Source organism: Pantherophis guttatus, chromosome 10, assembly GCF_059756535.1.
Source record: "Pantherophis guttatus breed Tessera chromosome 10, ASM5975653v1, whole genome shotgun sequence".
Lineage (NCBI taxonomy): Eukaryota > Metazoa > Chordata > Lepidosauria > Squamata > Colubridae > Pantherophis > Pantherophis guttatus.
This window is the reverse complement of record NC_142072.1, coordinates 12,462,419-12,534,153: the sequence shown is the minus strand read 5'-3', so window position 1 is coordinate 12,534,153 and position 71,735 is coordinate 12,462,419. Positions and strand designations below refer to the sequence as shown.

Sequence of the window (71,735 nt, the reverse complement as noted above, 5' to 3'; positions counted from 1 at the left end):
AGCCGAAGGAGACGTCAGAGGTACAAAGTGACCTTGCTGGGAAAGACACGTGTGCCCTAGAATCTCTGCTGTCACAAATAGCCCAGCGATGTTGCAGGAAACATTGAGAGAAATGTATTTGGAGGACACCACCTTGAGAAAGGTTTCTGTAATGGCTGGAGTGAGTTCGCAAGTCCAGTTTTTTTTAATTTCCTCCCCACCGGCTCCTTAACTACTTCGGCTTCTTCCAGCATAGTTACTTTTTAACACACAGCAACTGAACAAGCTGATTACACAATGTTGCTGCCCGAACATTAATTTGAGCAGCAGCTAACATGGTAATTGGAGAGGGGGGGGAAAAGACTCAAAAGGCCTTTGGGTCACAACACCTCATTTAAAAAGCCGGTTTGTGGTTTAATGTTCCTTGATGTCTGTTTAAATGTTAAGCCTCTGTAATGAGTTAATAAGCACACATGAGGCAATATCTTACATTCCACCTCACCTATTGCTCTTTAACAAACCGTATGCTGTTTCCCAGGCAGGCACATTTACTAGCAAAGAGATTGCAGCTGTTATCTCTGCAGATTCATAGACGGGGTTTCTAGACTTAAAGTCAAGCAAAAAAAAAAAAAGTAATTTTTAGAATAGAACAACAGAGTTGGAAGGGACCTTAGAGGTCTTCTAGTCCAACCCTCTGTTCAAGCAGGAAACCCTACACCATTTCAGACAAATGGTTATCCAACATCTTCTTAAAAACTTCCAGTGTTGGAGCATTCACAACTTCTGGTGGCAAGTTGTTCCACTGATTAATTGTTCTCACTGTCAGGAAATTTCTCCTTAATTCTAAGTTGCTTCTCTCCTTGATTAGTTTCCACCCATTGCTTCTTGTCCTGCCCTCAGGTGCTTTGGAGAATAGCTTGACTCCCTCTTCTTTGTGGCAGGCCCTGAGATATTGGAAGACTGCTATCATGTCTCCCCTAGTCCTTCTTTTCATTAAACTAGACATACCCAGTTCCTGCAACCGTTCTTCATATGTTTTAGCCTCCAGTCCCCTAATCTTCTTTGTTGATCTTCTCTGCACTCTTTCTAAAGTCTCAACATATTTTTTACATCATGGCGACCAAAACAAAAAAATTTGTGTGCAAGCAACCCTCAGCAATGCTGCGACTGTAAAGCCACCAAAGCTGTGTCACTCAAATTCCTCTTCCCCAAAATGGGATTATAGAAGCTTTGGTTACAATTGCTATCCACTGGCCACTTCAGTAACAATAGCCCAGAAAGCTTAAGGCCATCTTACCATTTGCACTTAACTAGAATGACAGCTTTTTCCTGCTACATCCTTGTGTCATGGCCTTCACCTTATGCCCAGCCTAGGAATTTGATACACTTAAATCACTCAAGGTATCAGTCGAAAAACCAGGAAATGGTGAGTTCTAGTCCTGTTTTAGGCATAAAAGTCAGATGGGTGACTTTGGGGTAGTCACTCTCAGCCAGGGGTGGGATGCTACAGGTTCGGCCAGGTTCGGGAGAACCCATAGTTAACATTATGGCCGGTTCAGAGAACCTCCAAATCCCATTCCTGGCTGGCCCCTCCCACCCACTCCGCCTTGCTCTTCCCACCCCTCCCAGGAGTCTCCATGCGGCCCATTTTGGATGCGAGGTAAGTGCAGGGCCCATGTGGAGGCTCAGGGAGGGGGAAAAATGGGCCTCCCAGAAGTTCTGGAAAAGCCTCCGGAGCCTGGGGGAGGCAGTTTTCGCCCTCCCAGAGGCTCGAGGAAAGCCTCCAGAGCCTGGGGAAGGGGAAAAGCACCACCACCACCCCGCCGTGGTGCAGGAGGCCGACTAGGCCACACCCACCATGGCCACGCCCACCCAGCAACTGGGCAGAGAACCCGTTGTTGAAATTTTTGAAGCCCACCCCTGCTCTCAGCCCAGACCTCCTCACAGGGTAGGTTGTCATGAGGGGAGGGAAATAAAAAGAGGAAGGAGTATTAGGTATATTTGCTGCCTTTTGCTATTCATAAAAATAATACAGGCAGGATATAAATAAATAAGTCACCCTTAGCTATATCGATGTCACAGTAGCTCCTCCCACATCCTAACGACCCTTATTCCAAGGACAGCCACAAATGTGGGTCAAAAACCAGAGCTCTGGTGGCACGGCAGACTAAAGCACTGTTATTAACATCAGCTGCCTACAATTACTGTAAGTTCAAATCTCACCAGGCTCAAGGTTGACTCAGCCTTCCATCCTTTCTAAGGTAGGTAAATTGGGGACCCGGATTGTGGGGGCAATAAACTGATTTTGTATAAAATATACAAAAGTATGAAGGCTATTGCTTAATGCATTGTAAGCCGCCCTGAGTTTCCGGAGAAGGGCGGCATATAAATCAAATCAAAAAAACAAAAAACAAAAACCAATTAGGCTTGGTTACCCTTTTACCTGAAAGGGAACTCAGGTGATTGTCTTTACTCAAAACAGTAGCCATGGAGACAGAATAAACAACAAGAAATGGTTATGCTGGTCTAATTTTCTGCTGGTTCAAGGATAAATAGAGAGCACTGAAGCTCAATGGAGGGGAAAAACCTCTAAGAGATTTGCTTAAAGAGGTTGGAGGGAGAGGAAAACGTGTGCTAGACATTTTGGCTTAATTTGTTGTGCAGTTACAGTCAGCAAATGAGCTCATACTTTGCACTAGGCCATATTGACCTGGTATTCACATAATATCCTTCATTATTAATTACAGTCTTGGCTTAGTATGTTGGGTAAACCTAGATTATGCTGCATACAAAACATAAGAATATAGTTTAGTGTGTGACCTGAACCCAGTCCCCTTTATCTAATGCAGGTGTGTCAAACTCAAGACCCGGGGGCCAGATCCGGCCCATGGGGTGCTTAGATCTGGCCCACAGGGCTACCCTGGAAAAAGCAAAGGACTGGCCCATGGTGCCTCTGCCACTGAAAATGGAGCTGGGGAGGGCCACACACAGTCCTCCCCAGCTCCATTTTCTCTGGCAGAGGGTTGCAGGAGGCAATTGCAGCCAAAAATGGAGCTCGGGAGCCCATTTAGCTGGCAGAGCGCTTCAGCCACCACAGGCGCCTCCAACATGAGTGACGTCAAACTGGCCACACACACCCTGGTCACCCCCCACCCACCCCGCCGAGGTCAAACACAACCCTGATACGGCCCTCAATGAAATCGAGTTTGACATCCCTGATCTAATGGAATGAAATTTTATTAAACAGGATACAAGCGTACGTTAACCAGAAATTAGGGGAATTGGCAGTTCACCCATATCTGAAAATTAACAGCATCCAAAATAGTAAAAATCTATAAACGTTTTCTTTTTCTGTCAAGAAAAGTAAAGCAAGATTGTTAACGTCAAAGTCATCGGAAAGTATTTGAGGAGCAGCACCATCTATTGGTTAGGTTGCGTTATCATATTTCTGTATTCAGCTGTTTGGAAGGAAAAAAAAAATTAAACTCTTAGATCAGGGATGGAGAATCTATGACATGCGTGTCAAAGGTGACATGCCACAATATTTTGAGTGCGTGTCAGCATTCACCAACAACTTACAGCAACTGTTCCTGAAAGCACACCCTGTTCTCGTGTGTTTCATTCATTCATTCATTCATTCATTCATTCATTCATTCATTCATTCATTCATTCTCCATGACTGCCCATCTCGGTCAATGACTCTTTTTCAGAGGCGCCACAAAAATTGGGTGTTCTTTCTTGTGGCCTCCAGAAATCATGCAGCCTGCAGCGCCTCCAAAAATCACGAGGAAATGGGGACGTACTTTGGGGTGATTTTCTGAGGCTGCAGTTGCCTGGAAGAGCATTCTTTGAAGCTCCTTCAAGAATGAAGGCCTTGTGCGACCCAGAGCCACCTCAGATAAGCTGCTGAGGCCCATTAACAGAAGCAGAAACTGCCTGAAGGGAAGTGGCACATGGCAAATCCTGGGGAGCGCTGGGGGCAATTGCCCCATTTCCCAAAGCTCACACACTTGGGAAATGGCATGGGGTGGCCTCTTTGAATGGCAGCTGTGGCGTTAGGACTGAAGTTGAGGCCTAGCTTTTACCTCAGGCCCAGGCTTGGCACTGCCACTAAGTGCCACTGTTCAAGGTGACCTATTTGGGTGGGGTGGGGGGAGAAGATAGAGAATTGTTTCTCTTTTTTCAGGGCCACTATTAATTTTATTATATTTATTTGTAAAAGGTAAAGGTAAAGGTTCTCCTCTCACATATGTGCCAGTCGTTCCCGACTCTAGGGGGCGGTGCTCATCTCCGTTTCAAAGCCAAAGAGCCAGCGGTGTCTAAAGACATCTCCGTGGTCATGTGGCCGACATGACTCAACGCCAAAGGCGCACGGAACACTGTTACCTTCCCACCAAAGGTGGTCCCTATTTTTCTATTTACACTTTGTACGTGCTTTCGAACTGCTAGGTTGGCAGAAGATATTTTTAATATTTATAAGATAAATATGTATTTGTATCCAGCCATTATTATTTTTACTATAACTCAAGGCAGTGAACCTATCCAACACAACTTCCTTCTCCTTTTTTTCTGACAACAACCTGTGAGGTGGGTTGATCTGAGAGAGAGAGAGAGAGAGAGAGAGAGAGAGAGAGAGAGAGAGAGAGTGAGAGAGTGAGAGAGTGAGAGTGAGTGAGTGACTGGCCCAAAGTTACCCATCTGGCTTTTGTGGCAAAGGCAGGACTTGAACTCATGGTCCCTCACTTTCTATTTTGGGGCCTTCACCACTGGACCAAATTGGATCTATGACACACCTGCAGAGTCCGGTAAGGCATTTTTCAAAGGTTTGGCATGCTCAGGCCAAAAGGTTAGCCATTTACTACACTAGGTTCTGCTTTTCCAACTTGACTTCCCCAGCTGGGGATTCCTGGAGGTTTTTTTAAAAATCCAATATATCTGAACAGGGGCAGATACATATTACATAGCATATTTTAAGACACCTCCCTCCAAGTTAAATATATAAGGAGCCTTGGTGGCGCAGCAGACTAAACTACTGCTGTTAAAGTAGCACTTAGCTGCCAGCTGCCTGCAATTACTGCGAGTTCAAATCTCACCAGGCTCAAGGTTGACTCAGCCTTCCATCCTTTCGAAGTAGGTAAAATGAGGACCCGGTTTGTGGGGGCAATAAGCTGACTTTGTATAAAATAGAACACCACTGGGGGGGGGGGGCAAAAAGCCCTACTAAGCAGGTATATACAAAAGTATGAAGGCTATTGCTTAATGCATTGTAAGCCGCCCTGAGTCTCCGGAGAAGGGCGGCATATAAATCAAACTAATAAATAAATGAATGAATGAATGAATAAATGAATGAATAAATAAATAAATAAATAAATAAATAAATAAATAAACAAACAAACAAACAAACAAATCCAAAAGAAAAAAAATTGCTGCAGAAAATCCCTCAGGAAACAGTTGCTGCAGAAAATTGCTCAGATTGAGCCAAGCAACACTTCACCCTGAGTTTGCAGTAAAGGTAACAGTAACAGAGTTGGATGGGACCTTGGAGGTCATCTAGTCCAACCCCCTGCTCATGCAGGAGACTAGGGATTCAAACTGCTGACCTTTCTGATCGACAAGCTCAGTGTCTTAGCCACTGAGCCACCTAGTCGGGCAACTTCAGGTACTTCCAACGATGAAAAGCTATGCAAAAACACGAGATCTTGCCTTATACGAAAGATCCATATTGGAACTGAGACAGGAAAAGCAAATGGTGTCTCAATGGTAGAAATTTAATGAGTTTTGCACAAACAGATCCTCACTAGACATAGTTTTTCACTCCAGAAAAATGGGCAAATATGCATTTCCCCTCCTCCCCAAAAAGTTACGTTGAATTTTTGAACACAGTTGACTTTTTCAGGATTTTTTTCCCTCCTGCGTTTATTTTCTGTTATGAATGGAACATATTAAATATATCCTGCCTTAATGTGATTATTATAAATGCCACTTTCTTTAGAGACAACAGCTATAAAATAAATTGGGACTATACAATCTCTGTGCTTCGTTTATCTTCAACTTCTGAAAACGTTTTGCACCCGCTCATCAGTTCAATTGTTTCTGAATGATTTTTTTAAAAACCTATGTTCACACATAAACGATCAATATGATTTGAGGTCCTTCTGGGATAATTGCTTGCTTGCTTGCTTGCTTATGCGCCATCAAGTTGGTGTCAACTTTTAGTAACCACAATTGGGACCAGAATTTCTGGTTGCTAAGCACCCAAATTTTGATCCTAGGACTGTGTGGATGCTGTGAGAGTTGTAAGTGCAAGGACTGGTTGTAACTTTAGGTAGATTTTCTCCTTTATGATCTGTCCCCAACTGGCTTCTTCAGATCTTTCAATAGTGCACCTCTAATTTTTTGGAGAAGGGGTATTAATTTGTTTGGGAGCATTACTGGATATTACAGACCATTTTTAATCCTACTTCTGCATATTGGAGAAGAAGCCATTCAGTCATTTGGGACTAGATTCCCCTCACACATATGTGCTAGTCGTTCCAGACTCTAGGGGGCAGTGATCATCTCCCTTTAAAAGCCAAAGAGCCAGCGCTGTCCAAAGACGTCTCCGTGGTCATGTGGCTGGCATGACTAAACGCCAAAGGCGCATGGAATGCTGTTACCTTCCCACCCAAGGTGGTCCCTATTTTTCTACTGGCATTTTTTACCTGCTTTCGAACTGCTAGGTTGGCAGAAGCTGGGACAAGTAATGGGAGCTCACCCCATTACGCAGCACTAGGGATTCGAACTGCTGAACTGCCGATCTTTCGATTGAAAAGCTCAGTGTCTTAGCCACTGAGCCACTGCATCCAATTGAAGCCTCAATAAATAAATATAAAGAATAAATAGCAAGGGTTGGGTTTCATTCTGTGTCTTTTTTGATTGATTGATTTTTGATTCCGAACGACCACATGGATAGCTTCCTTCCATGTTGATCTATCCCTAACGTGGTCTTTCAGGTCTTCCGATGGTGCTTGGTTTTTAGCAAAAGCTATTTTATCCACATGTGTCCTTCCTTACTGATTTTTTAAAAATAGAAACCCAGAACAGGGCCACAAAAAGCAAGACAGAAGATCTTTCTTCTCCATCTATTAACCGAAAACTTTGTTCTTCAAGAAGGACCATTTGGAATTCCACTTCAAGAGCACTTCATCCAAAGTATGAAAGTCAATCTTCTACTTCTAGTGAGAACTAAGGGATCTCTAAAACGACTATAAATGGTTTGTCCAATCGTTATGTACTGACCTGAAAATCTCATAGGTAAGGCCAACCACCTTTGGTAATAAACAGCCCAGGGGTGAAATCCAGCAGGTTCCGACAGGTTCTGGAGAATCGGTAGCGGAAATTTTGAGTAGTTCGGAAAACCGGCAAATACCACCTCTGGCTGGCCCCAGAGTAGGGTGGGAATGGAGATTTTGCAATATCCTTCCCCCAGGAGTGGGGAGGGAATGGGGATTTTGCAGTATCCTTCCCCTGGAGAAGGGTGGGAATGGAGATTTTGCAGTATCCTTCCCCTGCCATGCCCACCAAGCCACGCCCACAGAACCGGTAGTAAACAAATTTGGGTTTCACCACTGAAACAGCCGTATTGATTTCTTGTACGTGAGATGCTTTTCACCTTATTCCTCAAGCCAGGACACTTTCCAAAATAGGCAGATTACTTTGGAAAGAGCTTCCACCTTGAGAGGAATTCAACCAGGGCTGAAGAGAAGGAGCTGACCTCTCACCTGAAACGTTGCGTCTAAAATATTTTGTAGAGAGGACGGTAGACCTGTGGTGAAACCAACACACAATCTCCCCCAAAAAAGGGAAGGCTTTGCTTCCAAACATCACAGCAACAGATGCACACTGTGAAAAATACACATTGTTTAAAAAAAAATAACAACACCTCATGGATCTTTGAATAACATTTTGGACCCACAAATATATGGCAGATGCACAGTTAAGGATGACATTCAGTGGAACAGCTTTTGTTTTGCATGTAGCTGGTTCCCATGCCAAGTTCTGGGCATCTCCAGGTGAGCTTCAACAAGGCCCTTGGCTGAAGCTCTGGGAACCTGCAGCTTTCAACCAAGACAATCCTGAACTGGATGACTCCAAAGTAACTTGACGGGACTTTTCTGTTCATGGCTGCTCTCTGCACCAGAGCTGTGGAAACAAACTTAACTCTGTAACAACCCCTTCCATTCTGTCTTGCAGTTCTTCAAGTGCCCTCTGAAGAAGGAGTCCCTAAAGGTCCCACTCAGGTGTTTATAAAATGTGTGGTTGCTTGTTTTTCCCATCCTCCTGTGTCTCTCCTTCATGCCACGGATGAAGACAAGTTTCGCCAGGTAGCCCCAGCAAACTCCAGGCAAACGTCTTTGGATGTTAGGAAGCGTCTCCTTCTTCAGTTGACTTCCAGGAGGAAGGGTTAAGAGGTATCTTTCAACTCTGGACTTTGGGGTGCTGGTGGAGGCACCTCTGTGGCTGGTGACTGCATTTCTTGTGATCTGTCTGGGGAAAGGAAAGCAGAGAAATATAAAGAAAGTATTTGTCAGTGGTGACTAGAAAATGAGACAACCGATGAGATCCACACATTGTGCTAAGCCATGTCTTGTTTAATTGTGATTTATTGACAAATAAATTTGAAGTTCTCACAAAGCACTCTGCCATGGAGCCCTTGGCCATAAATCTCAGCTTTGTTAGTCCTAAATATGGGATGGCATAGGGCAAATCAACTACTGCTTTCTCCTTACAAAAGGGAATCCATACCCACAGAAGACCATATTCAGTCCTTCATAAAGTCTTTCATAATCATCTCTTTACCAAGTTTCACAGCCAGAAATAAGTTAAAGTGTCAACCCTGAAGCTGACCTGACCACTTCAGTGTTGTCACACTGGAGCTGAGGGATAGGGAGGGGGGATTTGAGATAGAGGTGATTTTGTAGCCAAAACAAAATATTTTCTCTTGGGAACCAAGGACATTCTCACAGTTGGTCGGAGGAAGGCGGAGAGATGCTATCCGGTCACCAGACCGCACCGTGATTGGACCATGTGACTGTTTGTTTTGAGAAGGTAGAAAAGCTTTTACTTTTAATTAGGTGAAAACCGTGGGAGTTTCCAGAGTCGTTTTTCACCAGATCTCTGCCAATATGATATTTCCAAAAAAGCTGTTCTTTGAGGAATCTGCTGGCCTTGGAGTTTTGCTTGTTATGGATGTATTACTTGGAACCCTGACAATGTCAGGGACCCTAACAATGGGTAAATGTCCAGCTGTCATTGCCAGCCATGGGAGGGAGAGAGTGGTTTTGCAGCAAGCCAGCTAAAGCCCAGCAAGCCATTGATGTCCAGAGATGACTCTTCCATGTGACCCACAACTCTAGTTGGGAAGTATTCTTTTCTCAAATAATTACTTTCAAGCCAGAACACTTTAGCCTGCTTTAGCCTGCCTCAGCAACATGCTGGTAATGAGCTGGAGACCCTTGTATGGGGATGTATCCCTGCACTGACAGCAACTAGAGTTCAATGCCGGTTTCGGAACCGGGGAGCACAGTGAGCAAACCTAGAGAAGCCAACACTGTATGGATCACTGCATTCTTCACTAGTTGTAGCTTCTGGGTGGTTAGAAGGGGGCATCCTAGGGGTGAAATGCTATCGGTTCGCTCTGGTTCAGGAGAACTGGTAGTGATAAAAACTACTGGTTTGGACGAACCGGTAGTAAAAAATAAAATCTACCGATTTGGTCAAACCGGTAGTTAGCTACCAGTTCAATCAAACCAGTAGTTAAAAAAAGCTACGATCCGACAATCACCTGTACCACGCGGTTTAGCTTTTCCTGCTTTCTAGTGAAGCTAAACCGCGCGCCACAGCTGATTCCCTATCTCACTGTTCTACTTATCTTCCCAAGCCTCCTTTTGGTGTGTGCTGTGCATGTTCATATATGCAGTATGCACCAAAAGGAGGCTTGGGAAGGTAAGTAGAACAGCGAGGGGGGGATCAGCTGCGGCATGCAGTTTACAGTAGCTTTGCTAGAATGCAGGAAATCCTGCTTTCTAGCAAAGCCAAACACGCGATACAGGTGATCGTCTGATCATAGCTTTTTTTAACTACTGGTTTGACTGAACTGGTAGCTAACTACCGGTTTGATCGAATCAGTAGCTTTTATTTTTTACTACCAGTTCACCCAAACCAGTAATTTTTATCACTACCAGTTCGTCTGAACTGGAGCGAGGTGATGGTCAGATTGTAGCTTTTTTAAACTACTGGTTTGATTGAACCGGTAGCTTTTTAAATGCACAGCGTGCATTTGGTATGCAACGTGTGTTTGGGGCACACTATACATGCGCTCTCAGAGCTCACGCGTGGCCAGCGAACCAGTAGCAAACCAGTTCAGATTTCACCACTGGGACATCCCCATGCAGAACGCATAGCAATTATCCAAACAGGAAGTGATCAAGGCATGAATGGCCATGAGCAAACCCTTCTGATCCAGGACAAAGGTACATGAAGAAAGAAGGAACTATTCCATTGGCAAAGAGCTCCAACCATACAAGAAATGAGGCAAATAAGGAGGATGTCTACCTGAGGTAATAGACATTTCTGCCAGTTTCAGGGGCAAGTCGGTGGGGCTGACACCAGCTGGTGAACCCAGGATATCCGGCAAGGCGTTTCTTCGGCCAGTGCGCCCTGATGATGCAAAATCCAGCACGGGCTCCACCTCAGTCATACTTCCCCTGAAATGACACCAGAAACACTAGATTGGCCAACCATCTCAACTAAAGTAGATAGAAATTTTTCCCCTTCAAACAAGCTTCCATTCAGCCAAATCATACACGTCTGGAATGTGCCCATTAGAGTTGGTCAGCTTTTGTGAAAGGTACAGCTTCTCCTAAATTAATTTGTAGTTTGTTCAGTTTTGGCTTAGCATGTTTTATTAAGTCAGCCGACGTTAATTTAGTTCAAAAGCCAGGACAGTGGAAAGCTTTTCTTCATTTATTGACATTTATTGGGAAAGGTATTTGATCAGATTGAATCAACATTCTGATATCGATTGATGATTTGGTTTATTTAATAATAAAAAAAAGACTTATGAAGAGGGTTGATATGAACTGAATTAATTTTATGAATGAAGCTGGCTATTTTATTTGGATTGGACCCGGCTTCGGCATCCCTGTAGTGAAACTTGATAAGCAAACTGTGACTTCTTATAATATATGCTTGCCTCCCCATATTTCTCCTTGCCCTTAGTTCTGGGCAACTCTGGATTTTAATGAAAACAAGATCTTTCTATTCTGGAACCTATCCATCCATGATCTAACTAACCTCTTTCTTTTCTTCTAATGGCAGCAACATCCCTGAATAAAATTGAAAAACACCCGGTCTTCTGAATCCACTTGATGTGGTGAAACGAGGAGTCAATAATATCTGGAGACCCAAGAGTTTCTCAACCTTTATGTAGATCAGGTTATCCAGCCTAGAAAACTTTGAGGTGTGACTTCAATTTCTAAAATTCTTGACAGTGGCCATGCTGGCTGGGGGGGATTCTAGGAGTTGAAATCCACACATCACAGAGTGGGCCAGGTTGGGGGAACTTTGATCTAGATCAGTGTTTCTCAACCTTGGAAGCTTGAAGATGGGTGGACTTCAACTCCCAGAATCCCCCAGCCAGCACTTCAAGCTTCCAAGGTTGAGAAACACTGATTTAGATGATGAAGGCATAGATAGACCCAGACAATGATACAGAATGGGAGCTTTTTGTGATACAGTCATATTAACTATGTCTCTTGGTGTGCGCACGCATCTGTGTGGATGCATACTGGCATCCTTATTGCTATTCCCAGACTAGATAATTGGGGTAGTCAGCTGAAGGGAAAACCTTGAAGGATCGCTCTTGCCAGCTGCTGCCACCCACCACTTCAAAGAAGATCCTGCTCAGCTGTTCTTTCCCCAGACAGTCTTACAGATGCTCGCCCCCCACCTCTCTTCTCTAGGCACTTCACCATCTGCTTTTGACATGCTGTTAAAGCCCTGTTAGCAGCTGTAGTCTCCAAACTCATGTTCTAAGGGAAGTTGCCTTTTTCCCTTGATGAAGGAAGTGTACCTGTAACATGTGCATGAAAAGTGACTGTGTCACAGGAGGGCAAAACCGATAGATTAATGGCTACTGGTGACTTTGACTTTTCTGAGATTTTCCAGCCCGGCGTCCATGTCAAATGTTAATATTCACTTCCTCAATATATAGTTATTTTTAATAAATCTTTTTTTTCCAATCAAAACTATTTGAGATCCCAGCCAAAGCTCACATCAGCATTTTGGTTTACCTAGGTAGCTCTTAAGTTCTCATATTTGAACATATTTGCTTCTGCTGGAGTTTCTTTCAGATCCTTGCATTTATAGAAGTTACCAGTTAAGAAAATACTCCTGACTTCATCCAACAATCTGAGCACTGAGGGAAATAGAAGTGAATGTTTGTAGCTCAGGATTGAATACATCTAGAGTAACGTTTTGGTCACCACACTGTAAAAAAGATGTTGAAACTCTAGAAAAAGTGCAGAGAAGAGCAACAAAAATGATTAATGGACTGGAGACTAAAACATATGAAGAACAGTTACATGAACTGGGCATGGCTAGTCTAGTGAAGAGAAGGACCAGGGGAGACATGATAGCAGTGTTCCAATATTTGAGGGGCTGCCACACAGAGGAAGGGGTCAAGCAATTTTCCAAAGCACCTGAAGGCCAGTCAAGGAATAATGGATGGAAACTGACCAAGGAGAGATTCAACCTAGAAATGAGGAGGAACTTTCTGACAGTGAGAGCAATCAACCAATAGAACAGAAGTTGCCTTCAGAAGTTGTGGGAACTTCATCACTGGAGGCTTTCAAGAAAAGATTGCACTGTGATATATCAGAAATGGTGTAGGGTCTCCTGCTTGTAGGTGGGTTGGACTAGATGACCTATAAGGTCCCTTCCAACTCTGCTAATCTGTTAAAGTAATAAAGGTGAGATGAAGTTCTTGGTGGTCTCTGAGCTTGCAGATGTTTCGTTGCCCAACCAGGTAACATCACCAGCGCAAGGTGACGATATTACCTAGTTGGGCAATGAAATGTCTGCAGAAATATAATCAAGCTCAGAAGGCATCAAGATTTCACTATAGGAAATATAAGATGGACTTGCTTATTCTCTTCATGAATGCAGTCTACATGTTCCTCTTCCCTTAATTGTGGCCCAGGAAGTAATTGTGGCAATAAAGAGAAATGGATACCATCACCCATTTGATTGCCAGTTGACTGGGGAAAGTGGAAAGAATAAATGACAATCAATACCTACTTCTAGGTGACATCTGGCGGAAGAATGTGGTCAGGTTTTTTCCTCTCTTCCAGGCCACAGGGTTTTCTCCCCATACTTCAGATTACCCTTATTGGCTTTTTCTGAACTTATTCTGATTTCTCTACATCCTTTACAGTGAGTGAAGAAGACAGCTGAGAAGAAGATGTATTGATAGACCTTTCACATGACATGGTGTCAATGGAAAGAACTCACACTTTTGGTGAAATGTTGTGAAATGTTGACTAATCACAAGCCCTATAGGTCTTCTTCACTTCAGAAGAGTCAAACAGGAAGAAACATGATATATAGACCAAACATAAGGGAAGGGACTCCCAGGACATAAGTAGGAGAATAAATGGCTGGCATCACATTTTATACTAAGCAATAATGTTTGCTTTTAACCTTGTTTTGCTGAAAAAGGAACTTGATTGGCATGTAATACTAAAGCATGAAAGCCTGTTTGGAGTAGCGGTTGAGACACCAGATTAGGAGACCATGAGTTCTAGCTCCACCTTAGATATGAAAGCCAGCTGGATGACCTTAAGCCAGTCACTTTCTCTCAGCCCTAAGAAGGAAGCAGCGGCAAATTATTTCTGAAAAATCTTGCCAAGAAAACTGCATGGACTAGTCCAGACAGTCACCGGGAATTAAAAACTGACTTGAAGGCACAACCTCCACCCCCTCCCTACCCCCTCCCTCAAACTCCTAAAACAAGGGTATCAAACTCAATTTCTTTGAGGGCCACATCAATGGGGGGGGAGGGTAGGTGTGGCCAAGGTGGGCGTGGCCAGCTCCATGTCACTCGTGTCAGGCGCACCTGTTGTACCCCTAGCGCTCTGCCAGTAAAAACGGGTTGCCAAAGTCTGTTTTTGTTGGCAAAGGTACCATGGACCAGTCCTTTGCTGTTTCCAGGGTGGCCCTGCAGGCCAGATTTAAGCAACCTGTGAGCCAAATCCAGCTCCCGGGCCCTGAGTTTGACACCCCTGCCCTAAAATATAATCTATGGTCCCAAGCCACTATAGCTGGCTTAACCCAACAAGCTAAGCCAAAGATAAAAGAAAACCCAGAGTCACATAAGGCTACATGCAATCTGTCAACTCAGTCACTGTTTTGTGTGTTTTCCTTCTTGAAAGCTTAAAGGCCAGGTGATCCCTTGTTATCCCAGATGCTGTAGCCACTCAATTTCTTATATCAGCAAGGAGCTGAGCCAAGTAGCTTTTGCATTTACAAGTTCTTTCAGAGCCCTATTCAACGTGCCAATTCTTCTTTATGAAACTGTACATCCTTTGTCAGCAAGAGGAGTGAGAAATCACTTCTTTCCATACAGGAAAAAGTGTCTTCAAATTGAGCTTAACTCTTGTTGATTTTTAACAGGGACATGGTGGCTCAGTGGTTAAGATGCTGAGCTTGTCGATCAAAAGGTCGGCAGTTCAGAGGTTCGAATCCCTAGTGCCGCGTAATGGGGTGAGCTCCCGTTACTTGTCCCAGCTTCTACCAACCTAGCAGTTTGAAAGCACGTAAAAAATGCAAGTAGAAAAATAGGGACCGCCTTTGGTGGGAAGGTAGCAGCGTTCCGTGCGCCTTCGGTGTTTAGTCATGCCAGCCACATGACCAGGGAGACATCTTCAGACAGTGCTGGCTCTTCAGCTTTGAATTGGAGATGAGCACCGCCCCCTCGAGTCTGGAACGACTAGCACATATGTGCGAAGGGAACCTTTACCTTTACCTTACGTTGTTGATTTACTTGGGTACATTGTGCAGCTTTCTTAGCAACGTTACGAAAGTGGTTTGTCAGTCTCTTCTTTCAGGATATTCTTCCCCCGCCCCCAACTATCCAATCTAATCTACACTTGAGGGATTTCCTAGTGGTCTCTTCTTCAAATATTTCCCCAGACAAATATTAACCAGGTCCAATCCATTTTGTTTTCTAAAAAAGCCAAAGACAATTAGGTATTGCTACCTTCCTATGCTGTATAGGCCCTTTTAGCCAAAGCTGGTAGAGGAACAGACAGATCACACCCCTTTCTATGTCAGTCAGCACCCTGGTTATGGACCTCAGTCCTGGAAGAAAATTACCTTGGAAGATGTCATTTTAGCTCCTTTTTGGTTTAAGGTTTAAGAGGGCTGCAAAAATTGCTGGCGTTTTCCTACTTTAGTGCCAGCAATCAAAATTGGGTTGGGATGCTGTTTCCATCTTTCTCTTTTTAATTTGACTTTTCTGACAAGGACAACAAAATAAAAAAAAAGGGAGGAGAAGTGATGGGAAATGCAAAAGGGCACAAAGGGAAAGGCGACATCATCTGGCACGCTTGTAAACTTCTGTGAACAAAGCAGGATATTTCATTTTTATTAGCTATTGTTTGAGTCTGCTGTCTGAACCAGCCCTCAACTGATTGATTTTAAAGTTGTATATTGATATAAGGTCCTTGGGGTGGGAGTGGGGGGCAGCAAAATGCTTACAGTTCATGCGAACAGACTTTAAAAAAAAAATCATACCTCGCCTGCATATTAAAAACTAATCTGCCAGAGATGAAACCTATTACCTATGACCCGGGCGGCACCTTCATATTTTGGGATTATGCAATTCAGTTGGCGGGCTTTAATACCAGGAAGCTTAGGAGCAGGAGAACGAGCAAATTCCTTTGCAGAAGGTGAGACTTGGATATGTCAGCACCATTCTAAGGATTGCAATTGAAGCTTCCCTCCAGATCCAGAGCAGAAAAGCTGGAAAAATGAGAGGAAGAAATTGGAAGTGCTTAAATAGGGCACGAGTGGGTGGAAGGTGGATTTCTGACATCCACATTTATAGTAAGAAAGGAGCTGGCTGTCGGATCATTTGAGCCCTCTAAGAGGCTGGTTGTTGGTAAAAGAACAAGAGACTATGGTTGAGATCACACAACACCCTTAGCCAAGAATTAATGAGCTTACTCCAATGTGTAAATCCACCCTGCATGGTGTATGCATGTGAAACAATTGGGATTTAAAGGAGAAGTTTATTGTGGGTTGGCTGCATTACCTTTTTTACATATTGTCACAAAGTATCCTGGACTTAATATAGTCAAATTCTGCTACCTGACTAATTTTTGGTGCTTGCACAATGGTCTTCTCTTTCTCCATATGCTCTGACTTCCCAACCTCTGGTTAACTTCAAGCACCCAAATGCATAAAAGCCCATTGAAGTGAAACCAAAGCATCTGCAGGCAGGGGCACATTTTCCACATCAACCCATCCAAGGTACCTGCAATGGTCAGCCAAGCAAATCTCAGCCTTGCTTAGGCTGATGCTCTTAATCCATCCTCATGGCGCTAGAAATGGTTAGCCTTTAAAGGGGAGGTGGGTGTCGCAAGAACCCTTCTGTAGCAGCAACAGATGAGCATTGCTAATCCAAACTCCCCACCGCGCCCAAACCCTCCAACCCCACCTTCTCATCCTTGAGAAGAGGTTTCAAGGCTTTCCCTGCTTCCCGTTGGGAATTGCAACATGCTTGCTTGGAATTTTTGCAGAATGCTCATTAAACCTCCTAATGCACCCAGAGAATGGGAACAGCTGGAGAGTCAAATGCTGCGTTGTGGAAAGTTTCATCACCTTGTGCTTACAACACACCCATGCTCTTCCAGAGGAGCCTTCCCTATTCTTCCCCACCTTGCCTCATCATCTCCTTTTGTTCTTCAAACCCTAAGGAAGCGAGCATCCTAACCAAGGGGCTCATCAACAGATTGGTTCCTCTGTGCATCCAGCCAACCAGAGGAATCATGTTGACCGGTTACCTGTAACCTACCCTGCTGCCCTAGTCCACCTTCCCTCCCTCCCTCCCTCCCTTTCTATCTGGAAAGTGCAACCCCTCCTCCTTTTACTCCAACGAAAGGAAGGCGCAAGCAAGCTGACATACTTACCAAGGGAGTTGTGGAAAAATAGAAGGGCTGATCTCCAAGGAGGACTGTCAGGCAAGGTCGGGGAGCAGAAGAAACAAAACCGTTCAGTCATGGAATCTGCCTCGAAGCATGTTGCACCCGCTGTTCCTAATCCGTCTCCATGGTCTCCTGGAGCATCCCTCTTCCTCAATTTGCAAGATGCTTTTGGGTATCAGCAGACCGTGAGTCGCTTGCCTGGAACGCCTGCCGGATCTACCAATTGCTTCGAAGGGGGTGCAGGAGGTAGACTCGCATGCATTGGGTGGCTCTCCTTGGCCAGGTAAGCTGGCGTAGCCCCCTCTGCTTTTTCCGTCTCTCCTAATTCAAAGGAAGAAAGCTTAAATTCCTTGTTTCCCATCAGCCTTGCATAAATCTCCCCCCCTCTTTTCTCCTCTCTTGGCTTCCTCCTGCCCTGCCTCTCAGTTGGCACAACTCTGGGAGTCTGCCTCTGCTACACATGGTTGTTTTCAGCTGCTGGGGAGGGGAGGGGGTTTGATAGATTCGCCTCCCTGCCGAGCAAGGCTGTGTTTAGTTCACTTCTCTCCCCAGCATTCCCACGCCCTGCTTTCCCCCCACTGTCATTTCTGAGCAACAGGTTATTGATTTAAAAAAATTTTTTTTTGCACATCCCTGTTCTTTTTACACAGGCACCCCACCGTAGCTGTAGGATGGCCCCATGGCCTCTCCAGAATTGCTCTAGGGTGGAGCAGAAACAAATATTTCTTAAGGGAGAAAGGCAATCAATTTCCTGGAAGGATACCACTGGGCTTTCCAGGTTCCAAGGTTTAATCTTTGCATTCCGGTTTCGAGAACTGTCCTTGCTAAGCTTTAAACAAAGGAAAACACATAACGAGAAGTGGGGAATGAAAAGGAACATGGATTGGCCTTGAAGTGAATGGATTCTAAGAGAGGCAGTCTGACGGCTCTTAAATTAGACGCTAAATCAAAAGGACAGATAGGCTGGCTACCAGTCTAACTTCATTCTTCAGAGTTAGAGGAATGGGTGACAATCCAATCCAAGAAAAAAGCCACCTGGATTTATTTATTTATTTTTACAAGGAGGTTTTGGCTGTAAAGTGAGGGAATCCCAAGCAGTATATATTCAATAAAATGGCATTCCTGATAGTTCTCTTTAAGGGAAGGATTTGCTTCTTACACCTTCTTGGTAATCTGGTCTTCAGGAGTGAAGCGAAAGTACATTTAGAGAGACAGGAAATGGAAAGCTGCTCTTGATACTGTATGGAATGCCTGGGTTTGCACAATATGTTAAGGCTAGGTTGTTTATTGCATTAAATGTAGTTTTTAAAAACCACTGGTTTCTGACCTAATCCACAACAGATGGATTTACAGAACATACTTGTTGTTGTTGTTGTTGTTGGTTGCAAAGTCATGTCTGACCCATCACAACCCCATGGACAATGTTCCTCCAGGCCTTCCTGTCCTCTACTATCCCCTGGAGACCATTTAAGCTCACGTCTACTGCAAAAATGGCCCCATTTTTGGCCTCCGAAAACCCCCACGCATTGCGTTTTTGCCCTCCTCAGCCCCCAGGAGCACTCTGCAGGCCTCCCAAGCCCTCTGCACATCCCATTTTTGCAAAAAATGGGCCTGTTTTTGGCAAAAAATGGGCGCGCGGAGCGGGGTTTCAGGAGGCAAAAAACGGCTGTATTCGGTGTATAAGTCGCACCAACATTTCCACCCTCTTTTAGGGGGCAAAAAAGTGTGTCTTATACTCCAAAAAGTACGGTATCTACATTGCGTGAAAGGGAAAAGGCCCTGGTGATACAATCACACTGACCATTTGGTAAAGCTAGCTATTGCTTTGATGGGACTGTCCAAGGTCCTGAAGGAAAACTTTAACCTTGAGAAGAAGGGCAGGCAGTCTCAAAATTTTCTGGACGACAGCTTCCCACAATTCTTTGCCTTTGGCCCTTCTAGCTGTGGCTGATGAGAGCTGAAATATCTGCATTTCTCAATTCACACATGATGCTATGTTGTCACATGGTTTGCTTGGTTTTGGCGTAGCAACTTGTGTGAATCCAGCTTTGTGATTTGTAAAGTGTGGTTTATAGATCACAATAGTTTATTCAACAAATGAAGACTAAACTCAGCTATAGCCAAGCAATATGTGCAAATCTAACAAAGTTTCCCAAGTGTGGTCTCTTCCTGATATTGGGGGGGGGGGAAGGGAGACTGTAATATGCAAAATTTGCAGCCAGCAGAAACATCTGGATGAATGTTTAGATAGATAGATAGATAGATAGATAGATAGATAGATAGATAGATAGATAGATAGAGGAAGAGAGAGGGAGGGGGAGAGAGGGGGAAAGAGGAGAGAGAGAATGAATTATTGGTAAAGTGTAATTGGACACACAAGGAATTTGTTTTCAGTGCCTAAGCTCTCAGTGTACATACTAGGAACAAGTGATAAATCATAATCATAAAAATACATTCGTCATAAATCATAAGATACAACACTTAGTGGTAGTCATAGGATACTAAATAAGCAATCAGCATAAATCATTCTAGGATATTAAATAAAACAATATATATCGTAAGATACAAGCAACAAAGTTATAGTCATAAGATAAGGAAATAGGTAATAGGAAAGATGAGAAGAATAATAGTAATACAGCTGTTCTAGGTAGTTTGACAGTGTTGTGGGAATTAGTTGTTCAGCAGAGTGATGGCATGCGGAAAAAATGTCCTTGTGTCTAGTTCTTTTAGTGTGCAATGCCCTATAGTGTTGTCTTGAGGGAAGAAGTTGAAACAGTTTATGTCCAGGATGTGAGGGGTCTGTAGCAGTGTTGGATTCCAATTTTTTTTACTACTGGTTCAGTGGGTGTGGCTTGGTGGGCGTGGCATGGCATGGTGGGTGTGGCATGGTGGGCGTGACAGGGGAAGGATACTGTAAAATCTCCATTCCGTCCCCAATCCAAGGGAAGGTTACTGCAAAATCCCCATTTCCTCCTGATCAGCTGGGACTTGGGAGGCAGAGAATAGATGGGGGTGGGGTCAGTCAGAATTTTTACTACTGGTTTTCTGAACTACTCAAAGATACCCAGATACCGCTGAAGAAGTCTGATGTATACCATATTCAAGACACAAAAGTATCAGTGCACAAGTATTGAGTAATATTGAAGGTTATCACACTTGTCAGCTATTGGCTTCTTAAAATCCTGGTAGTTTTTAGTAAAATGTAAAAGCTACTTTTTTGTTCTTGGCCTTTCTGGGTATTTTTACCCATGGATTCACACTATTTATAAATAGTTCTCCCAGTGAGAAAGGCTATCCTGTTATTATTTCCAAAAATGTGAGCATTAAATGTTTAAACCTGTTTAAAAATCTTTTTTAAAACCCTAACTTCAAAAGGAGCCTGATAGCATCTTTCCAGACATTTTATTAAGAGGGATAAGCTTTGGGGACTGTGACTTTTAATGGAATTTGTTAATCTGAAAAGAAGCTTCCAGACTCATGATTTTTTTTGGCTATTATAGTCTTACACAACTGTCCTCCAGCAATATTTTAAAAAACTCCTTGTAGGGTTTAAGAAAAAGTGACAGTTTAAAAAGTGGTTTTCTTAAAGTCAGCAGTTCTTCCCCCCTCACCAAATCTACATTGGTCCAAATCTGTTTTTCCCATTAGCCATGCATTCTGCAAGTAGTCTTCAACTTATCACCATGGATAGGAATCAGAGGTGGGTTTCAGCAGGTTCTGACCAGTTCTAAAGAACCGGTAGCAGAAATTTTGAGTAATTCGGAGAACTGGTAGTAAAAATTCTGACTGGCCCAGCTCCCATCTATTCTCTGCCTCCCGAGTCCCAGCTGATCAGGAGGAAATGGGGATTTTGCAGTAACCTTCCCCTGGAGTAGGGTGGGAATGGCGATTTTACACTATCCTTCCTCTGCCACGCCCACCAAGCCACACCCACCAAGCCACGCCCACAGAACCGGTAGTAAAAATTTTTGAAACCCACCACTGATAGGAATGGGTCTTTTGTCACTAAGCAATGCAGTTAAGTGAGTTGTGACCAATTTTATGACTTTTTTGGCCACGGTTATTAAGCAAATCACAGAATCATTAAGCAAATCTGGTCTCCCCCATTGACTTTGCTCGTGGGAAGTCCCTTGGGAAGGTCACAAATGGAAATCAGGTGACCCTGGGAAGCTGCAACCATTATAAATACATGCCAGTGGCCAAGCACCCGAATCACAATTATGACCTTGGGGACACTGATGGTTGTAAGTGTGAAGACCAGACTTAAGTTCTTTTTTCAGCTCTGTTATAACTCTGAATCAGGGGTGAAATGCTCCCGGTTCGGACCGGATCACCCAATCCGGTAGCAATGGCGGCAGGTGGTTCGGAGAACCGGTAGCAAAAATCCCTCCCCACCTCCACGCCCAGCTGAGCCGCGCAATCATCAGAGGCTTTTTATTTTATTTTTAAAAGCATTTTTTCTACAACCTCTTCGGCCGAAAAAATGTTTTTAAAAATAAAAACAAAGCCTCTGCCGATCAGGCAAGTCAGCTGGGATCGTCAGAGGCTTTTAAAAGCATTTTTTTTTACAACCTCTTCAGCCGAAGAGGTTGTAGAAAAAATGCTTTTAAAAGTTAAAAAAAAAAAAAGTTGGCCACGCCCACTCAGTCATATACCCCCCCAACAAGCCACGCCCACAGAACCGGTAGTAACAAATTTTACATTTCACCACTGCTCTGAATGGTTGTTAAATGAATGACCATAAATCGAGGACTACCTCATCTTCTCCATGACCCATCCACCCTCATTTCGGAGAAGTCAACCCCACTGCCCAGTCTTCTAATCCCGGTTGCAGTTTTGCTGGGCACAACGTCCTCCTTCACAAACCCAGCTCATTCCGAAGGATTTATTTAAAGCTCTCGGTTATTTTTCATCCCCGACTGCTGTTATACTGACATCCTCTTTAGATACTGTGCTGGCTCCAGGCAACTCACTAACCCCTTTCGTAGGACTCTAAATATAGTCCCAGCAGCTAAGCAGAATTCACTTAGCAGCCTGGCGTATGGGTGGCTGTGTACCAGCAGCTCTGGAACAGATCTTGGGGGCAGTTTGCAAGAGAGAGAAAATAACTTGCCTTTGAGGTTGCTCAACCCCCACCTTCCCTCTGTACCAGCTCTATTCCAAGTTTATTTCTAGTGCAGTCTGATTTCAGTTTCAACAACTCAGGTTGCTCATGAAATCCTCGCTTGCTCCCTGCCTCTCCCCCACCTTTTCCCCCCAACCTGGCATTTCTTCTTCTTGTTGTATGGATTTTGCTCTTTCTGCTTGAGTCTTCAGTTGCTCATTCTGACTGCAACTGATTTTGCATACTTCTTTGTTGGGTTTAACAGCAAACAGCTTGCAATTAAATTCACCCAATATGCTAAGAATAATCCTTGCTCTGCAAATCCATACAATGGCTTGTTTCGCGAACTGTACAAATCCTGCCTGCATTATGGCTTTGAACCATAAACAATGTAGCCTTTTTTTTAATGCTATATACTATTATGGGGTTTGTTTGGTTTTGGCTCTGTGCTGTATACAAACGGAGCCCCTTTGTTTTGCCAACTGGGTCGAACCATCTGTGTGCATTCGGGACTCGTCCAACAAATTATGTAGCGAACTTTTCCTTTTAGGATGAATGGATAAACGGTTAGAGGGGAAAAAGCAACAGGAGATTAATTCAATATATGACCACAGCAGTGAGATTACTGTATGCCCAGAAAGATTTGAGACTATCCACTCCGGAGGGATGGTTGATGAAGTTGACAGATTTTACTGAAATGAATACATTGACTTCTTGGATTAGAGAATTTAGTAGTGACTGGAAGCCTTTTGTGATTTTGTGTGTGTGTAAAAATAAAGAATGAACTTTTGATTTATGGTTCTGATGATTAGAAAGGATAGATTATAGAAAGAAGAGAGTCAGGATGTAACTTTAGAAAGAGATAACATACATGCACTTATTTCATACTATATAGTGTGTGTGTGCATGTATGTATGTGTATGTATGTTTATTTATATGTTAGTATATATATATATTATATAGTACATATATATGTATGTATGTGTGTGTATAGATATGTGTGTGTGTATATATTATTTTTATTTTATTTTTATTAGTCATATTTCTATGCCGCCCAGTCTCCGAGGACTCTGGGCAGCTTACACCAATAGACAGTATACTAAATAGCATATTGCCCCCAACAATCTGGGTCCTCATTTTACCCACCTCAGAAGGATGGAAGGCTGAGTCAACCTTGAGCCGCTGAGATTTGATCTGCTGATCTGCTGAGCTAGCAGTCAGCTGAAGTAGCTGCAGTACTGCATTCTAACCACTGCGCCACTTCGGCTCGTACACACACACACACACACACACACACACACACACGTATGTATTACAAACTATTCTAAAAATACGAGTTCCAGGTATATTAGTAAAGAAAGAAGCAGACATCCTGCGAGCTCCGGAACTTAAAATTTTAAAATAATTAAAATGTTATTTTATTAAGCTTTTGTCAGCTATCTGCATCGTCAGAGTATTAGACTACCATCTCTGCCTTTATATGCCATTAATCAATTTGGCCATTGTACGTGTAATAGGCCCTTCCAGCCGTCTCCCACTTGTAATTAGCTGTGTTGTTTTTTGCTGTCGTCATGCTGGATGATGGAGACTTAATTCCTACTGTTTCCTCCATAAGCAACCTAGGAGGGAGGAAACAGTAGGAATTAAAGCTCCAGCATCCAGCACGATGACAGCAAAAACAACACAGCTAATTACAAGTGGGAGATGGATATATATATATATATACCATGTTTTCCCGAAAATAAGACCCTGTCTTATATTTTTTTGAACCCCGAAATAAGTGCTTGGCCTTATTTTCGGGGAGGTCTTATCATTTTGGGGCGTGTGGAGCAAGATGGGGCTCCTCTTGCCATCTTACCTGATTTCTAGCTCTGTCTCCCTAACCCTAACCAGAGGAAATGGCGGGGACCGGCTGCACATGTGGTTAACTATTTTCGGGGAGGGCATATTTTCAGGCAGGGCTTAGTTTGGAGGGGGGCGGTTATTTTAGTGCATGTGCTCAAAAGCCCGATTGGGCTTATTATCTGGGGAGGTCTTATTTTCAGGGAAACAGGATATATGTATGTATCAGTGGTGGGTTGCCCCCTGTTCGCACCGGTTCTATAGAACCAGTAGTAAAACTGGTGGGAGGCTCCACCCACCGATCCCAACGTCATCAGAATGCTTCTGTGCATGCGCAGAAGAGAGCATGCGTGGCCCCGTTGCAAACCGGTAGTAAAGGTAAGTAGAACCCACCCAGTGGTGGGATTCAACCAGTTCGCATCACTTCGGGAGAACCGGTTGTTAACTTGCTGAGCAGTTTGGCAAACTGGTTATTGGAAGAAATCATTAGGGCAGAGAACCGGTTGTTAAATTACTTGAGTTCCACCACTGAACCCACCCCTGGTATGTATGTATGTATATATATGAAATACAGTGTATCTGCGTAAGCAGGGGGTTGGACTAGATGACCTCCAAGATCCCTTCCAACTGTTACTGTCATATGTGGGTTTTTTTTCCTGTATCCTGAAATGTAATATCATGCAGCATGATGTGTGAACCCTGCCAGTCTGCAACAGAAGTTTGGGCAGAGTCAAACCCACTTTTCTACTTCCCAAATATTATTGTAATTCCATTATTTTTATAAAACATTTGTCCTATTTCTCCAGGATAAAATAGCACTTGCAGCCTTCCTTATTTCGATCTACAATAAAACGGGACAGGGAGACATCCAGGAGCCTCAAATCACCCCAGGATCTGTGTTTGTTATCTGCTGGTATCCTATTCTACACCACTCGTTCATGCAACGGATAGTCCAGTCTTTTAAAAAGCACGACTTCAAGACCCATGGTGCTAAAGACGGAGGGGGGAAATAAATCCCTGACGCGCTGGCGAAGAGCATCAATCCTGGTTATGGCTCTCTAAGCCAGGGGTCTATACCAGGGGTCTTCAAAGTGGGCCACTTTAAGACTTGTGGACTTCAACTCCCAGAATTCTCCAGCCAGCCTGGCTGGCTGGAGAATTCTGGGAGTTGAAGTCCACAAGTCTTAAAGTGGCCCACTTTGAAGACCCCTGGTCTATACCAATCGCCACTCCCCCTCCCCTACAAATAAGGCGAGTCAAGTGACGTCACGCCTCCCACGTCTCTCGGACTGACAGGTCCACCTCAAAAAGCCTCCCAAAGCAGCCAAATCCTTCCCACCCCGCCTTCCACCTCAGGTTCGTCACGTGACCCCCAAACTCGCTTCATCACGAGCCCCGCCTCCTGGAAACCAGGTGCGCCGGACTCCTCGCCCCGCCGCCCCTCCCTCCCCGCCAGCAAGAGCCGAGCGGGGCGTGGCCAGAGAGTCTGAGGAAAGCAGCCTCGGGGTGGAGGGGGGGGGGAAAGCGAGAGAGAGGGGAGACGAAAGCAGCCGAAGATTGCCGAGTGGTTTCGGCAGGTCGCTCTTGGGGAGCCGAGCCGAGCCGAGCCGAGGAGTCGATCGCTTTTCGGGAACTGTTGGAGTTTGAGTTTGGCAGGCGGGGGGGGCTCCGGAGGCGACATGGGAGCGTGCCTGGGGATCTGCTCTTTGCTGAGCTGCGTGAGTGTCTCGTTTCCCGCGTGGGGAATGGGTGGGTGGGTGGGTGGGGGGAAGCCTGACTTTCCCGAGGCTTTTTTTTTGTTTCCCCGACTTGCCGTGGGGGATTGGCCCGGGGGATGTGGGGAGGAGGGAAGGGGAAGTGGGGGGGAATCCGGGACTTGAGACCGACGCCATTCTCGCCCCCTGCCTTCCCCCGACCCCCGTTATTGAGGAACCCGCTTCTTTGGGAATCCGCTCCGATCCTGCCCGGGTTTACTGGGAAGCAGGCGAAAAGTTGACTTTTTTGCTTGGTTGGTTTCCCCCGTGGGAAAATCGCTCTTTGGCCCCCAATGTTTCCTACTCTCTCTCTCCCCCCCCCTCCCCACGCACTCTTTCGTTCACGCCCTACTGAGAAAGCTTGCGGGCTACTTTTAAGTATTTACCTGTCCATGACTACTTCAGCTTCAACCGCAACAACGCCAAGAGCGCACAACAGATACGAACTCAAGGTAAACCGCTCCAAACTCGGTTGCAGCAAATACGACTTCAGTAACCAGAGTGGTCAATGCCTGGAATGCACTACCTGACTTTGGGGGTTTCTTCCCCAAACTCCCCAAACTTTAACCTTAGACTGTCTACCGTTGACCTCACCCCATTCCTAAGAGGTCTGTAAGGGGAGTGCCTAAGGGCACCAGCGTGCCTCCCGTCCTTGTCCTAATATTCCTTTTTACTTACTCTTTTCATGTATTCAAATTATGTTTATACTTATATCTATAATCTTAGAGGTGTTTGACAAATAAATAAAATAAAATAATAAAATATAATAAAATATGATAAAATAATAAAATATGATAAAAATAATAAAATAATAAAATAAAATAAAATATTCGGGTAACCCAAAGGAGGAAATTCAACAGGTGTGGCTCTTATACAAACAGCCATTCCCCCGCCTCCCAGCACCGCTTGTCTGTGTTCCGTGGGTGGTAAGAAAAAGACTTGGGAGCTGAGCGATACTTCCTGGTTCCTTCCTTGAATCTCGGGTTGGGGAAACTCGCAGGTTGTTCCCTCGCGGTTCAACCGAGCGTTCCCAGTCTCCCCAAGGCTGGTGGACAGCTCCTTAGTTTCTTCTTCTTCTTCTTCTTCTTCTTCTTCTTCTTCTTCTTCTTCTTCTTCTTCTTCTTCTTCTTCTTCTTCTTCTTCTTCTTCTCCTTCTCCTTCTCCTTCTCCTTCTCCTTCTCCTTCTTCTCCTTCTTCTCCTTCTTCTCCTTCTCCTTCTTCTCCTTCTCCTTCTCCTTCTCCTTCTCCTTCTCCTCCTCCTCCTCCTCCTCCTCCTCCTCCTCCTCCTCCTTCTCCTTCTCCTTCTCCTTCTTTTGGGTGGGGGGAAGGATGGACAAAAGGCTAGGTAGGTTCTCAAACTGGTCTCAACCAGAGTTGGCTTAATTGTAGTTTATTGAACCGAACCACAGTTGTAGGTTTACACATACAATCCTGTTCAACTCTCACCAAACATTTTAGAACTCAGGTGGTCAGATGAGAAGGAAATCTGTTCCTTTAGCTCTGGTTGTAAATAACAAGTATTGAGCTTGTGTCCATTTAGCTCTGGTTGTGATAATAATTAAATAACAATTTAATAACTGCTTAACTAATTCCCACAACTGTGTCAAATAATTTACTAAGACTGTATTACTATTATTATTCTCTTCCTTACTATCTCTTCCCACTTATTTCTATAACCATGTTGCTTGTATCTTTCAATTATATTGTTTTTAATTTGTTTCCTAGTATGATTTGATAGCTTATTAGTAAGCTTGACTACCACTAAGTGTTGTATCTTTTTATTCTTGATGAATGTATTTTATTCTCCTTATGTACACTGAGAGCATATACACCAAAGACAAATTCCTTGTGTGTCCAGTCACACTTGGCCAATAAAGAATTCTATTCTATTCTATTCTAATATTAATATTTCACTGTTTTGGACCGTCTCTTTTGAACCCAAAGATGCCTTTGGATGTCCCATTTTCTCAGTCCTCTTGCAGTGGTTGAGTTTTAAATTTAATGAGCTTCAGGGAAGATGTTACGATGGGCTATCTTGCCACTACAGTGTTATAAATTCCAAGGAGACTGAAAATATTCAATGAATCTTTGAGAAAGTTGGTGTACAAGGAAGTTACACAGTAATCTTTTTCCTTTGGGTCAATAAGAGATGCCTGTGAGCGTTCTATTTTTATGCAGTGAGTCTTTCACAGATGTTTTGTGTTTTACTTCTCTAAAATTGGGACCAACAGACACAGGAAAGCTGCCACTTTTCACATCCTTCTGAAACACCTCCACCCCCACCAATGTATGGTACAAGAATGCTTTAAAAAAAAAAAGCCCTAATAATTGGTGTCTGGGAAATGAAGTTTATGTCAACAGTAATCTTTGCAGTGATGTTGCTGGAAGATTTTTTTTGCAGGGTGTTTTCTGTGCCCTGGAAGCCATAACTGAGAGTGGAATTGGGAAGGCGGGTATGAGGCAACACCATGTTACAAGGAGGTGGCTGGTCACACGTAGGGTATGACTTCACAGAAAGTCATCTGGGAGTGAACCAAATTGCAGTCAGTGGGATGGACCTCTGAATAAATGTGCTGTTGGCATTAAACTTTAAAAAGATTTAATTGGCGGATGTTCCAAAGCTTTCAGCAGAAGCCCTTTTAAAGAAAACACAGCTGTTGCCAAGAATCTGACTATTAAAACTTTAATGAGAGAGAATCTCTCTGAGTGGCATTATATGTATATACATATGTGAGCCTGTTGGTGGTTGATTTATTATTACAGTGATAGTTTCAATTGCTTATTAGCAAGATTCATGTTTGTAGATTGTAAAACAGTATTGAGCTTGTGTCCATTTAGTTTTTAAATTTATACACTGCACTTTTTTAAAAAAACAATAAGAGCAGATAGTTTTTTTTAATCACACTTGTTCTTCCAAATCTTTTCTCCATAATAATCTTGTGAGGTAGGCTGGGTTGATAGAAAGTTTCAGTAGTTGAGAGTGGAACCTTTCCTTGAATCCTGTGGGAAGCAAAGAAATTCAAACCTTTCATTCTATGGATCCAGAACGAAGCAATGAAGTAGGAGGGAACTATTTTATGTATGAACTATTAAAATCAATGGAGGGTAAAGTTTGTGAAAAGTTCTTAGGAATATATATATATATATTGTGCCTGCCTTTGAGACAATGTTGATTCCTGGCAACTGCCTGGACAAAAACCCTCCAGTTTTCTTGGCAAGATTTTCAGCAGTAGTTTGCCATTGTCTCCTTCCTAGGGCTGAGAGAAAGGCTGCTAGACCAAGATAGATGTTGCGCCTAAAGCAGGACTATAATTCATCTTCTCCTGGTTTCTAGCCTGATGCCTTAACCGCTACACCAAACTCGCGCAGAATATCTGTTAGCATTGGACAATTCAAGAGACAGAAATGTATTGGGCGATTTGAAAGTCTGGTGTGTTGCATAAAAATTGTGATGTGTAATGCGGTTAGTTAGGAAATGTAGGAAACTGTAAAGTTTCTATAAACGGTAACTCTGGACAGGGTTATTGCTTGAACAAATCAGGATGTTGTATGTTTCCCTGGGTTAAGAAATACACTAAATTATGAATCAGGCAGTTGCACTGAAAGAGTTTGTAAAAGGAAAGGCAAGAAAAGGATATTGTTACATGCCTATTACTATTTTCTGGACCTGCTGTATGGAAACTTCAGGAAAAGAAACACATTGTTCCTAATTCTTGGAACACCAAGACAAAAACAATTTGCTGTTATGTAGCAATGAAGTGGAATGCCACAACCTGGAGAACTTTTGAGAGTCAACTAAAGCATTTTTATCCACACTCTAGACAATGTTAAAAAAAAAAACTTTAAACTTTGGAAAAACAAAACTGTATACAAAAATACGAAATAAAACTAATAAAAATAAAAATAGAAGTGAAGCCCCATCTGTGGGATACAAGCAGCACATAAAGCCACACTCCTTCCAGTCCATGGAAAAACCTCTCTTCACGGAATCAGTCCCTGGTGCCTACCCTGTTTTCCCGAAAATAAGACCCAACTGGAAAATAAGTCCTAGCGTGATTTTTTTCAGGATGCTTGTAATATAAGCCCTACCCCCCAAAATAAGACCCAGTTAAGATTGTCAGCCAGATGGGTGCATTTAGTACTGTATTTCCCCCAAAATAAGACCTAACCAGAAAATAAGGGAGGTGGTGGCTCAGTGGTTAAGATGCTGAGCTTGTCGATCAAAAGATTGGCGGGACTTCCGGTTTCCTTGTCTTCGGCGACGGCGGCGCTCTTTGAAGCTCCGCCAGCCCCGCCGCCTGTAGAGCCGCTTCGCGATCGAGAAGCGGCTCGAAAACTTCAAAATCCTGAGGATTATTGGAGGAGAGATAGCAGGGCACAGGTCGAGCCCCTGTAACCCCCCAGGGAATTGTTTCTGGGGAGGAAACAGGCGCGGCTCCCTTCCAACCTGCTGAGACTCCGGGCGGCGTGGGACGATTCTGCTTCTGCAGAACAAGCCGGCTGCAGGAAACTTAAAGCGAAAGAACCAGCTTTAATAAACAGCGAAACTACCTGAATCCTGAAATTTGGAAACGCAAGTATTAGCACTTTGTTGACTTTTCAATCTGAGAAAATGCGAGTGAGTGAAAGTGCTTTGAAAAAACATGGCGCCTAGCTTCAGAGTTAACGAGCCAGCGAGTGTGGATTGGTGAAGTTACTTTGTTTTGCTACAAAGTTTCCAAGTTGCTACTAAGCTGCCTTGCTTGTTACAAGAGAAATAACTCGGAAATTTTTTCCCTTTTCAATATTGGACTTTGCTTTATTTTAACCCTTGTTTGATCAAATCTGGGGGACTTTTTTAGAAGTCTTTGTGCAGGAGGGAAAGGAAAAGGAACCTCCCTCTTTAGAAAAACTAGATCACGAGCCAGGATGGCTTCAAAGAAGCAGGAAGGGAAGGCATTAGGGGGGGGATCCCCCACACACAAACAGCAAACGCAACTTCCCCCTGCTCAACAGTTACAAACTCAGAAAAAAGAATTTGATGTGGCAGATTTAAAAGAATTTATTTCTAAAACTTTGGATGATAAATTTCAAGAATCACAACAGGAACTTCAAAAATCACATCAGGAATTTTTGCAGGAAATTAATGAAATTAAAGACATGGTGAAACAGAATCAAATTATGGTGACCAAAAAAATATCAGAAGTGGCGTCTGGCCTGGCAGATTTTATTGGGAAAGTTGATTTTAAAGTTGAAGAATTTAAATCAGAAGTTAATGTTAGGATGAAAGACAATGATTATAAAATTGATGAAGTTGACAATAAAATGCAGAGAATTGAAGATGAGATTGTTATGATACAATTCCGGGCGATGGAATTTGCCATACGGCTTCGGGGAATTCGAGAGGAGGAAAGACAGGACTTGAGACAAGTTTGCTCTGAAGCCCTGGCTAAGATTCTACAAGTTAATCCTGATTTGGTATTTCATAAAATAGATAAAATTTACAGAGTGAACTCTTGGGTGGCCAGGCAAAGACAATTACCCAGAGATGTGGTCATATACTTTACTGAGAGAGAAATTAGAAATGATATCCTGCAAAAATCTTTCCACACCTCTATACAAGTGGGGGGCTCACGGCTTGTAATTTTTAAAGAGTTACCTCCTAAAATGCTGAAAGCTAGAAAAGAATTTGGTTTTCTTGTTAAGGAATTGAAAAATTTACAGATACCCTTCCGGTGGGATGCACCAGCTGGGGTAATTTTCAGATATAAGGGAGAAGGATATCGGTTGAATACCGTGGAGAAGGCGCAACACTTTTACAGTACTATTCTTATGGAAAGAACACCATCTCCACGTACATCTACAGTTCTGGAGATTAAGGAGAGTGAAGAGAGGCAATTGAAAGAACAGTCTAAGCAGGAATTAGAAAACGTGCAAGGTGCAGAAGGAGGTATTCTGAGTGAGCCATCGCTGGATTCTTCTCCAATTTTGGATTTGATTCAGTTGACTGAAGTTAAAGATCAACGTATAACTAGAGCTCAATCCAAGCTACTTAAACAGAAGCAACAACAACAACAGGAAAGACAAGACAAGAAGGCAGTTAAGAGCACTGCACAAGAGATTGGCGCTATGGGAGGAGCGAGATCGAAGCTTGTGGATGAACTTCAAGCATATTGCTCCGCGCTCCATGAAGAGGTTAATGACCTTTAAGTGTTTATCTTGGAATGTCAATGGGTTGAATTCAGCACAGAAAAGGAAAAAATTATTTACATATTTGAAACAATTTAATAATGATATAATATGTTTACAAGAAACGCACATTACAACTCAAGATCAAAAATATTTGATAAACTCAAAACTAGGAGCACATTATATATCTTCAACTTCGCAGAAAAAGAATGGTGTGGTTATTTATGTAAATAAAAAATTAACAGCAAAAGTTATAGAAGTAGATCAAGATGGTAGATTTGTAGCAATTGAATTGTTTACAGCAAATGGACAAATTCTTTTGATTGGAATTTATGCTCCCAACCAACAACAGGATTATTTTTACAAGATGTTACATACTAAAATATTGCAATGGGACTACAGATCTATTTTAATTATGGGAGATTGGAATGGAGTAATTGATTCTAAATTAGATAAAAAGAGCTTGGCAAAGTCTAGAATTAGATTACCACAGACCTTTTTTGATATGAAAGAAGATATGGAACTAAAAGATGTTTGGAGAATACATAACCCAAATGAATTGGATTACACTTTTTTTTCTGATAGACATAGATCTTTTTCTAGGATTGATTTTATCTTGTTGTCAAATGATCTACTTGTTAAGACAAAAAGAACAAAGATTTTTCCAAGAATTTTGACTGATCATAGTCCTGTATGGATAGAAATCGAGATGGATAAGGTTGAGAGACGTTCTTGGAGATTAAATGAGAACCTGTTTAGATATGAAAAAAATATAATAGAACTTAAAAAGCATTTGAAAGAATTTTTTGAAATAAATTTGAATAAAGGTACCCCAGTTGAAATTGTTTGGGATGCAAGTAAAGCTTATATGAGAGGGGTACTTATCTACATGAATTCTAAACATAGACTGTTCCGACAAAAGAAAAGATCTGAGTTGGAAATGGAAATAAAGAATAAAGAACAGTTACTTATTAAAAACCCAACAGATGAAAGAATACGAAGTGCTATAAAACTTTTGAAAGATCAATTCCAAATGCTTATGGCGGAACAAGTTGCAACAAGTTTACAATACGCGAAGCATAATACATTTTGCAATGCTAATAAACCGGGCAGATGGTTGGCTTACACATTGAGGAAAAAACAAAGTATACGGACTATTGATAGTATTGATATTGGAGGGAAAGAAATCTTTCAACAAAAACTAATTAAAGAAGCTTTTGTGGATTATTACACTAAACTATATGCCAAAGATGAGGTGCAGAATGGACTTATAGAAAAATATTTAAAGGATAAGAGAGTTACAAAAATTACTGATCAACAAAAGGAAAGAATGAATTATCCTATAACAGAGGAGGAGATAACAGCAGCAATTAAACAGCTAAAAACAGCCAAAGCTCCTGGCACGGATGGTTTGACTGCAGTGTACTATAAAACTTTACAAGCTGAAATGGTGGGACAACTTAGAGATTTATTTTGCAATATTCAACAAGGGGGTAAAATACCCCCATCCTGGACAACTGCTTATATATCTTTGATACCAAAAGAACAGGTTGGTCCTAAAAAACCAGAGAACTACAGACCAATATCTCTTTTGAATACAGACTATAAAATTTACGCGAAGGTATTAGCCAACAGGTTGATGCCAGTAATCCAAAAGGTGATTCATGAGGACCAAGCGGGATTTATTGATGGTAGATACATGAAGGACAATGTAAGGCAAGTAATAGACTTATTGGAATATCTTGATAAGAATAAACAGATTTCTGCAGTGCTGGTCTTTTTGGATGCGGAGAAGGCCTTTGATAGAGTGGATTGGAATTTTCTACTAAAGACTTTAAAAAAGATGGGCTTTGGGGACCAGTTTACACAGGCAATTTCAGCAATTTATCAAGAGCAAAAAGCACAGATTATTATTAATGGAACTTTGACGACAGAGTTTAAAATTGAAAAAGGAACAAGACAGGGATGTCCGTTGTCCCCACTTTTATTTATTTTAACATTGGAAGTCTTGCTAAATACAATACGGGACTCAAAAATTTTGAAAGGCATAATGATAAGGCAAGAGGATTATAGAGTAAAGGCATTTGCAGATGATCTGGTGGTTACCCTATCACAACCAATGGAATCAATAATCTTGATGAACGACATTATACAAGACTATGGTAGAGTTTCAGGTTTCAGAGTGAACTCAAAAAAGACTAAAATGATAGTCAAAAATATGACACAAGATCGTAAATATGAGTTTGAAAGGAGGGCAGGTTTTGAAATTGTACCTAAGGTAAAATATCTTGGAGTTCAGGTTGCAGAATCAAACATGAAATTGTTTCAAAATAACTATGAGGTGTTGTGGCGAGAGGCTCAGAAAGACATGGAGACTTGGAAAAAGCTGCAACTGTCTTTACTTGGAAGAATAGCAGCAGTTAAGATGAACATTTTGCCAAGATTTCTGTTTTTGTTTCAAATGATTCCGGTGCTTAAAAGTGATAAACAACTGAAAGTTTGGCAAACTGGACTTAATAAGTTTGTCTGGAACGAGAAAAAGCCGAGAGTGAAATTGAAAATTATGCAAGATGTTCCAGAAAGAGGAGGCCTTAAACTTCCAAACCTACAGTTATATTATGATGCAGCAGCTTTAACTTTAACAAGTGATTGGTTTGGAAGTAAAAAGGCTGGAATATTGAATGCAGAAAGTTTTGATCTTGAATTTGGATGGCATGCTTACCTATTTTATGATGACAAAGTTGATAAAGTATTTAAAAGTCATATACTTAGAGACTCTTTGATGAGAGTTTGGAAGAAGCACCGACTCAAATGGGATTATAAAATACCGCTATGGCTGGATCTTGGTCATACCTTGTGGAATACAAATATAATGTCACTCGGGGGGTTTTTATACAAAGAGGTTCTTTTTACAGATGCGGGCAGATGGCAGTTGAAGACATTGCAGACACTGTTGGACGAAGGGATTAATTTAACCTGGTTACAATATAATCAATTACAACTGAGATGGAAAGAGGACCAAAAAACTGGTATTATGTTGCATGAGGAAGAATTGGTTAGACATATAAGAGAGAAAGGTCCAATGCATATTAAAAGGCTTTACAATGTTTTGCTAGAAAGGGATTCAGAAACGGAATTAGTTAAAGATTGTATGATTAAGTGGGCACAAAATTTTGAAGAACCAGTGATGTTGGAAACATGGGAAAAAATTTGGGTTCAGAATGTTAAATTTACACAGTCGCAGAATTTGAGGGAAAATTTCTATAAAATGTTTTATAGATGGCATCTAGATCCTAAAAAGTTGTCATGTATGTACCCTAATGTTCAGCCAAAATGTTGGAGATGTGAATGTTTGGATGCTACGTATTATCATGTTTGGTGGACCTGTAGGAAAGTTAAGGCTTTTTGGATAAAAATATGGTGGGTCATGCAGAATGTTTTGAAGAAAAAAATTCAATTTTCTCCACAATTGTTTTTATTGGGCATAGTTAAGGGTTTTACACGGGATGAAACAAAATTAATATTGTATATGATAACAGCAGCAAGATTGTTGATAGGTAAATATTGGAAGAATGAAGCTTTGCCTACTATCGAGGAATGGACTTCGAAGATGGCCAGTTTTGCAGAGATGGCGAAGATTTCAGCATATTTAAAAGATTGTTCACAAGAGACTTATGAATGGGAATGGAAAAGGTGGATAGAATATGTTCAGAACAAATACCAAATTAGAAAGTATCAAATAGCTTTTATTTGAAAACAATGTATTAGAAATATTTTAATATAAAGAGACAAAGAGGGAAAATTATGTAGGGGGAGGGATGGGTTCAGGTATATATATCAGTGTTATTAGTTATGAGTACATAATAGGGAAGTCTGGGGGGGGAGGGTTAGGGAGGGTTAGGGAGGACGGGAAGTTTGGGGAGGGAGGTGGGGGGGTGAAAAAAAGGGGTGAAAATGTAATTGTAAAACTTTTGCAATAAAAAAAAAAAAAAAAAAAAAAAAGATTGGCAGTTCAGCGGTTCAAATTCCTAGTGCTGCATAACAGGGTGAGCTCCTGTTACCTGTCCCAGCTTCTGCCAATCTAGCAGTTCTAAAGCATGTAAAAAATGCAAGTAGAAAAATAGGGACCAACTTTGGTGGGAAGGTAACAGTGTTCCATGCGCCTTTGGCATTTAGTGATGCCAGCCATATGACCACGGAGATGTCTTCGGACAGCGCTGGCTCTCTGGCTTTGAAACGGAGATGAGCACCACCCCCTAGAGTCGGGAACGACTAGCACATATGTGCGAGAGGAACCTTTACCTGTAACCAGAAAATAAGCCTTAATGCATCTTTTGGAGTAAAAATTAATATAAGACCAGGTCTTATTTTCGGGAAAACATGGTAATAGATTGGGGGCCACTGGTTTAAACAGAAGTAGAAAAAAAATTGGGGGAAAAAAGCAAATTAAAAGCATCTGAATTCTGGCTGTTTAGGAATACAACAACACAAGGCTTAGTCATGTGGGTCTAGGACACCTCGCCATGGCTGACTTGTCATAGCCCTCTCACCCTGGCCAACTCACCATTGGACAATTCACTCAAGTGGGATAAGTGAATTGCAGCGGGCCTTGTCTTGCATCAGATTTGAACCTTCTCAAGTTGGAAGTTCTTGAGGCTGGGGTGAGCTACAATTCTACTTGTCCGTCTCTTGAGTTATCTCGGGTTGAATTTTCCCGCTGCGAGTTATATTGTGGAAAGTTGTCCGCGGTGAGTTGTTCTTCAGTGAGTTGGCCCCAGCAAGACAACCAGGGTGAGTTAGCCACAGTGAATTGTTCCCATTCTGTGGTCATGTTGTATGGTCCAAGTTGGAATATCTCAGAGGGAAATGTAAGCGCTGAAAGGACTGTATACACCAATTAGTATTTGCCAAGTATTTGTTGACTCTGGATTTGTACTGCATCCAAGCTCTCAAAAGTGTCAAAACAGGAAAATGGCAGAGTACAAGCCGTGCTCCCTTTAATAGCTGTTCTCCTAGAAAAGCTCCTGAAAAGGATTCGGACCCATTGAACTCTGCATTCACCCCTTACAAGTGGCATTACAAGGCTTTTAGCCACGTAATCCTGAGTCAGTTAAGTCTTGGTTTGTTTTTCAAGAATGTCACTCTGGATGCTTTAGAGAAGCGTGCCTATGTCAAGCATACAAAGAAACAAAAAAGAAAAATCCCAGGATGGAACTAGGGCCAAGTGGCATTTTAGGCCACTCGTTTCTCACCTGGCCTTATTTTATTTCAGTAAAAAAAAAAAAAAAAAAAAAACTTTTGTGCCTTTTCTCTGCAAAGCAAATGAATTCATTTGGATCAGAATGAAAGTAGCAATGACAAGTGTAAAACACAGTAAAAGAGTACAGCAGTTTTAAAAAGTACATTGAATGGAAGGTGAGAGAAATAAAACTCCTAAAAGGGGTGAAATATATAAAATTTTAAATTCAATTATTAAAGTTTCCTTCATGCTCAATATCTTCTTCACATGTCATGGCCATGTTCATATGATAGGTTTATCTGGGATAACTGAAATATAGTTTTCCCAAGATTGCATGGGCCACTGAGTCCTACAAGATGGGATCATCTTGGTGGCACAGCGGACTAAAGTATTGTTAAATAGCACTTAGCTGCCAGCTGCCTACAATTATTGAGAGTTCAAATCTCACCAGGCTCAAGGTTGACTCAGCCTTCCATCCTTCCGAGGCAGGTAAAATGAGGACCTAGATTGTGGGGGCAATAAGGTGATTTTGTATAAAAAAGAACACCACTTGGGGGGGCTGAAAGCCCTACTAAACAGGTATATACAAAAGTATGAAGGCTATTGCTTAATGCATTGTAAGCTGCCCTGAGTCTTCGGAGAAGGGTGGCATATAAATTGAACCAATAAATAAATAAATAAATCATATAACATACTAGAGTGAAATCTGGATGGCTGGTATAAAGATATTTAAGAATAGCTCAATAAGTTGGCTGTGGCTTGTCATTTCTTTTGCATGAATGGTTTCCTGGCTTTATTTGTGTTATCTACTATTTATTCTAACTTCAGTTTTGTGACCACAGTCCTAGTTTGAATGACACATGAAGCTCATTCACAGCAGATACTGTTTCATCCATTTGCAGTTGTTCTTTTTGTAGACCCATGCCATGATGGGAATACTGTGTTGAATGATTCTCACTTTTGTAGGCAAACATTTGTTTTTTAAAGTCAGTACGGTACAAAATTGCTAGCCTGATTCAGCATGTGTACTCTGTGTTTGAACTAGCTAGTATAGACTTTTTCACACGCTTAGAAACATTTGTACAAATGTTTAAGTGGTGTGGGAGTATTTTCTCTTGGGAATATGCAAGGCAGAATGAGTACGATGAGGAAACTTTAACTTTTAGAGACATTAACAAGATGTTTGTGTCTTGTTTGCCTTTACCATTCCAGACTAAAGCAAAAAGTTTGCCTTTAGTCTGTTTCTAAAGACCTGTGCCCCCATCTGCAATTGGGGAACCATTGTATATGTATATACTGTTCTTTTCATCCCATCTAAGAACATACCAGGCAGAAAATCTAAATAAAAATAGGGTTGTTTTGCTGTGCTTTATTTATTTATTTATTTATTTCATAAAAAAGTTTTTTTTATTTTATAAACAAATAAACAAACAATACATAATCAATCATTCAATATATCTTCTGAATACATCTTTTAAGTCTTCTTTTTGCTCCTCCAATATTTATCATATCTTAATATTGTAAACAAACAAACAAATAATGCATAATCAATCATTCAATATATCTTCTGAATACATCTTTTAAATCTTCTTTTTACTCTTCCAATATGTATCATATCTTAATATTGTCATTCCCTTTATTATAACATTTCCCCCATTTTTCTTACTTCTCTATTAATACCTTAATCTATCTTTTAATTATATTAAAAATTAGACAACCATTTTATCCCCACACAACCTTCAACCCCCCCCTCCCCACCCCCACCCCCGACTTCCCAGAGCAAAAACAGGGTATAGCATTAAACTAAACATAAGCTAAAACATACTAACTTGCTACAAGATTCAAAACTTCCTCACCCTCTTTAACTCCTCTTTTAAAAATTGTTCATCAGCCTCCCCTTTTAAAATTCTAATTTAAACATTTTAAAACTTTCTTTAAAGCATATCTTTTTAAGAAAAAGAAAAAAAAATTATTTTGCATCCATTCAATTTTAAATTAACCATTTTAGTACTTCATTAAGTTCTTTTTTCAAATTTATTATTAAGATCCTCCCCAAAAGAAATTAATCTTCAATTCTTCCTTTCTTTCTATATTTTTTCCAATAAAAATAAAAGCTGTGCTTTATTTATTTAGCTACTGGCATGTTTTGTGACTTATCCTGTGGAGTTACTGTTTAACCTGACTTATCTAGAGAGCATGGCTACGTATGCATTCTATGGCACTCCATGTACTTTTGATGCCAGTAAAACAATACCTGCATTGAATGTATGCAAAAGAGCCAAGGGGGGCTCCCCAGACCGGAATGGGACTTTTCGGCTTGAACCCTTCTCCTTGCCTGTTTCGCCTTGAGGTTTTTGCCTCTGGGTTATTAGCCACAAACTTTTCTCCTCGGCTGGCCCTCCACCAGTCTTTCGCCCTGGCAAAACGGCCACAGCCACTCCCTCCCAATGAACTCGGTGTGCAGTTATTGTATCTGCCTTCTTTAGCCCGGGACCTACCCCACGTGCTGAGGTCCAGTAATGTCTTGCTCTAGAGAGCTTTTATATAAAATGTAGTTTAGCCCATCTGATGAGCATGCAGGTGGGGGAAATGAGTAATGAGTACTAAGGAAATACATCTGAAAGTAAGTAGAGAGGAAGTGGCCGTTGCAGACTCTTGCCTTGGAAAGCAAGCTGAGCAAAGCAATGTAGGTTGCTTTGGTTTTAGCGTAATACACTAAGTCAGGCCAACCTGATGTGGTGGCCTGACTTAGTGTATTATGAAGGGACGCGGTGGCTCAGTGGCTAAGACGTTGAGCTGCCAATCGAAAGGTCAGCAGTTCAGCGGTTCGAATCCCTAGTGCCACGTAACGGAGTGAGCTCCCGTTACTTGTCCCAGCTTCTGCCAACCTAGCAGTTTGAAAGCAGGTAAAAAATGCAAGTAGAAAAATAGGGACCACCTTTGGTGGGAAGGTAACAGCGTTCCGTGCGCCTTTTGCGTTGAGTCATGCCGGCCACATGACCATGGAGACGTCTTTGGACAGCGCTGGCTCTTCGGCTTTGAAACGGAGATGAGCACCGCCCCCTAGAGTCAGGGACGACTAGCACATATGTGCGAGGGGAACCTTTACAGGCCAACCATTGCAGGTTACGAACCATAGGCTGTTCTTAGAATTATTGTGAACCCATTCAGTGGTTTATTGAGTAAGCCATAGTTGTCAGGCATGAACAACCAGTTCCACACATGAAAAGTTCAATTAGCTACTTTATTGCTCCTGCCTATTTCACTGGATGTTTCATAGACAGATGGTTTGCACCCGGGCCAGACTAGATAAGGTCCATTCAAGGGGGGGGGGGGTTGGATTTTGCCTTTTTATGCTTATGTAAAGATTCCAGACTAATCCCCCGCTTGACTCCTTACCTTGACTCAGCCAGTCTCTCTCCAACATAAGTTAAAGTACAGGTAGTCATCAATTTAATGACTATTTGTGTGTTGGAATAACGGGCTGAAGGAGAGAGGGGGCCTTTCTAAGGGGAATAAAAAGATATTCTAGCTCAGATCCGGTTTGGGGGAGGAAAAATCTGAGGTCAAACCCTTAGGTGTCCAACTGCTATTTCCCAAGGGAAGAGAGGCCATCTGGTGAGATTCTTGTATTGCAATAAAGCAATAATACTTCATTCATTTTGGTGGTTTGAGTTGTGTCTGACAATTCACTTAATGACTAAAATTATGATGGTATTGGAAAAAAAAATAGGCTTACGACCAATCCTTGCACTTGTTATTATCCCGGCATTCCCATGATCACATGATCATAATTTGGGCACCTGGCAAGCTTGTATTTGTGACTATTGTGGAGCCCTGAGGTCATATGATAATCATTTCTGACCTTCCCAGGGGGATTCCAACAAGCAAAATTGAGGAGCGAAGCTGGATTTGTTTAATGACCACAGAGGAAAAGTTAGATAAATAAACACATCGCTTAGCAACAGAAATTCTGGGCCTAGCTGTGGAAGTAAGCCAAGGATTATTTGTGTGGTTTAAAATGGTATGCGAAACAAGTCTACGCGCTCATAATCTCACAAAGAGCAGATAGGATCAAGATGCATCAAGATGTTGAAGGATGAGTCATGCAAAGTCCATTCCAGAAACTTGCTTAGCAGGACTTTTCCCTTAATTTTTCTCTTATCTCCATGGGGACATTATCACCAACTGGGAAAGAGAATAGATTTTTGTTTCCAAATCATATTCTAGACATTTTTATTTAAAATAACATCTATTCCTTAATGGTAGTTTTGGGTAGTTTGTTATTTTTTTTTAAAAAAAGAATATGTGGTCATGAAAAATAAATAATTTTGAAAAGGATTCCACACAGACATTATCACAGTTAACTTAGTTTTTGTTTCTAGGATAACAAACTATCCTAGAAATAAAAACTTAAGTAACTGTGACAATTTCCGTGTGGAGTTCCCTTTTCAAAATTATTTATTTTTCACGATCACATATCTGTTTTTTAATTTGGAACATTTTAAATTTTACTTTAAAACATAATAAATAAACAAAATAAATGACCACGTACAAGGAAAAGAAAAAGTACATAGTGAAAGTGAAAAGATCTGGTAAAGAAAATTTACGGTTGTCATAAAGTTTAAAATTCATTTTCGTTGATGAAACAGTGAATATATGCAACATGGTATCGTTTTAAAAAATAATTGAAAATTGCAGTGAAGCTCTAAACATTAATAGGAATATTGATATCACCCCTGTTCATTCTGATTCCTAAAATAAATGCATGTGATCTTATAAGAAAAATATTCTTTGTCTTCTCACACGGCTGCTGCTTTTCTCTTTCGACAGGCATCATGTCTCTGTGGTTCAGCTTCTTGTCTGTTGTGTGGCTGCTGTCCTTCTACCAAGAATTCAACCGTAACACGTCTCAGCTTCACCTTGTTTCTCTTCTTGGGGACATTAGTGTCCATCATAATGATAATTCCAGGAGTGGAAGAAAAGCTGCACAAGGTGAGTAATCAGTGGTGGGATTCAAATAATTTAACAACCGGTTTTCTGCCCTAATGATCGGTTGGGTGGGCGTGACCATGGTGGGCGTGGCCATGGGGTGCAACAGGCAGCACTTGGCTTCCTGCACCCCACTGGGAGCAAAAATGGGCTGCAGGGGAGGTGTCTCCCCCTGTTGTGGTCCGCCAGCAGCCTGTGGAGCTGACAGCGGAGTTGGACAGCGATGAGGCTGAGGAAGAACATGGGCCAGTCCTGGAGGCTGGGGAAGGCCCAGATGAGGGCTCTGCGTCGGAGGCAGAGATGGGGCCAGGGCCATCGGGGAGTGATGTGCGGACCCCGGAGCCTCCAGAGGCTGACAGTAGAGAGGCAGAGGAACAGGAGGAGCCTGTTCCTAGTACACATATGAGAAGAGCTGCCAGAAGGCAAGAGCAGATAAAGCAAAGAGGACGACTCGGGAGTAGGGCCAAGAGATGATTGGCCCCTCTCATAAGGCTTAAAAGGCCAGCAACGGCTCTTGGCCTCTTTGCCGGAAAACAACCGTTGAGAGATTTACTTCGTGTTTGGATGTATTTCTTTCTTGTCAGCGTCTTCTGTTCCTGAACTGTTGCCAAGAAATGCCTTTGGCAGTTTGCCTAATTATCCCAAGGTCAGAGATAAATTAAAGAATGGTGTTTTGAGGACTTTGCTTTCATTTAATTTGGAATAAGATGAGAATGAGTTAATTGTCAGCCGTTTTAATAAAATCTGTTTGTTTTTGCATTTAATATTAACTACGTGGGCCTGGATCACAACACCATCCCCCGCGCCTGGTTTTGGGCCTAGTAGGCCTCCCTGCACTTATCTGGGAGCCAAAATGGGGCACGTGGGGATTCCTGGAAGGGGCAGGGAGGGGTGGGGCCAGACAGCAATTTAACAAACCGGTTCGCTTGAACCGGCCTGAACTGGCTGAATTCCACCACTGTGATCCACCACCACTGGATCAGTGGTGGGTTGCTACTGGTTCACCCCGGTTCAGGCGAACTGGTAGTGGCAGTGGTGGGAGGCTCTGCCCACCTGCCCGGATGTCATCATGGATGCTCTGTGCATGCGCGGAAGTACCACGCGCAAGCAAAGTGTGTGCAAATGTGCACTCCTGGTTTCGAACCAGTAGCGAAGGTAAGAGGAACCCACTACTGATTGGGATACTTTCAGAATTGACCATAATGATTTTTCTCCCTACCCTCATACATGTATACATGTTATTTATTAAACTAATTCATATGGCTTTCTCCTTATGCCATTAATAAATATTTTGGGGCTTTAGAAAGCTCCCAATAAATACCCAAATTGCCTTTTGGTCTTTTAACCTTCCAATTAACTGCCGTAATTTCCTGAGCTCTTAGCTTCATAACAGACAAGAGTGAAAATTGGCAAAGAAGCCAATTTGTGGTCTGTTTGCTCTTTAAATTGTTTGCATAATGTCTTCCTTCCACATCTCACACTTGCTGTGTTTAAAGAGCTTTATCTGGTGGTCTTTTTGTGCTACCTGTCAAATCAATGGGTGGAGGGTGCTACTCCTGATTGGTTTGGGTTGTATGTTTCTCCATCACCCCATAGCTTTCCTGGTTACTCAGATTTCCAGGTTGGGAAAAACCCCAAGGGAAGTGTGTCATCCTGAGTTTGGAATTGAACAGAAAAATAAAATGCCAGTGGAAGTTGGAAAGATAATGGGGCAGTGGTGGGTTCGGTCTGGTTCGGCCGAGCCAGTAGCGGTGACGATATGACATCACCGAACCGGTTCTCCCTCCCACCCTCCCACCCCCCACCCCCCCACGTTATTCTTACCTTTTATTTGGTTCCACCCCCAATCTATTGCTGCCTCCTGAGTCCCAGCTGATGACTAGAGGGAAAAAAACTGTTTAAACTCTTGCCCCAGGGCTTCAAAGGGCTGTCCTACAGCTGATCAGTGTTAAAAGCAAATAAATGAGTTGGGTCGTAAGTGCGAGGACTGGTCGTAAGTGCGAGGACCTTCCAGAAATGACTGACCAGCTAGCCACACCCACCTAGTCACATGACCTCCAAGCCACACCCACAAAATAAGCCATGCCCACAGAACTGGTAGTAAAAAAATTTAGAACCCACCCCTGTAATGGGGTCATTTGGCCTCCTCACCTCCACCAAAAGGAACAGTTTCCCCAAGTTTCTTTAACAAGGTTTATTGAAAGGGGAGAGGATGAGTGGTGTGGTGGCCTAGAGATGGAAACGCTTGTCTCACACTCAGAAGGTTGAGAATTCAATCCTAGGCTGGGACCGATGTTTCTTTATCAGGGCGCAAAGAGAAAATATCTGTTGTGAACTCCGCATAGGCATCAGGAAGGGCATCTAGCCAGTAAATGCTCAGTTCCATTTAGTTGCCCCAACTCCATCCCGTTAAAAGGGGTTACAATAAAAGAAAAAAAAATCTTTATCTTTTTCTTCATAAAAAAGATAAATGAAAGGGAGAGGAGGATGAGGTTACAAAAATCCCAGCAACTGGGATTGTTTCCCCTCTTTGGGATTCAGTTTAGTTCATGGATTCATAAGATGGAGACTTTTATCAATCTCTGGCTCATGTGACTGGGTAAAGAGGTTCTTCTCTTAATTTGATTAATTTTCTCTTAATTTGAGGAGTGAGTGGCTGTTTAGCATGTGAATCTCTTTGCAAACATGCCATTATATGGTCCATACACAACATGGGGAATTTCACCAACATTATAATATTGTCCTTTGGAAATTATTGTATCAATAGTTTTTTTTTTTGTTAAATTGAAAAATAATGCTGAGAAACAGGCAGGGAAATAATCAGTAATTGTTGCATTAAAGATTAGGGCTTTTCTAAGGCTGTCTTTTTTCCTTTGACTAGCTTCCTGGATTCTGCGAAGGAAGCAGTTCGCCTGTGGGCATCAAGGTTGACTGTAAGGCCTTCCTGGGACTCAAATCGGTGTACCGCATGTGTTTTGCCACAGCTTCATTCTTCTTCTTCTTCGCCTTGCTGATGCTCTGTGTCAGGAGCAGCAAGGATCCCCGAGCTTCAATACAGAACGGGTGAGGCCCTTCATTCAGCTGATGCTATTCATGCTCGTGTTTTATCCTGTCCCAGAGCAGCAAAAACCAGATCAGGGAAATCGGGGAGTTAGTCAGTGGTGAAATCCAAATTTTTTTACTACCAGTTCTATGGGCATGGCTTGGTGGGCGTGGTTTGGCTTGGTGGGCGTGGCTTGGTGGGCGTGGCAGGGAAAGGATACTGAAAAATCTCCATTCCCTCCCCACTTCTGGGGAAAGGATATTGCAAAATCTCCATTCCCACCCCACTCGGGGGCCAGCCAGAGGTGGTATTTGCCGGTCCTCCAAACTACTCAAAATTTCCGCTACCGGTTGTCCGAACTGCTCAAAATTTCCGCTACCAGTTCTCCAGAACCTGCTGGATTTCACCCCTGGAGTTAATTCTGGGAGCCTTCCTTTGATTCAACTTGCCGTTTCGCTTGGTGTGTTTGTGTATCTGTGACTAAAGGCAAATGAAGCAGCAGAACCAATATTGATTTTGACTGATTTAAGGGCTTTTTCCCTTCTTTTTTTTTCCTTCTTCCTCCGGCATCATTTCAAAGCTAGTTTTTCCATAGCTGTCATCTCAGGACATTAAGTTGAACTTGATAGGATCGTCATGTTTCACATTTAGATCCTGAGGTGAAACACAAACATATTTTACCTCAGGATCTAAAACATTGGTTGTTTGTTTTTTTTTTTAAAAAAATTTCTGGCTTCTTTTTTGCACCCCCTCTTTCTTCATTGATCTGTTCCTTCCAAGCTTCTAATATATATATATATATATATATATTAAATTAAACTTTTATGAAGTATAGTTCTCTTCTAGAAGTTGCCAAGATCACCTCTGGCAGAATTCCAGTCAAAAAAGAACAAGAGATCTAAGGAATAGATGAAAACGTTGAAACTGACCTTGCCTGTGCAGACAATTGGGTCAATTTTTATTGTGTATTGTCAAATTCAATTAAAAACTCTTAAGCAGGGCAAAACAAACTGCCCATGAAAAACAAAAGAATCAATGGACTAATATTTATTTTAAAGCCTTCACCCCTCTACCCCCCTACCCACATTGGAATTCAGGATTGAAAGGCTGTTCAGTTTATTTCTCCTTGTATTTTTTAAGTGTTCCAATGACTTCTTGAAATCCAGTTTCTCCCCATTAGTTCCCATATTTTACAGCTCTGTCTGTTGATGTAAAGGCTCCGAGGTGAATCGAAAGTCCAAGGCTTGTAGGAAGGGGGTATTAAATGTCTTCATGCCTTCCCTGAAACAGGATCGTGCAAGCTTTATAAATAAATCCTCTCTTAAAATAAAAGTAACCTTGTTCCATCAGTGACCTGGTTTAGAATACTAGTTTAGAATGCTGTAGTTAGTATACTAACCCATACTATAGTTCATCTTAGTTTCTGAATTGAACCTGTTCCTTGGCAAGGTCTTTAGCCATGTTTTGTTACAGCTCATCTTAAAAATAGTCAGGTATGTCATGGAATCCGAACTATAGGTAGTCCTTGATTTACAACCAGAGGTGGGTTTCAGCAGGTTCTGACCAGTTCTGGAGAACTGGTAGTGGAAATTTTGAGTAGTTCGGAGAACCGGTAGTAAAAATTCTGACTGGCCCCACCCCCATCGATTCTCTGCCTTCCAAGTCCCAGATGATCGGGAGGAAATGAGGATTTTGCAGTAACCTTCCTCTGGAGTGGGGAGGGAACGGGGATTTTGCAATATCCTTCCCCCAGGAGTGGGGAGGGAATGCGGATTTTGCAGTATACTTCCCCTGGAGTGGGGAGAGAATGGAGGTTTTACAATATCCTTCCCCTGCCATGCCCACCAAGTCACGCCCACCAAGCAATGCCATGCCCACCAAGCCACTCCCACAGAACCAGTAGTAAAATTTTTTGAAACCCACCACTGTTTACAACCATTCGTTTAATGACCCTTTGAAGTTACCAAGGCACTGAAAAGAGTTACTTATAACCATTTTTCACACTTGTGACCGTTGCAGCATCCCCATGATCACATAATATTTGAATCCTTGTCAACTGGCTTGTATTTATGACGGTTGCAGTAGATCACCTTTTGTGATCTTCTGAAAAGCAAAATCAATGGGGAAGTCAGATTCACTTAACAATCGTGTTCACTGACTTAACAACGGCTGTGATTCACTTCACTCAACTGTGGCAAGAAAGGTCACACATTGGGGAAAACTCCCTTAACAAATGTCTCACTCAGCAACAGAAATGTTGGGCTCAGTGGTGGTCATAAGTCAAGGACTGTCTGTAATGAAGGTTGTTGTAGGTTAGCTTGACTTGAGTTCAGCCATACGGTCTGAACCTGGAGTAATGCTTAACTTATCACAAAATCATAATTAGTCCTTCAGGAAAATGATGCCGTTAGAATATCTGCAAAACAAGGACTGCTTTTTGTGGTCATTTCTGGCACTTCCTGGTTTATTTTTTTTTTTTTTCACAGTTTGGCAGAATGAAAGGGCAACTATAAAAATGCTGAAGAAAAGATTAGTCTTTGCCCACCTCACATGCAATTGCTCCAAAAAAAAAAAAAAATCTAATAACATCTATTTGGGTTGGAGGGGTAGATGTTGTTCATTGCTGGAACGTGAAAAATAAATAGGGAATATTAGTGAGGACAAAGGATGCTGAGAACCTGATCGAATCACAAAGCCTGCTGATAGCTTTGTGTCCTACAGGACATGTTTGCTGGTGAGGGACACCTTAGTTGACTGACCTCTTCTACAACTCTAAAGAGAAATTTTCTTGCTGCCAACTTCAGGTTTTGGTTCTTCAAGCTCCTGATGCTGATTGGAATAACCGTGGGTGCCTTCTATATTCCCGATGGAACATTCACATCTGGTAAAAGAAGCCTTTTCCATATATTAAAATGAATCTGTGATGCAAAATTCTGTTCATATGGATGCAGGCATTGCCTTAATTAAAGGGACTGTCTCAGGGCTGAAGGAATAGAAGAGAAGAGAAGAGAAGAGAAGAGAGAAGAGAAGAGAAGAGAAGAGAAGAGAAGAGAAGAGAAGAGAAGAGAAGAGAAGAGAAGAGAAGAGAAGAGAACAATACAAAATACAATACAATACACAACACACAATACACACTGCATACTACAATACACTATTTATTTATTTATTTGTCATATTTCTATTCTGCCCACTCTCCGAGGACTCTGGGCGGCTTACACCAAAGACAGTACACTAAATAGCATATTGCCCCCAACAATCTGGGTCCTTATTTTACCCACCTCGGAAGGATGGAGGCTGAGTAAACCTTGAGCCAGTGAGATTTGATCCGCTGATCTGCTGAACTAGCAGTCAGCTGAAGTAGCTGCAGTACTGCACTCTAACTTGCGCTACCTCGGCTCCTTTACAATACACAATACATTACACAATACAAAATACAAAATATAATACAATGCACAATACAATACAATACAAAATACAATACAATACAATAATAGCCAAGTGTGATTGGACACACAAAGAATTTGTCTTTGGTGCATATGCTCTCAGTGTACATTAAAAAAAATACATTCATCAAGAATCATAAAATACAACACTTAGTGATGGTGCTTAAGATTAACTTTGGATTTTAAGAAAAGGGACTAAGTTAACAGTGTTTTTATTTATTTTTATTTTATTTGTTAAATTTATTTAATGCCTGTCTCACTGTGGGGCCACTCTAGGCAGCTTAACAATAATAAAAAGGGAAGAAAAGGAAAGGAATGCAAACAGAACAGAAGTAAAATAATAGAACAATGAAATAAACAATGACAAAGGAACCTGTGATAATAATACATCAATTTGATAACCGAAAGATGGGTGGGGAGAGAGCAGAGAGCAAGGCGGAGAGAGGTGAAGTCTGCCATCAATCTAGCAGCCACATCCAGGGAGGTGGGCTAATCTGAGGACTAATTCTTGGATAGTCTGCCTTCAAAAATATAGAACCTCTGAGACAAATATTAAGATAATGGGCTACTTGATGGCCCATGTGTTGTGCAGGCCTAATGTATGCCAAATTTCGGAACAGGGAGAAATTAAGGCTGAGAAAAATTATAATCCATTTAAAGCTGACATTGCTTCCAAACTGTTTTTAAAGCTTACCCATCCTGCAGGCCTCTGTGATCAGCTGGTTCGGACTGGCTGGGATTCAGCTGGTTCGGACCGGTTCGATAGATCCGGTCTGTGATCAGCTGGTTCGGACCAGCTGGGATTCAGCTGGTTCGGACCGGTTCGAGAGAACCAGATGCTAATTTTACATCTGGTTTGCTGAACCAGTAGTTGCAAGGACTGGCTGGCCCCGCCCACCCTGCCCCTCCCCTCCCAGGAGTCTCCCCGCGGATTGTTTTGGATGCCAGGTAAGTGCAGGGCCCGCGCGGAGGCTCTGGGAGGGTGAAAAATGGGCCTCCTGGAAATGGCCCCATTTCTGGCCTCTGGAGTGCCGCTGGAGCCCAGGGAGGCTGTTTTCACCCTCTCAGAGGCTCGAGGAAAGCCTCCAGAGCTTGGGGAGGGTGAAAACACCCCCTGCACAACTGTGGTGCAGGAGGGCCAAGTAGGCCACACCCACCATGGCCACACCCACCCAGCAACTGGGCAGAGAACCGGTTGCTAAAATTCTTGAATCCCACCTCTGTCTGTGATATATTTAAACTTCCTCCTGGGTAGTTTGTTGTCTCATTCATGGATGGTAGCATGAGAGAAAGTTGAGAGTTGACTATCTTGTGTCTCTTGTGTGTTTTCTCCCCAATGAAGTCTGGTTCTACTTTGGCGTGGTCGGTTCCTTCTTCTTTGTCCTCATCCAGCTCATCCTCTTGATTGATTTTGCCCACTCCTGGAGTCAAATTTGGCTGCGCAATGCGGATGAAGGCAACAGCAAGTCCTGGTATGCAGGTCTGTACGAAACACACCTGTTCATTTGAGATTGAAATTTGATACTCCCAAGTGTGATGGATGGATGAAAGAATGAATCTCTTTCCCCATCATGATGCTCCAGATCTGATGGGACTGGTGTTCCTAAAATACTCAGCTAATACACATAGTCCTCGACTTATGACCACAATCGAGCCCAACATTTCTGTTCCTAAGTGAGACGTTTGTTGAGTTTTGTCCCATTTTATGACCTTTCTTGCCACAATTCTTAAATGCATCCCTGTAGTTAAGTTAATCAATCTAAGTTAAGTGAATCTGACTTCCCCATTAACTTTGACCCCGGGATACTGCAAACATCATAAATATGAGCCAGTTGCCAAACATCCTGAATTTTAATCATGTGACCAAGGGGATGTTGCAGTGGTTGTAATTGTGAAGAATGGTCATAAGTCACTTTTTTCAGTGCCATCATAACTTTAAACGGTCACTAAATGAACCATTGGAAGTTGAGGACTACCTGTACAGAAAAAAGCCAGATGTGTTTGGAGAAGTGACTCTGGTTCAGCACATCTGGAAGGCCAAGATGCCGGGGCGGGGGGGGGAATGAAAATGGGATGGAAAGCCTTTCAAGCAAAGGGTTACAGGCGCTGTTTGAATTCAGTAACGGGCTACATTTGAGTTGAATTGAAGGAGGGACGAGGTCAGAGTGGGTGAGGTTAGGAGAAAAACTGGACTCAGTTGGATTTTGCTGCATCCTTAACACATACATGTCCTTCATGTTATTCCCTTTTGCGTAAGTAATTCTGTGCAGAGCATGGAGAAAGAATAAGAACTAGTAAGCCAAAGAAAGTAAAGGCATGAGCCATGGTGGCGCAGTGGTTAGAGTGCAGTACTGCAGGCTACTTCTGCTGATCACCAGCTGCCAGCAGTTTGGCAGATCGAATGTCACCAGGCTCAAGGTTGACTCAGCCTTCCATCCTTCCAAGGTGGGTAAAATGAGGACCCAGATTATTGGGGCAGTAGGTTGACTCTGTAAACCGCTTAGAGAGGGCTGTAAAAGCACTGTGAAGCAGTATGTAAGTCTAGGTGCTATTGCTATGAGATACGGGGAGAGGGGAGAAGGAAACATAGCTTGAACTGAACTTTTAAATTTGTGTCTAACATCTCCATCTTCATTCTGTTGGAATGAAAGCAACAGAATGTTGGTTAGCACTGTAATCTGTAAACTAGAGAAGCTCGCTGGCATAGAATAGCAGGGTCATGTTTAAGGTAAAACTAGGGTCATAGGATATTATTGCACTTTTGTCATTTTACCCCAAGTGCCCCATAACTGAAAGATACTATCCTTGCTGTTAGCATGAAATGCTACATGTGAACTACTGTGTTTCCCTGAAAATAAGACCAGGTCTTATATTAATTTTTTTTCCAAAAGACGCATTAGGGCTTATTTTCCAGTTAGGTCTTATTTTTGAGGAAATGTACTAAATGCACCCATCTGGCTGACAATCTTAACTCGGGCTTATTTTGGGGGTAGGGCTTATATTATGAGCATCCTGAAAAATCATGCTAGGGCTTATTTTCTGGTTGGGTTTTATTTTCCGGGAAACACAGTAGATGTGGCTAAGACTAGAACAAACTCTACATCTTTCCATATTACTAAACAATATCATGTAAAAGCACTGATTTAATAGCAATAGCACTTAGACGTATATACCGCTTCACAGTGCTTTACAGCCCTCTCTAAGCGGTTTACAGAGTCAGCCTATTGCCCCCAACAATCTGGGTCCTCATTTTACTGTCCTCGGAAGGATGGAAGGCTGAGTCAGCCTTCAGCCGGTGAGATTCGAACTGCCAAATTGCTGGCAGCCGGCAATCAGCAGAAGCAGCTTGCAGTACTGCATTCTAACCACTGCGCCACCATGGCTCATTTAATCTGATGCTATTAATCTAGGTACTTTCCTTGCATTCAATCACCGTATCTCTTCTACCTCATTAAATATCACAGTTCAAAGGCATTTTTTCTAGGGCCTCCGCACCCAAGGTTTGAATGGGCCGCCTGGAGCTGGGGCTTTGGTTGTAAACCCCTTACTAAGCCTGAATTCAGATGTACAAACCATGATGGTGGCATTCATGCAACCCATGAAGCTAAAAGCGTAAAGTTAACTAAAGTAAACTAACTCAAAGCAAATAAACAACTAATACGATGGCGTAACCCACCATTGTTGAGCTAAGGGATGTATCAGGCAAATCTTCAGCATGTTGAAGCAAATATCTCATAAATTCTACATTGTCGGATCTGATGGGCCTTTCCCTCCTCCTCTTCCGCAGCTCTGTTTTTCTTCACCTTTCTGTTCTACGCCGTCTCCATTGCTGCCATTGTGCTACTCTACGTCTATTACACCAAATCAGATGGCTGTACCGAAAGCAAGATCTTAGTCAGCCTCAATCTCATCTTCTGCATTGTGGTCTCTGTGGTCTCTGTACTGCCCAAGGTCCAGGTAAGTACTTCAGGGATGGGCTGCTGGGGGTTCACAGGGGTTTGGGAGACCCTCTAGCTAAGATTCTCTGCAGTTCGGATAACCCCCAAATCCCACTCCTGGCTGGCCCTGCCCTGCCCTACCCACCCCACCCCTCCCAGGAGTCCCCACATGGCCAGTTTTGGATGCAGGTAAGTGCAGGGTGCGCACGGAGGCTCGGGGAGGGTGAAAAATGGGCCTACTGGAAGTCCGGGAAGGTCGGAAACGGGCCCATTTCTGGCCTCCAGAGGGCCTCCGGAGCCTGGGGAGGGCAAAATGCCCCCCCCCGTCATGGTGCAGGAGGCTGACTAGGCCACACCCACCATAGCCATGTCCAGTCAGCAACTGGGCAGAGAACCCCTTGCTAAAATTTTTGAAGCCCACCCCTGAAGTAATTGTGCTCAGAGTGTATTGTGAACCATTTATGTGTATCTTTCCCCATCGCCTTCATCTTAGGTAGAGTGAGGGTAGACCCTTACAATGTGATATGTATTATTTATTGTCATTATTTTATCATTAAAAGTAATACGGCAGATTTAGGACCTGGGGGATCCTTCGTAGTCGCCAAGTGCCTTCTAAAAACCAGTTTTGCCAGCCTAGGGAAAAACCTGAGAATGGAATGCCATTCTTGCAACAGGGAGCAGGCTGTTCCATTGGAAAGGGCATCACTACCATGAGCTTCTTTCCACGTAGCTGGGGATCCTTCTGACTGTTATCTGCTAGCATCTATGGCAGGGGTGTCAAACTCAAGGCCCGGAGGCCGGATCCAGCCCGCGCGGTGCTTAGATCTGGCCTGCGGGGCTGCCCTGGAAACAGCAAAGGACCGGTCCGCGGTGCCTCTGCCAGTGAAAACAGAGCTCAGGAGGGCCACCCATGACCCTCCCAAGCTCCGTTTTCGCTGGCAGAGAGTTGCAGGAGGCTGTCGCAGCCGAAAACGGAGCTTGGGAATCCATTTTCGCTGGCAGAGCGCTTGGGGCACCACAGGTACCCCTGCTGACACGAGTGATGTCAAGATGGCCACGTCCACCCTGGCCACACCCCCTGGCCCTCCCAAGGTCAAACACAATCCTGATGCAGCCCTCAATGAACTCGAGTTTGACACCCCTGAAATAGAGCAATAATATCTAGAGCAGGGGTGTCAAACCGGCATTGTCACACCAGGATCACGTGACGTATTGGGACTTTCCCCCCCCTTTGCTAAACTGGGTGGGGGCGGGGCCAGCACGCGACACATCCAGCCCATGGGCCGTGAGTTTGACACCCCTGATCTAGAGCAATCAATGAATATGATCATGGTAGCATAGTGCGAAGGAACCCCCATTATTGTACCTGGTTTGCCCTGAATCTGTTTGGGTTTTTTTTGCTCCTTATGTTTCTCTACAGGATGCTCAGCCTCATTCTGGCCTTCTCCAAGCATCCATCATTACCCTCTACACCATGTATGTCACCTGGTCAGCTTTGGCCAACGTACCAGGTAAGCCGTGTTACTCTGTTGATTTTTTGAAGGCCTTTGTGCCTTAAAAAAAAAAAAAAAGACGGAACCTGCTTCTTAAAAAGAAATGTCCAACATGGTACCCGATCAAGCCAAGAGAAATTCTCTTTCGAGCTCCATTTTCGCTGGGAGAAGGCACCGCAGGCTGGTTCTTTGTTGTTTCTAGGGCGGCTCCGTAGGCCAGATCTAAGCACACCAAGGTCCAGATCCGGCCACCGGGCCTTGAGTTTGACACCCTTTGTCAAGTTTCCGAAAGATGGCAAGTTGAAAGCTTTGCAAAGTTGACACCCTTGTTCTAACAGACATGCCTGGATTCTTGGACTTTTAAACATCTTCCATTACTTTTTTTGCCAGTTTTCTCTACAAATTCAGGCACGTTAAGGATATTGTTGTTGTGTTACCAACCAGCAGAGTGTATGCACAAGGAAACGTTGCTGAGAGCAATGAATAAGAGATATGCAAACTGGTTTATCAAAAGCTTACTTTATAGTAGAAAAACAGTCTCATAGTCTTTAAACAAATTCCAAGTCTTTGCCAGTAAATCAGTCCAGTAGTTACAGAGTCTTCTTACCCAACAAACAGTAGTTGGTTAGAATAACAAACTCACTCTGGTTCACAAACCACGATGGTTGCAGATCTATCAAACCGATGATTACAGATAGCAACTCCTCTCAATGGTAGCTTATCATAGCAGCTTCATCATCTCATCATCTTCATACACAATGGCAGCATAGCATAGCAGCAACTGAACATGTTACAGCACCTTGCTTAAATACTCTCATAACCAGTCATTATCTAATTACAGCATGACTCAGCATTAAAGTCACATAATACATTTACAGATTAAAGTTACAGTACACTTATATTGCCTGGACAACATAGTTAGGCTCAAACCATATCCTAACAAGGCACAGTGCCCTCTTCTGGGGAAAAAAACCCCACCTTTCTCACAAAGGGTCATGATTCATGCTGGACGGAGAGAAATGGGCTAAGCCTCTTCCTGGTGCTGTGGGCGGGTGAACATTTCTACCTCGCTCCCTAGGAGGACCTGACCAATCAGCAAGGATGGGAGAGTTTGAGGAGCAGGCAGTGGTCAGACTTGAAATGAAATTGTGCGTAGAATTTTCTCTTTTCTTTTTTCCTAGATAAACACTGCAATCCAACTCTCCTGGTAAGAACGGCAGGGAACAGCACAACAGCTCTGCCTGAGAATGGCCAAGCAACTCAATGGTGGGATGCCCCAAGCATTGTAGGCCTAATCATATTTGTTTTCTGCACCCTCTTCATAAGGTGAGATTCCTGAACCTGCACGAATTTAAGCCCTGGTTTGCTTAAGCATTCGTATTATAATGAATGGACAAAATGGATTAGGGTTACAGAAACGTGCTAATCCATCAACTGGTTTGCAGATCAGCATGTCTGCATCCTAAGGCAAAACCAAACAAATCACATTGTGGCTCAGTGAGATATTGTTCCGGGGCCCAACAATGCTTTGCTGAGATGTTTTCTGTACGCTGAGTATCTCCGTTTCAGCTGCAGGACTCCCTCTGCTGGTTATGAGATTCAAATTGCTCTTTTTATTTATAAATAAAATGTGAATAGAATAGAATAGAATAGAATAGAATAGAATAGAATAGAATAGAATAGAATAGAATAGAATAGAATAGAATAGAATAGAATAGAATAGAATAGAATAGAATAGAATAGAATTCTTTACTGGCCAAGAGTGATTGGACACGCAAGGAATTTGTCATTGGTGCATATGCTCTCAGTGTACATAAAAAGACAAGATACATTCGTCAAGAATCCTAAGGTACAACACTTAATGATAGTCATAGGGTACAAATAAGCAATCAAATCATATTAGGAAACAGTCAATATAAATTGTAAGGATACAAGCAACCATGTTACAGTCATACAGTCATAAGTGGGAGGAGATGGGTGATAGGAACGATGAGAAGATTAATAGTATTACAGACTTAGTGAATAGTTTGACAGTGTTGAGGGAATTATTTGTTTAGCAGAGTGATGGCGTTTGAGAAAAAACTGTTCTTGTGTCTAGTTGTTCTGGTGTGCAGTGCTCTATAGCATCATTTTGAGGGTAGAAGTTGAAACAAATTTATGTCCAGGATGCGAGGGGTCTGTAAATATTTTCACAGCCCTCTTTTTATACAGGTTATACAGTATATAGGTCCTCAATGGAAGGCAGGTTGGTAGCAATTGTTTTTTCTTGATTGATTAGACTTAGCATAACTTTATTGCCACTTTAAATGTACACTAATTGGCGTACATTAAAATGAAATTTTGTTGCGTACAGCTCTCGAAGGGTCACCACCTCCAATGTACACTATATAAACATGACAAAAATATATATAAATAAATAAATAAAATATTACGCACATACCCACATATATTATATGACACAAAGAAACAACACAGTCTAGTTTCGGATGTATACATGCACATGCTGAGAAATTGAATATATGCCATTAGTTTGGTGTTGATTCTGAGCCACCATGGAGATGTTGACGTTTTCCAGAATGATCTGGCCCCAATACTGCCCCTTCTGGCTTTTCAGTGTTGTTGCACCTATCACTATTGTAATGAAGTCCATCAACTTGCTGCTCCTCTTCTCTTTCCTTCCTCTTTTCCCAGAATTACGGATTTCTCAAGGGAGTTGGGTCTTTTGCATTATGTGTCCAAAATTTGACCCTGGTTGTTTGTGCCTTGAGTGAAAATTCTGGATTTTTTTTTTTGTTCTGTGATCCAATGGTTTGTTTTCTTGGCTATCCATGGTATTCTTGAAAGTCTTTAGTGCAGATTATTTAGAAGAGTAGGGACTTGGAAGGGTTTAAAATGGTTAAAACTATCTCCTTGCAGTCTCTTCCTAGAAAGTACAGCTTTAACCAACCTGGTGAATATTTATAGTTTTTATAGGCTGGCTTATAAAGACCATTCTCCCCATGCATCTGATCATATTTCAATAAAAAGAGCCTTGGTAGTACAGTGGTCTAAGGCACCCTGTTATTAAGCTGGTTATTAAGACCAGCTGCCTGCAATTACTGCAGGTTCGAATCCAGCCATGGCTCAAGGTTGACTCAGCCTTCCATCCTTTCTAAGGTAGTTAAATTGAGGACCCAGTTGTGGGGGCAATAAGCTGACTTTGTATAAATATACAAAAAAGGATGAAGGCTATTGCTGAGCACATTGTAAGCCGCCCTGAGTCTCCGGAGAAGGGCGGCATATAAATCAAATTAAAAATAAATAAATAAAAATAACAGCCAAGGAAAAACCTGTATCACATGAAGTGTTTATTGATAAGGGAGCAAAACCAGACTATATACCATGTTTCCTGAAAATAAGACCCTGTCTTATATTTTTTTTGAACCCGGAAATAAGCACTTGGACTTATTTTCAGAGAGATCTTATTATTTTGGGATGCGTGGAGCAAGACGGGGCTCCTCTTGCCGTCTTACCTGATTTCCAGCTCTGTCTCCCTAACTCTAACCAGAGGAAATGGCGGGGACCAGCTGCTCATACGGTTAAATATTTTCAAGGAGGGCTTATTTTTGGAGGAGGGCTTATTTTCAGAGTAACACAGTAGGATTTGTGCTCTTTCCCCATATGGTTCCTGTACTCAGGGTAGAAGGATCATCTTCCCTTCTCTGGGGTGTGCCAGATATGCAGATACCACACTTACAGTCACATTGTCATATCAGGAGTGTGCCAGATTCCATGACCCATCTGCTTGCCATGTGTTATTAGATACACTTAATGAGACATAATGAAATGGGAAGTTGGCATGCCGCACATTCAGAATACAGAATAACAGAGTTGGAAGGAACCTTGGAGGTCTTCTAATCTAACCCCATGCTCAAGCAGGAGACCTTATACCATTCTGGACAAATAGCTGTCCAATCTCTTCTTAAAAACTTCCAGTGTTGGAGCATTCACAACTTCTGGAGGCAAGTTGTTCCACTGATTAATTGTTCTCCCTGCCAGGAAATTTCTCCTTAGTTCTAAGTTGCTTCTCTCCTTGATAAGTTTCCATCCATTCCTTCTTGTCTTGCCCTCAGGTGCTTTGGAAGATAAGGTCAACCCTTTCCGTTGTCTTTGCTGACAAGAATGCCGGTGGACCTTACATGGTCCCTATAGGCATTCTTTGGAAATAGCAAAGGTGGGCTATAAATGTCAACCTGTCAAGGAGAAACAAAGGCAAATTAAATTCGAGGTGATTATGATATGGAATTATCAGGAGCAGGACTTGAGGGTTATAGTGATGATTAGTCTTATTTGTAGGGATATACAATATTCACAGACCCTGAAACCAGGGGTGAGTTCTACTTACCTTTACTACCGGTTTGCGACAGGATCGCGCTCACTTAGCTCGCACACGCGCCTTGTTTCTGCGCATGCGCAGATCGCTGATGACGACATCTGGGGCAGTGGGTGGGGCCTCCCACCAGTTTTACTACCGGTTCTTGTGAACCGGTCTGAATCAGGAGCAACCCACCACTGCCTGAAACAACATCCTACAGAAGCTTAGAATGCTCTGATTCTCCTTCCCGCTACCAGGCCTAGCCATTCCAGGAATGGTTGTCTAAGTAAATCCTGCACACTATTAGAGGTGATCTAGAGTCCTGTTTTGGGGTTGATTATCCCTAGTACCGTGATGGCGAACCTATGGCATGCATGCCACAGGTGGCACACAGAGCCTTCTCTGTGGGCACGCCAGCTGTCGCCCCAGCCTAGCTCCACCGCGTATGCGTGCGTGCCTCCCGCTGGCCAGCTGGTCTTTGGGTCTCTGCGGCGCATGGATGGGGAGCAGGGCGCATGTGTGTGGGGCACTCGCATTGCATTTTGGGGGTTCGCGCGCATGCACGTGCCCCCTCCCCGCACCCCATTTTGGGCCTGGAAGGCCTCTTTCACCAACCTGGAAGGCAAAATGGGGCACAGGAGCACCGCGCATGGCTCCCCGCGCCCCATTTTGGGCCTGGAAGGCCTCCTGCACCAACCTGGAAGCCAAAAATGGGCAATGGAGGGGGGACAGAACACATGCGCAGGGGTGCTCGTATTGCAGTTTGGGGGTTTGCGTGCACATGCGCACACATTCACACACACGCACATGCACTTTGGGCACTCAGCACCAAAAAGGTTCGCCCTCACTGCCCTAGTACATCACAAATAGCTTCCGGTTTGGAGGATTAACTTCCAGAAACCACCCAATCGCTCTTGAAGGGGCATGGTCTGGAAAGGAAATGGAACAGCCCCAAGATCTCCAGAATGTTCTGATCTCAATTCTGAGAGGCTTTCCACATCCTTATTCATGTATGTTTGCTTTATGGTAAATGGAAGTTTGGTCACTGGTTGGATCGACCTTGGCAGCAATTTTAAAAGAACTGCCACAATCTATTTTCAAAATAGATCCTTGGTATCAAGAGCCTTGGTAGTACAGTGGTCTAAGGCACCCTGTTATTAAGCTGGTTATTAAGACCAGCTGCCTGCAATTACTGCAGGTTCGAATGTCGCCAAGGCTCAAGGTTGACTCAGCCTTCCATCCTTTCTAAGGTAGGTAAATTGAGGACCCAGTTGTGGGGGCAATAAACTGACTTTGTATAAATATACAAAAAGAATGAATAATAATAATAATAATAATAATAATAATAATAATAATAATAATAATAATAATAATAATAATAATTTTATTTCTATACCTTCATTTCTACTAATGAAGGCTATTGCTTAGTGCATTGTAAGCCGCCCTGAGTCTCCGGAGAAGGGCGGCATATAAATCAAATTAAAAAAAAAAATGTTGAATATCTCTACCAGTCCCAAAGGACTTGCTTCTAAAACAGGCCATAGAAGTTGGAGGTGATTTCCCCCCCCCAATTCTTCATTTACCCTATGACACCCTCTTGATAAAACTAGATTTAAAAGATGCTTTTAAATTTTTTAATAAGCTTTAAAACGATGGATCCAAAGAGTTTCTCCATCGATAAGTGAATAATGGATTGTGAGTATGGAGGATGAGCAGGAGGGAGAGTGATACTGATTGCAGATAAACCTACTCAGCCTCATGTGTTTTGATTCTAGCATCCGTTCCTCGGACCATACACAAGTGAACAAGATGATGCTCACAGAAGAAAGCCCAGCGATGCTAGGGGGTGGAAGCACTAACCTTGAAGATGGGGTACACCGGGCTTATGACAACGAAGAGGATGGAGTGTCTTACAACTACACCTTTTTCCATATCTGCCTCTTCCTGGCCTCCCTCTACATCATGATGACACTTACCAACTGGTACAGGTGTGTACAACTGGCACTGCCCTTCTTCCCCTGCTCCAGTTCCATCTGTTTCAAATAATTTTCAAGTTTCATTAACTTGAGTTGTGTTTAAAGAATGGGGTGGCTATCTGAAGGCTGTTTGAAAACATCAACTGGTCCAGAACTTTATGCTCCTGGGATTTTAACCTTTTGAGCATTTATTAGCTGGTGCTCTCTTCATGGACTTCTAATGTGGTTTTGGATGAGTCCTCAATGGTGGGTATCCATGTTTTACTTTCCTGTATGAGCTTGTCTGTTTTTAAGGTAAAGACAGGCAGACAGATGCTGCCTCCTAGCATGGAATGGAATGGAATGGAATGGAATGGAATGGAATGGAATAGAATAGAATAGAATAGAATAGAATAGAATAGAATAGAATAGAATAGAATAGAATAGAATAGAATAGAAAATAGAATAGAATAGAATAGAATAGATTTTTTTATTGGCCAAGTGTGATTGGACACACAAGGAATTTGTCTTGGTGCATAGGCTCTCAGTGTACATAAAAGAAAAGATACGTTCATCAAGAATCATAAGGTACAACACTTAATGATAGTCATAGGGTACAAATTAGCAATCGGGAAACAATAATATAAATCGTAAGGATCCAAGCAACAAAGTTACAGTCATACAGTCGTAAGTGGAAGGAGATGGGTGATGGGAACGATGAGAAGATTAATAGTAGTGCAGACTTAGTAAATAGTTTGACATTGTTTGAGATGGTGTTCCTTCCTTTTTCAAGTGCAAACTAGGGTGCAAACTCTTTCAAGACTTGATATTTGGACATTTTCTATAAACAGCAGAATAACGTAGAAGATGCAGAGCAGGTGGCATGGTGTATATCAGTGGAGAGTTGCTACTGGTTCACACCACATCAGGTGAACTGGTAGTGGTGGTGGGAGGCTCCACCCACCTGCCCAGACGCTTCTGCGCATGCGGAGAAGTGCCATGTGCACGCAAGCGAACCGGTAGCGATGGGATTTGGAACCCGTCCCTAGTGTATATCCTCCCTCTTCTAGCTCTTTGCCTTCCTGCATCTAGCACCTTCTAGAGGCAATCGTTTCTAGAGTTGGGCCTGACTGAAATGGTTCCTATTTACAATAAACAAATCAAATAAACAGAACCCAAATTGAATGGGGTTTCTTAAGCTTAGGAAGAAAGGTGTATAGCGAAGAATGGTACCAAGAATATATTAAACCATAATCTTGGTAGAGCCTTGGTAGTACAGTGGTCTAAAGCACCCTGTTATTAAGACCAGCTGCCTGCAATTACTGCAGGTTCGAATCTCGCCAGGCTCAAGGTTGACTCAGCCTTCCATCCTTTCTAAGGTAGGTAAATTGAGGACCCAGTTTGTGGGGGCAATAAGCTGACTTTGTATAAATATATACAAAAGTATGAAGGCTATTGCTTAACGCATTGTAAGCCACCCTGAGTCTCCGGAGAAGGGCGGCATATAAATCAAATTAAAAAAAAAAATCTGCTTGGGTTGGGCTTCATGTGAGGTGTAAACAACCCTCACAACATAATTTAGCGTGCTGGCTGAAGCAACCTGCTATGGCTTACTCAAATCACAGGGTTTTTTTTTCTTACAAAAAAAAAAAAAAAATCCCAGCTTCTCAGGATGCGCTATGCTTCTTCAGGTTTCTAGCGTTCCTGCTATACCCTCTTCCCGTTGCCTAGGAAACCAGCATGATTTGTCAGCTTGGCGCAAGTCAAGCTTTGGGAAGAGGGGAAAAAAAATGCCTTCGCCTCAGATGAACTCGACGTTGGCTGGGGGAGAAGAAGCAGGTGCTGCTTACAAGCTGGCAAGCCGTGCCTAGAGTGGAGCATTTGGGGTGAGGGACCGGGGGTGGGGGGGTGGGGGTGGGGAGAGAATGCAGGGGAGGTGAGACCGTGGTTGCAAACGGCATTGCCTCATCCCGAAGACCACTATATATTCGTTTGCCCAGAACATTATCGCCGAGTCCTTCGGTTATTTTTAGCGCATGACTTTCTGTCACGTCCCCCAGACCTGCAAACGGTGCCAAGTCGAGCTGCAGTGGGCTGGCACTGGCCATATATTGCCTCAGCAGGATTGACGCGCAGAGTGTGTGTGTATGTTTGTGTGTGTGTGTGTAGAATGGAAGATGGTCCGGTCCGTGACATTGCTCTGACCAAAAATCCAGGCTGCCCTGCCAAATTCTTGGCTGCTGCCGCTGCCCCTTTCCGAATGAAAACAAACCAGAGAAGGGTTTGCATGCTAAATTGGGGTTGGGTTCTCGATCTTGCTTTTCCCTGGGAGAAGAGGACATCCAAGGTCAGGCTGAGTGCGTAACTGCAAGAGTCAGGCTGGAAAAAAAAAAAAAAAACAAGGAAAGGGCCAGGAAAGGAGGACCTATAATGCAGCAAATAAATCCTATTCTTCTTCTCCCCCAAGCAGACAGACAGGCTGGCTGGTTTTGCTACCGCATAGATGGGACTGGGAGAATCCAGCCCTGCCCCACACATTAGTGGTGTGGGTGTGGGTGTCAACAAGGCCTTACAGTAGTATTGCTCAATCTTGGCAGCTTTTAAGATGCGAGGACGTCAACTCCAGAAATTCCCAGCCAGCATGAATTATGAAGTCCACGCAATTTAAAGCTGCCGTGGTTGAGGAACGGTGCCCTACAGGTTGTCTGGAGGTCTTTTTGCTTCCCCCCACCCCCCAATGGGTTGGAGTTTCTTTGGGAGTTTCTTTCTCTTCTTTGAGAAGAGCCTGTACTACAGTGGACTAAAGCATGGTTATTAACAACTGCTGCTTGCAATTACTGCAAGTTCAAATCTCACCAGGCTCAAGGTTGACTCAGCCTTCCATCCTTTCAAAGGTAGGTGAAATGAGGACCCAGATTGTGGGGGCAATAAGCTGACTTTGTATAAATATACAAAAGGATGAAGGCTATTGCTTAACGCATTGTAAGCCGCCCTGAGTCTCCGGAGAAGGGCGGCATATAAATTAAAGCAAAAAAAAAAAAAGAAGAAGAAGAAGAAGGCAGGAAAAAGTCATCTGGGAGGCTGTTACTCATTTACAAAGGCTTTAGCAGGTTTCCCCACCTTGCGCTAAACTGCGGCATGCTTAACTGAAGTTTATTGAATCAGTTACACTCGGCTAGATTTACGTGCCAGACAGGGTCTGGCAAGACAGGGTCTGCAAGCCACGGTGGCTGAGTTTGCAGCAGAAGCTCAATCAGAACCAAACAAACCACAGTATGGTTTAGCCCGGTGGCTTCCCAAGTCTAAATAAATCACCCAAACCTGGATAAAAGTGGTTTTTCTTTGGGTAACAACACATGAACCCATTACCCATCACAACACGGATGTTTAAAGTTTACTAAAATAGACTTGAAATCTTCCCAAGGCAAAAATTTGAATAATGGCATCAATTATCCATGGTGACTTGTTCAAATGACATAAAGATCATTTCAGTGATACTGTTTTTGTAATAGAGGTAGTCCTCAAGTTAGGACCATTTGTTCAGTGACCAACGTTACGACGATGCTAAAGGAAGGGGCTTATAATCAGTTCTCGAGATGTATTTAAACTTTATGATAAGTGGTTTTGGGTAATGAAGGAAAAAGTTTGGGTAACGCTATTTTAATAATAAGAGAATAACAGAGTTAGAAGGGACCTTGTAGGTCATCTAGTCCAACCCCCTGCTCTTGCAGGAGACCCTGTACTATTTCTGACAAGTGGATGTGTAGCTTCTTGAAAGTCTCCAGTGATGAAGCACCACAACTTTTGAAGGCAAGATGTTCCACTGGTTGATTGTTCTCACTGTCAGAAAATTTCTCCTTATTTCTAGGTTGAATCTCTCCTTCAACAGTTTCCATCCATTGTTCCTTGTCTGGCTTTCGGGTGGTTTAGAAAATAGGTTATCTCCCCTCCTTCTCTGTGACAGCCCCTCAAATATTGCTATCATGTCGATGGCATGATCCTGATCCTTCTCTTCACTAGGCTAGCCATGCCCAGATCCTGCAACCGTTCTTCATATGTTTTAGCTTCCAGGTTTAGCATGGTGTGCTCCAGGGATGAAATCTAAAATTTTTCCCTACTGGTTCTGTGGCCGTCGCTTGGTGGGCATGGCAGGGGAAGGATACTGCAAAATCTCCATTCCCACCCCACTCCAAGGGAAAGATATTGCAAAATCTCAATTCCCACTCCACTCTGGGGCCAGCCAGAGGTGGTATTTGCCGGTTCTACTTTGAGAAACTACTCAACATTTCCACTACCGGTTCTCCGAACTGCTCAAAATTTCTGCTACCGGTTCTCCAGAACCTGTGAGAACCTGCTGGATTTCACCCCTGGTGTGCTCCATCTAGACTAGTCTTACTAATACAGGTTTGCAAAAAATGTCGCAAGGTTTTGACAGTCGACCTTTGCCCTTTAAAACTATCAGGAGATTTTGTCCACATAAACTGGTGTTCTTACAGTCTGAGCAACAGTTCTTCTCTTGCACTCGTTTCCCGTTTGTTGGACTTTCACAAGGCCTTTGAGGACACAGGCTGTGTTCCATCAGTTGGAGTTTGCCTGGATGTTTGATTTGGAACTGTGAGTTTGGAGGCGTGTAGCAATTCCAGGCCTCATAGTTTCCCTTGAATGGTCTTTTCTTTCTCTTCTAACGGAGCTAGAAGCCAGCCTCATTTGGAGTGACATGCTCAGGGATTTTGGAATTATTTTTAGGATTAATAAATGCTGAAGGTGTCAAACTTATGTGCATCTATCCCGACGGAGTGAAATGGGATGTACAGATAGTCCTGTGGGAAGAAAGTCTGACTTACTGACAACTTCTGGAACTTGAAAACCTCATGACTTCAAGTTACCAAATGAGAAACACTATTCTAAATGGTACTCCATATAATCGTGAACCCTGAAGCTCCACAATGTTTTCATGAACTGTCAAAAAGAGACTGTATATTAAAAAATAAGCGGCTTCAGCAGCTCATAAAAACATTATGTGGCTTCTGCATTTCGTCAGCTTCAGGAAGGAATCCTCGTTCACCCATTTTACTAATGGGCAGCCCCGTTCATAAGCATCAGTTCCATACAACTTCAAGGTAAAAACAGCTAGGAGTAGAACTTGTTTTTTAACCTTGGGAATGCCTCTGTTAAAATAGGGGTGTGGGGGCGAGCAGTGGGAGGAAGGCAATTGTAAAATATCTCGTGGATTTGAGTAGAGGTGGGTTTTGGTTTTTTTTTGGTAAGTTTCTCTTAGATAACATTCGAGTTGACCTAAAATGATCTCTCAAAAACAACCCAACCCAAAAAATGAATTGGAATTGGCCCTAGTTGGGTTTGGGATGCAACTCCACCCGGTTATATCTCAGGTCTGTTTTCAATGGCAGTTATGCAGTTGCTACTGTGAAGGCCCAGTTTAATAAATTAGCAAACCGAAAAGAGCATCCTGCTGAAAATACTTGGTAGTATAGCTTTTGACGGATCTGAAATGGGATTAGAACTAGTGTGGTATTAGTCCAATGCAGTGTTTTTCAACCTTTAAGATATGTGGACTTCCAAACAGCTAAAGTTGTTAAGTCCCAAAGGTGCTTTTTCAAGGGGCAACTGGACTTTCTTGGGGTTTTTTGCAAAGACGTTTCACTTCTCATCCAAGAAGCTTCTATGGAGAATCTCCATAGACATAAATCAGAGGTGGGATTCAGCCGGTTCTGTCCGGTTCGCGCGAACCAGTAGTGGTGATTGTGGGAGGCTCTGCCCACCCGCACAGACATAATGCCCTCCTATTTAGCCACGTTTTTGAGCCCTTGCGCATGCGTGGAAATTTGTGCGCATGCGCGGAAGAGGCTCATATTTGCAAACCGGTAGGGAAGGTAAGTGAATCCCACCTCTGCATAAAGTCACTAAGGTTGAGAAACACTGGTCTACGGTGACTGAAAAGTAGAATTTCAGTTGATTAATTTGTTGTACTGTATTTGGAATGGTGAAATTTCCGAAGTTTCTAAACTGGTGTTTCTCAAACTTGGCCACCCGATGCTGACAGGGGAATAGAATAGAATAGAATAATTTTATTTCTATACTGGAACTTCTGGAACTTGAAGACCTCATGACTTCAAGTTACCGAATGAGAAACACTATTCCAAATGGTACTCCGTATAATCGTGTTAGTGAAGGCATTAGAGAATGACGTAGAAGAAGAAGGTCTGAGCTGAACATGAAGGTTACAGCTGATGCATGTGTTGTCTCCATTACAAGTTTCCATTGCATTTGGTAGGCCTGAGAATCTGATTAGCAATAGTGCGTCAACTCTTGTGTTGCAGTTGCTATCCAGCTGTGTTCAGATGCCGAAACAAATAGGTGTTACAGGCTGGAACAAATATGTTTCTGTTTTCATTGTACCCTAGAAGAACACAACAGATAATCTGACGTGAACAATGTGGTTTCCTGTAGCAGACTTGGTTATAGCCTGCTGAAGATGACTTCATTTGTGCTTGGTGCATGAAACAACACCTTTGAATATGCTTTGTTCTGTGCATAGAGTTCTTTTCCTTAGGAACTTTGAAAATTCTTTGGTTGGTGTACCAGTGCACGGCTATTCAGCTTCAGAGTGAGCTTGAACATTTAGGAATGATGGTTTCTTAGAATGGATAAATGTGTCATTTCTCGGAGATGGTTTTAACCCCATCAGCTGTCCTAGAGCCAGACTTTCTCCAACTTCATAGGATGACTGTAATTAAACACTAGAAGAATCATATATGTCACCCTGAGGAATATCTATAATTGACAAAAGGTTGGATTATGATGGGCAGGAATCTTTTAAACTGAATGTTTGATATTCCTCTGTATTTCTTTCCTCCAGGCCTAATGAAATCCGCCAAGAGCTGACCAGCCCATGGACTGCTGTCTGGGTGAAGATTTCATCCAGCTGGGTTGGGCTTCTCCTGTATCTTTGGACTTTGATTGCCCCACTTGTACTTCCAGACCGGGACTTCAGCTGAAAACTTTCCAAGAGTGCCAACTTCCCAAGGGAAAAAGTTACACAGTGCCATGAGAAGTGAGCAAGTGAGGTCAATACTTATGGCTTGAATGTTAGGTATGGGCTCTCAAACTTATGAAGGCAGAAGTGACCAATTCTCCCCTTTCCTCTGTTTTACATTCAGACAAATCTACTACGTTTTGTGACTTTACTTCTTGAAAATTCTTTAAAAACCAGTTAAACTGGCTTAATCCACTTATGTGTGCAAGGCTCAACACACATTTCTGGTGGAGGATGTCTGCACAACTCTCCCCCCACCCCCACTTACGCTAATGGCCTTCTAAGTATATTGTAAAATACCTGAGTAACTTACATGGTGCTGCTCATCTTTTTTTTTTTTAAAGATATTTGGCATAGGAATAACTGTGTGTTCCTTTTTAAATTGTGGTTTAAAGGAATTTTTCACCACTTTGCCTTGTTACATGAAGCCTTTTAAATAAACTCTCAGTTATTTTTGATATGGAATTTGATGGTAATAAAATAAAAATCCTTGTATTAGGTAGATGAATGTTGAGCATAGAAACAGACTACCATCATAACAGTGCCTGGGTAAGCTTGGTTTAGGGCAGCCTTCTGAAAGTCTTGATTTTAATGGAGTGTTCTGTACCAACCCAGTCAATTATGGTTTACTTAGTAAACCATGGTTATATCATGGTGTAGCACATTCTAGGAAACGTGTCTTATTCTGGCATTTAGAGACGCATAGGAAATGATTGTGGCTTGTGGGAAGACATTCCATAAATGGTAGGGTGGATTGAATGCACTAGAAAAATAACATCAATAACCTAGAATAGTTTAGGCTATGTCTCTTTTTGTGAGACCCCAGTTGTGATTAACCAAAATGACAAAAAAGTGTCATTTTCCAGCTAAGAAATGTTATGCAAAATTTTCTGACTAACAAATTTTATTCAAAACTTTCCGACTAACAAATTTTATTAAGAAGCATACGTTTTCATGAACTGAGCTTGTATCTTTGAATAAAAGGTGTACATTACAAAAGATGCTACTGGATACTTCTGAATTTTTGCTACCATCGATTAACACTGTTCTTCTTCACAAAGTTTGCAGTTGTGATGAAGAAGTAGCGTGGAGCTCTGCTAAGGCATGTCTAACGAAAGCTTTCTTTTTTTGTAGCATCCAACAGAGGGCAGCACTTTTGGCCTCTTGTTTAACAATACAGTAGAAGAAATAGAATTTTGTATTTACCCTGTTTGCTAAAATTGTTGCTGTTCTGAAATTTGTCCTGCATTTTGTTCCCCTTTCCCATTCTACGGACAAGCAATGGGTCTCCTTCTTCTTCTTCTTCTTCTTCTTCTTCTTCTTCTTCTTCTTCTTCTTCTTCTTCTTCTTCTTCTTCTTCTTCTTCTTCTTCTTCTTCTTCTTCTTCTTCTTCTTCTTCTTCTTCTTCTTCTTCCTCCTCCTCCTCCTCCTCCTCCTCCTCCTCCTCCTCCTCCTCCTCCTCCTCCTCCTCCTCCTCCTCCTCCTCCTCCTCCTCCTCCTCCTCCTCCTCCTCCTCCTCCTAGGAAGAAGAACATTTTGGTAAGATACTTTGGGATGGTACATGGAATTAAGCTCCAAAGGAGAAAAAAAACCCCATCTTTTTCCTTCTCAAGAAAACTGAGGAGATTCAGAAGTAGCAACATAGAAATAGACAGTGAGAGCATTTGCTAATTCACTGATAATTGCAATTGCAGCATGATAATTCATTGGAGCTTAATCCCACCGTGGCTGGATTCATAGATTGTGCTAAAAAGCAAGCAAGCCACAATTTGACAGTGCATTGCCTTGAGTCAGCCAGTGAAAGGTCTCTCATCCCAGCAGCCATCACGTGGGGCTCATAAAAGTCAAAACGATAACTCCCAATCATGGGATCAAAGGACCCATCTCTTTTGTGTGTGTGTGTAAAAGAAGGCTTTGATAGAATGGGTGACTACCAGTGGTGTGTTTCAAAATTTTTTACTACCGGTTCTGTGGGTGTGGCTTGGTGGGTGTGGCTTGGTGGGCATGGGCATGTAAAATCTCCATTCCCACCCCACTCCAGGGGAAGGATACTGCAAAATCCCCATTTCCTCCCAATCAGCTGGGACTTGGGAAGAAGAGAATAGATGGGGGCAGGGCCAGTCAGAATTTTTACTACCGGTTCTCCAAACTACTTAAAATTTCTGCTACCGGTTCTCCAGAACTGGTCAGAACCCACTCCTCTCCTAGAAGAATGAAATATATCCCCAAAGTCAGATGTACACTAAATGTAGACTGACGTTTAGCTACACACCTCCCCAGCAAACAGCAAATTTTAAAGCTCCAGGTAAAGAGGATTCATTTTAGGATGAGTAACCACAGTTTGCATGTTGGAGGTTCCTAAAGGAATGCTGGGAAACTCTGTATTTTAAAGAATGTTTGAGGGAAGGGTGCAGAATAGCCCAACTGTCTTGCTTAGCAACAGAAATGTTGGGCTCAACTGTGGTTATAAGTTGACGACTATCTGTAATTGCGGGGGTGAGTGCCTTACTATAAATCTCCTTTTAGCTGGAGCAGAAGGCAGTTCTCCATATCTGAAAAGGAAGAAGTTTGCAGAAGCGTTGTCTGCTAACGTCTAGTGTTTTGATTATTATTCTGAACGTATTTCAGAGTTACGACCTGAGATTTACCTTTAAATTGCCCCTCTGAGAGACTGGGAGCTAAATAAATCAAACAGTTTAAGAATAAGGTAGAGAAATAAGTGCTTTTTCTTTTTTTAATTGGAAGAAAACATGGGGAAATTTGGGAAATAAAATAAATGCGTGGTACTCTTGAAAATGATATAGAAGGCCAGGTTAACCTCTGGTTCTCTAGCCTTTGCTGAGTTAAGGCTGTTTGACTCCTTCACAGCTATTTTGAAACAAGACTGTCAGGATTTAATTGCATTCATATTGACTTTGCTGCAATTGCTGTGTTCACCCATCAATCTAAGCCACAATGCATTTGGCAATGGCTTAGATAGAATAATGTGTGAATTAGGGCTGTTGATCTGTGCTGCAAGAATCCCAGATGCCCACCAGAGGGCAATTGAAGAGCTGCCGAAAACCTCTGGATTTGTGCAGCCCACTTCTTGTAACCCTATGGTGAACCCATCTATTATTGCTATTATAAATGTAGTTTATGGCTTAACACACTGAAATAGCTAAGAGTGGTTTATGCAACAAACTGTGGCCCATTGGGCCTTAGTGTAATGTGTGGTTGCAGTGTTAACTGTTCACACCTTATAGGATGACTTATTTTTTTTCCCTTGTTCCTTGTTTTGTTTCATGTTTAACTTTTAAAAATGTGTAGCTGTTCTGCAGACCCAAGCAGTATGATCCCTAGTCCATTAAACTGCTTATTTAAAAAAAAAAAACCACACTCAATAATAAAAGCACATTTCCAGTCAACGAACAAATACAGCAGCTCAGATAATTAAAATCAAATCAACATTAACTCATTGATTGATTAAAATGCTTAGGAGGAAACCAGTGTCATTGTCTAGCTATGTAAAGATACTGAAGAAGACACCATGGGAAAGACATTCTAGAGTCGGGGGGGGGGAGGACTTTAAAGAGGCCAGTTGCTTGGTCACTTGCTACTCTTTAGATTTGGAAAAGGACCCTCTGCTTGCTCGAGATGACGTAATTGCTTGAGATGGTTAATTGTTCTCAAGGAACAACAAGAGGAACGGCTTGCCTTCAGACGTCGTGGGTGCTCCATCACTGGAGGCTTTTAAGAAGAGGCTGGACAGCCATTTGTCTGGAATAATATAGGGTATCCCAGGGGTGAAATGCTCCCGGTTCGGATCGGCTCGGGCAAGTAGGTAGCGATGGTGGCGGGCAGTTTGGAGAACCGGTAGCAAAAATCCCTGCCCCCGCCCCCCCCATGCCCAGCTGAGCCGCGCGATCATCAGAGCCTTTTTTTTTCTTTTAAATGGCTCTGACAATCCAAGCTCTGACGATCCCAGCTGAGTTGCCCGCTAACCGGTAGCAAAAATCTCTCCCCCCGCCCCCCCAGTCTCCAGTTTCCTTACCTTAGCTGCTGGTCGCAATGCCTGCCTTGCTTTGCTTGCTGTAATACCTGCAATCCATTGCATCAGCAAGCAACTGAATCTCCCTGCCTGCAATCAAG

The 71,735-nt window shown here is 42.6% G+C and overlaps 2 protein-coding genes across 2 annotated transcripts; one reads left to right on the top strand and one right to left on the bottom strand.

Annotated features, from left to right (window-relative positions):
- Window positions 1-5,726: 5,726 nt before the first annotated feature.
- Window positions 5,727-17,571, bottom strand: LOC117663510 (cAMP-dependent protein kinase inhibitor beta-like). The gene is made up of 3 exons (XM_034413752.3): window positions 17,211-17,571; window positions 10,573-10,724; window positions 5,727-8,505 (listed from the first exon to the last, which is right to left on the bottom strand). Exons 2-3 carry the CDS (start codon window positions 10,715-10,717, stop codon window positions 8,423-8,425), a joined length of 228 nt encoding a protein of 75 aa, XP_034269643.1. The 5' UTR covers window positions 10,718-10,724; window positions 17,211-17,571; the 3' UTR covers window positions 5,727-8,422.
- A 7,942-nt stretch (window positions 17,572-25,513) lies between these two features.
- SERINC2 (serine incorporator 2) lies at window positions 25,514-68,603 on the top strand. Its single transcript, XM_060691535.2, has 10 exons — window positions 25,514-25,889; window positions 42,166-42,327; window positions 45,206-45,387; window positions 48,172-48,251; window positions 50,153-50,290; window positions 52,598-52,767; window positions 54,169-54,259; window positions 55,423-55,567; window positions 60,371-60,583; window positions 67,428-68,603. Exons 1-10 carry the CDS (start codon window positions 25,851-25,853, stop codon window positions 67,564-67,566), a joined length of 1,359 nt encoding a protein of 452 aa, XP_060547518.1. The 5' UTR covers window positions 25,514-25,850; the 3' UTR covers window positions 67,567-68,603.
- Window positions 68,604-71,735: the final 3,132 nt, after the last annotated feature.

What these genes read in the sequence shown, in the direction of transcription:
- LOC117663510 (XM_034413752.3), bottom strand. Translation starts at nt 10,717, where the DNA reads ATGACTGAGGTGGAGCCCGTGCTGGATTTTGCATCATCAGGGCGCACT. An exon ending in AGAAATGTCTATTACCTCAG is followed by an intron (nt 8,506 to 10,572) that starts GTAGACATCCTC and finishes TCCTTTCCCCAG; the next exon opens with ACAGATCACAAGAAATGCAG.
- SERINC2 (XM_060691535.2), top strand. Translation starts at nt 25,851, where the DNA reads ATGGGAGCGTGCCTGGGGATCTGCTCTTTGCTGAGCTGC. An exon ending in TCTGCTCTTTGCTGAGCTGC is followed by an intron (nt 25,890 to 42,165) that starts GTGAGTGTCTCG and finishes CTCTTTCGACAG; the next exon opens with GCATCATGTCTCTGTGGTTC. An exon ending in CTGTACTGCCCAAGGTCCAG is followed by an intron (nt 52,768 to 54,168) that starts GTAAGTACTTCA and finishes GTTTCTCTACAG; the next exon opens with GATGCTCAGCCTCATTCTGG.